This window comes from Brugia malayi (genome assembly GCF_000002995.4).
Source record: "Brugia malayi strain FR3 genome assembly, contig: Bm_v4_Chr4_scaffold_001, whole genome shotgun sequence".
Taxonomy (NCBI): domain Eukaryota; kingdom Metazoa; phylum Nematoda; class Chromadorea; order Rhabditida; family Onchocercidae; genus Brugia; species Brugia malayi.
Genome location: NW_025062478.1, coordinates 11,490,625 through 11,551,572, shown reverse-complemented (window position 1 = coordinate 11,551,572; position 60,948 = coordinate 11,490,625). Strand labels below are relative to the sequence as shown.

Genomic DNA, 60,948 nt, shown 5'->3' with positions numbered 1-60,948 from the left:
CGGCAGAAATACATGCATCTAAAATTAATATACCACAAAGAAAAATCGTTAATAAAATCTGTCCCCATTCTGAAAAAAAAAAATGAAATAACAGTCTAAAAGATATTAAAAGTTTTCATTTCATTTAAAATTAGATCAGAAAAGAAAAATAACAATATTTTAAGTCCTTTTCAAAATTTCAACTGGAAAGAATCGGTAATATTCAAAATTTATACGATTTATCATAGTTACGTTTATCTCATATACTATTTCAAGATGGAGCACTATTTGCTCCAGTCACCATAGCTTCAACTGATGATAAAGTGTAAGCATGTAGGAGATCCGTATCCGGTGTATAATTTACTGTTTTCACGGGATGTTTATAATGATATTCCTTAATAAAATTTTTCAGTGAAACTGGCAAATTCAATTTTTCGACACCATCGTAAGTCGTCAAACTTGCTATACGAGCACGACAAAGGTGCTGAAATATATATAATATCTCGTAATTTAAAATTTTTGCAAAGATCAGAATTTTAAATTTTCATAATTAAGAACATAATGCAAAGTGTAACAAGATTTCTTATCATGTCAAAACTGCTCAAAATTTGTTTAGCAATTCGATTTAGTCTTTTACTAAAGAACTGATAACATAATGAAGTTCACAATGCCAACTATCGAATAAATTCATTTAATTTCTTCCAAGAACACCAAACAAAAAATATACACTAACCTGTAGTGAGAAAACAAAATTTCTTGGTAACGGTACCGATAACTGTGGTTCAAAAAATAAACACCTGAAAATTGATATTTTAAGCGAAAACAACATTATGATACAAAAAACCAATAATTTTAATCTATTAATTTTAGTTTTACATTTAAAAATAAACGTGAAACTTTTAATAGAATATTCACAAAAAAAAAAAAAAAAAAAAAGGATTAAATATTCCTTCTAGATAGAGAGAGAAAAAAAAAAAAAACATTAAGTATTCGTTTTCATTATATATCTAGAAATCTCACTTAGTCGGATCTTTATAATATGAAATAAGCTTAGTTATCGTGTTTGCAGAATAAATTGATGGATCGGAAAAATCAAAACTGAAGCGATGATTTTTTTGCTCAATACGTGCATGCAGCGTCCGCTTATATCGACGAAACGATACTGAGAATAAATACTCAGACTGTGCACTATCACGTAATAAGAAGGTACCTGAAATGTTTAAGAAAGCATTCAATATATTGGTATCTTATAAGAGCATTTTAAATAGTTAAGTAATATTATTGAACAGCTGACTGTTAACGAACTGGGAAATCAACTTACAATACTTTTAGATTATCAAATTACAATTCTAAGCAAAATAGAAAAAAAAACTATAGATTTTTTAGAAACATGAATTTTTCATAATATCAAATTTATGCTTAATAGCATTAGAATACCGCTAATTCTATAAATAATAACTAAATATAAGTCAGAAAAATTTACCTTCTGGTTTGTTATCCAGTAATGCTTCTGCCTCATAACGATCCATAATACCCCAATAGTATGATGAATCAATAATTAAATCAAGTCTTGGTACGAGACAATTTGTATAGTGAACTGATGTATGCACTATATATGGCTCATCCTTCGGCACTACATTTGTAAAAAAAAATTAATATGGTTAACAGAAATCACAACTGTCATGATTTTAAACATAATGTAAAATTCTTAAATGCTGAAAAATTAAGACTATACTTTGCAATAATGTTCGTGTAGCTGGTTCTGGTTGTTCGGCAGCAATATCAGAAGCAAATAGAAACCTCAACCGACAATTTCTAGTCGCTGAAAAGATAAAGAAATAATCCAAAGACTTGATAATCAACCATTATTTGAACTTAAAATCAAAAAAAAAAAAACACTGACAATCTCAGTTAATGTAACAAGATCCATATGATAATGAAATCATGTTAAAATAATCATCATAAGTTAAAAACCGCTCGAAAATTTTCCAGTAACTTCAATAAACAAAACATAAAATACATTTTAAATTGCCATCAACAAGTATATGATGGCATTAAATATGTGAAATAGATGAATGAATAATACATTTAAAGACGGCATTATATCAATTTTGATGCTTTTTTGGGAGATAAAAGGTCGGTTGAGTCATTCGTATAGCAAAATACATCACTAAAGTAAACAAGTTAATTCCTAAATAATTGTCTTCAAACAGCATACCTTGCACAGATTGTTGAGGATACACTTCAGAAGGAACAATAATTTCTCTCAATTCTACATTCATTCCTGTTTCTTCATTCACATTCAATCTTTCATTATCAATAATGTTTACCGGAAGACATGATAATAATGCCATATGAATGCGTCTGAAAAAGAGAAAATATAAAATATTTATTAATCATTTATTAACAAAATTACATTAGCATTTGTTTGTAACCTATAGCTTGCTTATTATCAATGAATTAAACATTTTTACAGTTTATTTAGCAACCAAATGAAGCCTGCAACAAAAATAAATTAAATAGCTAAAAATAAATGGAAAAAAGTTGTAAGATGGTAATAGTTAATAGCTTAATTAAATCAATAGTAAACAAATAATTATGAAAATACTCTATCATCAAAATATCTTACTTACCTTACAATAGTTCTGCCTCTTTTCGAATATGCTTCCATGGAAAAATTTATCATCGTTATAAACCGATCGACACGTTGAATCGAAAAACGTTAATAAATGCTGCAACTGTAATGCATGATGACGTCAATAAAGAAATTCAAAGCTGCGTTGCAAATAACAACATTTTGAACCTTTGAAATAATATTTTCCTACAAAACAGATTATAAATAACAAAAATAGCTCTCTTCTATAACAAATTTTTTAAATTAATCATTGGGATTGCTTTAAAAACTACTACTATTCGTTTACCAATACATGAATGAAATAGAATGAAATGATATTAGATGTCTTTCAGAAGATTAGGTACATCAACATTTTATTGCACTGTGTTATATATTAATGACGGATTAGAACGAAGAGACAAATAGATTTCAAAAAGAAATTATTTTTACAAAATTCACAGAAATTATTACAAAATTTGAATGAAAATAACAGAAAAGCAAAAAAGGTAGTAATCAGATTTGGAAGAAGTTGTGCGAACTTTAAAGAAATCAGAACATCAAAAATGGTAAAAAAAACTTCATTACATGTTTGATTTTTTTCTGTATTCAATCTAATCTAATCAAACATTATTAGAAAACATCCAATAATAAAACTTTCTAATTAAATTCTCCTTATTATACCGGACATTAAATCATTAGTTTATTTCAAATACTTGACATATCAGAATCACTTTATTTAAGGATTAGCCGATAATGATGGGACAATATCTTCACGACTTAAGATTTCTCACTTTTCTTTTTCGAAATAAATTCACTAGATTTTGCAAATTGGTTAATTGCTATCTAATACATAATTCCTGCGTTATCCTAATCAAATTTGTGAATATAATCAATGCAGACATACTTTTATAACTCTAATACATGAATTTCATCCAAAGCTAATACTAAATAACTTTATGATAAATATCGAGAAAAAAAAAATCGTACCTTGCGAAATTACTATTTTTGATACTGCTACATATACATATCCAAATATTCAATATTTCCTCTGAAAAAGACAAAAGAATAAAAAGAGTGAAGTCATCTACATAACATTTTTTTTTTACGAAACTTAGTAATATTAGGAAAAAATTTAGAATAAGTTTTTCAAATACCATAACTAAAAATTATTTATTATAATCCTCGGGCAAACGGTGCAACTAAAATGATTTAAATACTTCTTTATGGCTGATTATTGAGAGTAAATGCACCAAATTCCACATAGAGGAGAACTACAAGATCTTTTATGATCTACCATAATAAATTTTGAAATGTATTCATTCAAAGAGATTCAAATATTTGACATAATTCAGCCTATCATAACATAAACAACTTATAAAGAAAAATATGATAGAAATTCCTCATAGTGTTCAGATCTCTTCATCAATTAAATAAATTCTATTAAATTACAAAAAATGTCAGCAACAACAGTAAAAACAATAATACAAAAAAACAAGAAAACATGAAGTAAATTATATTTAATAGTTTAAATACGAAAATTTTAAATGAGTAAAATAAAAAATAAATGCAAAAAATAATATTAAATAAGGCATAAAATAAAATTCGCCATTATTTATGAATCGAAAATTTGTAAATAACTAACTTTCTCGCATAAAACAACTTTTCGAGTGAACGTTTGATAAACCATATTACCAATAACAAGGAAAATTAAACCCAATGAAACGGTTATCACAATTCCGGCTGAACCTTTGATTATCATTGCCCCATAATCGGTTCCTCGCTATATAAATATATGTTACAAGTCATCAAATAATAGCAAAAAAAAAAAGAAATTTTTCAATAATTTAAAATTAACTGGATAAATTACCAAAACAACCGCTGAAAATAATAGAAATTGCAAAGCATAAAAAAACATCCAAATACTGAAACACCTAACAGAATAAATTTTAAAACACATCCTTCAAATTCACTATAAATGTCAGTGGATGAATCATTCTGTTGCAATGAAAAACCAGTTTAGATTAAACTTTTTGCAACTATAAATAATTTTTCTTTCCCGGAACTTATATTGATTTCTTGAAAATTGCGCTTCAAAAGTTAAAAAAAAAAACTTGAACTAATCCATTCGCCAACCACCCCCCTCTCTCCTTAGATTAAAATATTCGATTAATTGATTCGTTTTAAACTGAATGCGTCATAGCGATTACTGCAATCAATTAATTGCTGCAAATATTGTCCATCAAAAGATATGGTTATTTCAAATAAATTGACAAGTACTAAAGAATAAGATTAATAAGAGAAAAAAATTGAAACAAATGGTTTCAAAAGAAAGTTGCAAAAGTGTCATACCTGCTCCAACATATCCAAATCATGCAAAATGGTTTAAAACAGATTGTAAGGTTGATACAGTAATGCTGAAAAAATAAATAAATAAAATCGCTTATAAATTACAATGACAAAACTACGACTAACAAGTTAGACTAATTGATATCAAAGACCAACTACGACCATCGTTCACTTATATATCGCTCCAGCATATTAAAATGTCTCATTTAATTTGATCTCATAGGAATAATTAATTAAACCAAGCAGTTAGCAGTTTAGATTATCTTATTCCTGTCTAGTATAGATTTTTGCATTCTTTAAAGACTACTAATAAAAATAATGAATTGCGACTCTCAAACTTTTGAAATGAGTTGATCTGTTACTACTTTACTTTCAAACTGCAAAAATGTACAGATCAAATCAAGGACAAAAAGCAATTTCTTTCATTTTGGATAAAAGGAAATTGATTTTTGTCCTTGATTATGAATTTCCGATTCATTAATATCCTCTTATGTAGCAAAATATCAACCATAAATGGCTTAAAAACCTAAACTAAAAAAAAAAACTCGACACTTTACGTAAATAATATTTCGTTCATTAACGAACCATTAGTTAATGATCAGAACAATAAACGTTCAAATTTATTTCATTAAAAATTATAGAAGATTAAATGATTAGATGCAAAAAATGAAATAAAAGATTTAAGATCATCCTAAATAAAGTACACGTGAAAACCATGAAAAGATCAATATAAGCATCCGTAATTAAATGAAGTAATTAAATATTGCAACATTTATACACTGCTAAAAAGTTCAAAAACATTCAGGTTACTAATACAATTCTAGATTCTGAAAGTAAGATTTGCAAGAAAAAAAAAAGCAAAATGACAAAGATGTAAATCTGAAAACACATAAAATTCTCAACTTTAAAGATGAAAAAATGATACGAAATTGATATTTTATGAAAGGCAACACTTGATGAAAAAATTATGTTCAAACGTCATGTGCAAAAAATAATATGGTTAAAGAGAAGGCAAAAGGGATAAAAAGGAATTCAAAAAATTATTAGTCAACAAAATTTCCTAGAAAAGACGTACAAAACATGGACTGCTAAAACAATAATTAAAATAACGTTGAGATGTTTTACTTTGTTAATTTTCTTAAAATTAAAACTTGTGAGAAAATTTTCTCATACATATAAAAAAAAAAGGTAGCAGGATTTTCCAATTAAGGTTCCAGATTTGCGTCACTTTTTATTACCTCGTCCTCTGCTGGTAGCTCCACGACCAGTACGTGCTCCACGGCTACCACCATCACTAGTTTTTCCGCCACGTGTTTCTGAAAAATATTAATATTAACTTTTCTATTTCTCTACAAAATTGACCACCCTGCATTTCAATGGAAATCACAAATTTCAAAGAAATTGGAACAAACAGTCGCTTTTTTCTAGAAAAACCGGAAACATACTTTTAGTTTCACTAGTAGGATTGGTTTTTTTCTTTATAACTCCAGCAAAAGCATCGTCATTATCGCTTTCTCCGTCCGAATCTTCCAAATTATTTTCATCATCTATGTGCTCAACCAAATTGCCTTCTTCATCCATCTCGATATCCAAATTCAAGCCTTACAATTAATTTTTATGAATAAAAACTTTCAATTGCAATTTCTACAAATCTTAATATACCCAACTTTCTAGTTAAAGCATATTTCCATAACATTTGAAAACTGTTGTTAAGTCAATCCAGAAGAAAATATGTCATTTGATGAAATCATGCGTAACTATTAAAACTGATTAATCCTCAAAATTATAAAACTTACCTCCTACTAATTTCTTTCGTCCTTTTATTAAAGTATCTAATGCATATGGTAAAATAATATGTTCTTTATTCAACGTTCGTGTAAGAGCTGCTTTTACCTGAAAAAAAGGAAACTGAAAAATCGTATTGCATAAAGAGAAAGAAAAGTTGAAATTTTGGTTGGAAAATTCATACTCTAGTTGGAATAGCTACTCCGGGATCCTTCATGCCTGGCCAAACAGCCAATTCAGCAACTGATTCCATATCATCTTTGATCAAATTGTATTCTTTGTATAAGCTGACAACATCACTAAAATTTTTAGTAAGGATAAAGACAAACTGTTTCCGAAACAAGTTATAAAATATGTCTACGTAAGCATTTAAAATAAATCTACCAAAAAAAAACCAACATGTAATAAACTTTGAAGTTATGAGTAAGTATAACTAATAAATCACTAACTTTACACCATCGTTTTCCTTATCCAACAGTGGACGACAGTAGTTATGTCGTAGAACAGGAACATAATCAAGTACCATAGGGAGGACTGCAGCAAATGTTCTGAATCATCATTATATTATGGTGAGAAAAAACAGAATGATTTAGATGAATATAAAACACAGGAAGAAAAAAACTTGAAATACAATTTTTCTCAAGTAATAATCTTTGCAAAATTAATATGTCATTTTCGATAATGCATTTTGGAATACCTTAAATTTATAAAAATCTAAATTATAGCAGCACACTGCTATGAATATCTAGGTACCAGTTGGTTACATATAAAACATCATGTATTTTTATTAGACGAATAGCTAACGTGAAATTTATATATTAATAGAGAAGACTACTACCAAGTTTTCATCAGTTACCACTTAGGAACGCCTTTAAATTAGCATTTAAAAGTCATTTTTTTTTTATTTATATGAAAATTATTAAAAATACCAACTTTAGATAGGTGTGAGTTGCAAGTTGACGCAACAATCGTTGACGCTTATTGAATGTTGAATTCTTTCCTAACCATGAAGGGAAATTAATCATTCCCTTCATATAACCATTCATGTAAAAAGTTGGTGCCACAGATGAAAACAACGCCTATAAATAAACTCAATATGTATTTGAAGTATTTTCTAAAGTATTTTATCACACTTCTCCCTTTTTTTTTCGACCCACAGGAAAAAGGAAATAATGAAAAAACCATTCAAAATAAATGCAAATATGTTCAGGATTGTTTTTTATAAAATATAGTAATAAAATAACTACTAACTTGTTCATTAAGCAGTGTCCATGCACCTGTTGTTCGAATAACTCGATCGATTATATCGCCCTCTGAGATACTGTTTGCAGCTTTCTTCAATGCATGCAATCGTTCACCAATACTGTAACTTATAAAACATAAATATATATTAAATGAAGCATAAATAATTCGGAAATTTTGATCTTATCGATATGTGAACAACTAATAATTTTAGAGCATAATAGGAAATATCTTGAAAAATCCCATAAACCAGTTCCTTATCAGATGAAGTCAAATAGTTTATTTCACTCTAATAAATGGAATGTTTGAATAACTGGGTAAGACAGATTGTTCAAGACTGTGTCTGACTAAGAGGACGTAACCGAGATACTTTTAGAACTATTTAACACAGTGTATAGAGTTATATTAACAAAAATTATGCAAACGTTCAAGAATTGTTCTAATTCGATATTATAGCAGTGTAGAGATTAAAAGAATTTGCAAGAAGTTGTCTAATAATTATTTTAATTTTTGAGTTTTTTTTTTTTGAAAATTACCTCATCTTGGAGTTTTGTACAAATGGATAATTTTCCTGTACAAAAAGTGGCATAATTGAAGGATCAACAAAAAACATCTGCTGTTTCTCCCATGCTTGCGTTTCACAATTCAAAAGACGACGTGCTGCTTCGAAAGGATTCTGTAAGACAGAAAACTGAGTTAATTACTTCTGTATTCCACTCTTGCCCTCAACCAGGTCTGTTTAATCTTTCTATTTCGTGAATATTTCTAACTTCGATAGTATGGCAACTTAAAAAAAACTGATCGAAATAGTACAAACATCCAAACTGCAATTCACGAATGTTCTGAATACATTACAGAAAACAAAGTTAAAAAAAAAGCTGAAATAGAAATATCAAAACATGAATAGAAATATTATAAATATGTCATTAGTATTCGTCTAAAATACAAAAAGAACAAAAGTATCTGAAAATATAGCTAAAAACGAATTTAAACCAAAATCATTTCTAAGATTATTTTTGAAATCAAAATTTTCTCCCAATAAAAATGCTGAATATCATTGGAAAAAAACTTCCACTTAAAAATAGTTCTGTAAATCATCACAATCTTAAGATTTTAAGCGACTACTGGTTGAAAACTTACAAGAGCAGCATCTTTGCTCTGCATTTCTTTTCCATTTCCACCTGAGCCTAACAGTTGTAAATTGTAAATTGATTGACGAACATCATGCTGTGCAGCTTCAATAATTTCATCCATTTCTTCCTTATCAACTTTCAAATGCTCTTGGCATGCGATTGTAAGCAATCTTGCCTGAAAAATAAAGACAGCTGTATTAGATACAAGATATTTTGATGAAATCTTTCCGTAATAAATAACGTTTATTATCCGTAAGAAGAATGCTAATTCATCAAATTACATGATGACTTTTGAATAGGATAAGGCCTACGACTCAGTTTTTTTTTTTTTTTTCTTTTTTTGTTTATTCCAGTTCCTTTCATTGCAATCATTAAGCCTGTAAACATCTTTAAACTTTTAAAACGTTAAGAAAACAAATTATAAGTTTTCTATAACAAGCAGAAATGAAAAAATTTTGCTGAAAAAACCTAACCCGGATCTGTTCAACACGTGGTCTCTGGAAGCGTATGTCAAAACAGTAATTCACCAATGAACGCATCTTTTGTGACTGCCGATCATTACATATACAAATTATTGGTATTAATGTTTCCTTGATCATTTGTATTAATTCAGCAATCTGCAAAAAAAATATTGGAACTTCAGCGGAACTACTCCAAACTTCGTCAAAACTAAACTTTGCCGAGCTGTTTACCGATAAATATAAATGTATCAAAAAAAAAGTTGAAAATAATGCTGTTTCTGAAGCATCAAACTAAATTTTCGGTCTGAACATTGTATTGCAATAAATAACTTTTGTAGTTTTAAAATTTACCCCTGCTCTGTCATCATTTCCACTCATACCATCCACTTCATCCATAATCAGCACATGCGTTATCTCGCTGGATGTGTTTCCTAAATAGTGAAAAAAGATTTCAAGTACTGTTTTTCCAGCTTTTTAACCTCAGTGAAGTTTCATTTTTCAGGATTTTTTAAAGCTCAACAAAAATTTACTTTTACGTGTGACTGAACCATTTACGTAATCGTATATTTGTTCACAACCGATTATCTCCGATGTTTGTGCTTCTAATGCTTTTTTATTTCTCACATCTGACGCATTTTTTTCCACATATCGCAGTTTAAGCTCTTTACAAGCCATTACAGCACAAGTAGTTTTACCAACACCTTGAACAGAATGCAAAATTAAAAGCTCAAAATGAATGAAATCTTAAATCTTTTTTCAATATAAATTTAAATTACTTGTAAGTAGAAAAGAAATTAAACTTTAGTTTTAGATTTTTGCAAAAAAAAATAGCAGTAAACATTAAAACTGACCAGGTGGACCGCTAAGCATCACTGCTTTGAAAGCTGTACCATCGTTTTGTGCTAACCAAGGAGGAGGCCGTGCTATATTTGTTAGATATTAGTATTTGATAAACACGTGAAACTTTATGATTTCTTCTAATACAGATGAATAGAAATACAATTCGTAATCCAAAGCTATACTACGAGAAAACAGTTACCAATCAACGCAGAAAGGAAATATGAAATCTGAAATCTCGTATATTAATTAGCATATATGCTTATTTAAAAATTATTTTCTCACTTCTTAAAAAAAAATTCCGCTTACCTTTTTTCTGTTTACCACCAGCACCTAAATGATTCTTTGCCCAATTTCGCAGCCAACCCAGCAATTTATTCATTGGTGACTTTTCCCCATTTTGTCCAACTAAATGTTTTATATTGCTCGGTTTGTATTTGTCAACCCATGGTAAACACTTGTCCTAAATTAAGTCATTACTTGCATCTGATATAGCATAATTGTGCTTTTGAACTTGCTTAATCAGGTGATTTTTTATTAATCGTAAGTAAAAATTTTTTAATGACACATAAAAGGGCTTCAATATTTAAACAGTAAACTCACTTCTTCAGTAGGACTTTCAATTTTCACTGAATCATCAAATTCCGATGTTTCCATCTTTGAAATTTTTGGCATTTTGGAGGATTTTTGCTCAGTCATTCGACTTCCTGATACTTTTTTTTCTTTAGTAATACTGTTCTTTTTTGTTTTAGCGGTATTTTCATTACCTACTTCGAGTTTTTTCCTTGTTCCACGCTGTACCTTTTCTTCTTTCGTTCCTTGCATTTGGCGCTTCTCTTCCTCCAAAACAGTAACATTCTTCTTTATTGTTACTGATTTAACAGAAGCAGACGTAGCAGTTTTGGGAGATTTTTTCATTTTAACTGATCGCATTGATGGCTGAGATAATTCACAAATCTCATCATTCAAAGCGATCGTTTCTCCTCTACGTTTACTTTCTGGAGATACTTTTTGCTTTAGTTTTCTTTGCGAGGTTTGCGGTGAGATCATCACTTCAATATTTTTCTTTGGCACATCTGTTTTCTTAGTAGAGCTCCCACTTTGTTCAATGCTTTTTTCTCTTTCTTTGGAAGTTTTACCGAAATTGCGGAAGAATTCGGCTGGATTAATCACCTCCAATTCAGGAGTCGTTTTTTTCTCTAGAAATTTCGAGTTAATCCGAAACAAGTAATAATTTTTAACAGTCGATTTTAGCAAATATTAAGGACAAATTACGCTAAGAGAGAGACAAAATAACTTTAGCAAACTTTTTGGGGAATCCTTTTTTTTGACAGCAGCAAAGCTAAAATCTAGCTTCGCTTGGCCTGGTGGTGTTCTGCAACGCTTTTTTTTTGTTGGAGGCGCCGGGACGAATCCGTCGCTGTCTTCCTTTTCATCAAGTTCATCCTGAATTTAGTACATAGAATAATGACTGCAGAATTTAGAAAAAAATACATATGTTTGAGAAATGTTTTATCAGTTAACATAACAACTTGCATCGGTAGTAGTATGTGATATGCGCTTCAACAAACTCTCCGCTGGTTTATTATCCACTTTCTTCAAAGAAATTTTTTCCCCTCTTTTAGGATGCCGTATTTGCGAAACTGATGGTATTAAGTCGTCATCATCATCTTCAAAGAAACACAAGTAAAAAAGAAAAGTTGTATTTTCATTGCCTTCTTGGTATTTAATTAAAGGTACAGTTGAAAAAGGTTCTGGAGAAAAAAAAAATTCTTTATAGATTCTTTCAGATAAAATTAAAGAAAAAAAAAATAAAACAGAGGAAAGGGACGGTTACCTGATGATAATATAATCCTCTTTTTCGTCCGTTTCTTGTGCATCTCTTTACGTAGCGAACGTGGTAATGGATTTTCATCATCAGCTACAAAGAGTTTAAATAAATCTTTTATAAATAGTTAAATATTTGTTTAAAGTAGCAGTATTTAATTGCAAAAAATACAAGCAAAAAATAAAAACAAATACAAATTTTTACATTACAGAATAATTTTATATCCAAATAATTGGGACTCATTCTAATCACTGAACAAATTTAGAGACATAGGTTAAGCAATATTTAAATAATAAAAGATAAAACTAGAAAAACTACAAAAATTTTAATTAAAACATCAAAATTGTTGCAAACTATAAAAAAGAATTAAAACAACTATCTGATGAACAGAAATTAGAAAAAAAAAAAGAAAGTTTGGAAGGAAGATATTCTGGAAAAAGTTGTACACTGATCAGTATTCATCGAATTAAATAACTGTACTACAAGAAACAAACTTTGGTTCTGCAAATTATAAAATTACTAGATTGCATTTAAACTTACACGCATCAGAGAGCATAATATCAGTTATCAATGGCTTCTTTTGTGTAGTCTGATATCGTTTATCTGCTTTTATAGGACTACCTTGACTACCTCTCAGCTCTGTAAGGGCGCTTTTCCCTTCGGTACCACCAAAATATCGTCGAATATCCTACAAAACTTACTAATTTTTATAAACAAATTCAATGCAGCATTGAACAACCATTAATTTTTTCAACACACAGTTACTTTCACATTGCATTGTGATTGATCAGTAAACAAAATGATTTTAAAACGAAAATGTATGCATTAAAATAACCATTCGATGTTAAGTGAATTCAATTGATAACATTCCTTTGCTGTCAAACACTCCTGAAAATTAGTTTCTCTTCCAATTCTTTCTAATTAATTAGCAAAATTATTCGTAAATTTCATCGAATATTTATTTTCGTATAGTATATAATATAAAAAATAGTAAAAAATTAACTCCAATCCCCTTCCTCTGATTCCCATTTATCTTCCGAACAAAAATTACTAAACTCTGAAATGCAACAATAATTCTATCAGCGACAAAAATATTGAACCACAAATGAAAATGAATTCGTCTCAGGTCAATTTTATTACTTTGAATAACAATTATAAGTTTTATTTCAATCATAAATAATAAAAAATTTTCTTCTTTCTTTCAATTGATCTGAAATTGTAAATAACAATGGTTTTTACTATTATTAATTTAAAAAAAAAAAATGTACTTCTGATTGATAATATCGAACATAGAGAAATTGTAAACTAATTTTAATGATATGTGAGAAATACTATATTCATCAGTTTGAACCATTTGAAATAATAACTTTTTAATGAATGTAGAAAAATGAAATGAAAGCTATAAGTTAGTAAATGATTAATTTAGCTTGAAAATGAAAAAGAGAAAAATTTTAATTAAACATTAAACAAATATAATATATAGTATAGGAAATTTGCATAGAAAATAAGATTTTGTTGCAAGCTAAAGAAAAAAAAAAATTTAATTTACTTATAAAGTAGAGTAGCAAATGAAACATTTAATAAATGATAAAGTAGAAATGGTAGTGGATATTATTGATAAGAACTACGAAGTAGTGAATAATTGATCTGATAATTTAATTCAAGTTTAAAATTTTTGTAAAGTGGGAGAAATGAAGGAAATAAAAGATGAAACTTTCTAAATATTTATTATATTAATATTTATTACATTAACAATGTTAATAAAAATTATCTAAATATTTATTATATTAACGATGCTAATATAATATTAGATATTAAAGCAATTTAATTTTCAGAAAGTAAAGGTAATTAGTATCTTAAAGTATATTCCATATATCGTTGCATTTAATGAATGATACTCGATAATATTTTAAGCATTTAAGTTAAAAATCATTGAAGAATTAATTTAATTCAAATAATTGATGGCTGTAAATTAAAATAACAATAAAAATTAATAATGAAACAAATTAGAAAATGAAAAAAATGGCTGAAAAGAACTGTCTAAATATTTTGTACATATGTTAAGTTTACTTGGCTTGTGTGATGAAGTTTCAAGATTTTTTTTAAGATTCTTATGTTAAGTTTAATCGGCATTTTCCTTTCTTTCATTTTTTCTTTCCTTATTTACTTGCATATTCTTGCTTCATTATATTATAATTTGGAAAACAAATGAAACTGATTGCTTCTTATTATTTAGGCATTCATTTTATCAATTTAAGTTTTACCACTCAGTAAGCAAAGAAATTCTGAGATTTTAATCTGAAAGATTTGATGTGATGTAGAGTCTTAATTTTTTTTATGATTTTTTTTTTGCATTTTATTTTCCATTTGCTTCTTGTGATGAAAAAGAATAACAGATATGCGAAACTGAATATAATTTCAGGTTACTGAATTGGAATAAAATTTTTTAACCAAAAATATTTGATAAGCTGTAAGAATGTTAGATTAAAAAAAAACAAGTGAATAAACAATAACTTTTTAAGAAGAATGAATTTCTAAACTAAAAGAATTTTTAAAACTATGAAATATTCTGCTCTTTTTTTCAGCATTTCTTCTTAATTCATCTTTATTTTTTTTAATTTAACTTATATTTTCATTTCCTTAGAGATAATTATATATATATATATATATATAGTATAAATCTAACATAGTTTAAGAATGAAATTTATCAAAAAACCTTTTCATACTCACACTCAGTTACCGCTAACGTAAAATAATATTCTTGAAAACGTGATGAATGCACTACGCTAAGTGTGATACGTCAATGAGTGTTAACGTAAGTAATCGCTAATAAATTGTTTACATCTCAAAGAAAACATAAATCAATAATAGCACTTCGAGATTTCATCACCTACGAATGACTCAGAATGTCCTGGAATTTTCTGGCAACGTCATCTGTTTGTGTATATAAAAGCAAGCTAAAAGCTATTTCGCTATTGGTTGTTGCAACGTGAAGTGTTCACGCGTATTGTTTCTTCATTTATGAAGTAGATTGGGGAAGGTCACGTACGTTGGCGTAATTATATGCTATGTTGCGTAACAGTTTAGCTATTTTCAACTTTTTTTTTCTCGTGATTTCTTAGTAATCACTATATTATGTCGAAATTTTGATAGTTTTTATTTATATCAATGCTCACATTTCAGTGTTATTTTTTTTTAAATTTCTTTATTTGATCATACATATTACAATGTTATTTCGTTACTCGAATTTTGTTACCTCGCGAATTTCATTATCATTCTAAATATTCTAAAGATACCATTTTTCAATCATTTTTCTCTCTGCAGAATATCTGTATTACTATAGAAACTTTCTGGTATTTTTTTTCCAGATAACAAATCTTTTTGTTTTACTTTTTGCTTAGCCGAAATATTACATAGATTTTTAATTCAATTTATTTTATGTCTTAAAATGTTTTACGCTGAGTTTTGATGAAAAGTGATCGTTAGTTAATTGAGTTATCGTTTTGCAGATTTGACACGCTTTATGTTACGCTTACTAAATAAATCGATTATACGTCGGGGAATTAGTGGTGTAAATAATGGGTCATGGATATATCCCACCAGGAATTACTCTTTTGGACCCAGGTATCCGTTGTCAACAGTATTCAGAAGTATTGATAGACAACTGCAAGAAATTGAACGACAGTTTGATCGAGTTTTTTGTGAGTTGGTTATCGATTCACTTTATAAATAGATAATAATGAATTTTAGAATTTATTAATTTTTACGAAATTTTTCTCGAAGTTCGAAATATGCTTATAAATTTCTGATTTCCTCTCGTCTTGTATATTTCTGAGTGGTTAATTTAGTTTTTATTTTTTATTTCAATCTTTCTAACCATCGATTGAGTTACCAATAATATCGATTAAAAATTAGTAGGATAAAGGTATCATTTTTATTTCTCCATGCTATGATGTGTATTTTTGCCTTTCGATAATTATTATAGTGTGTTTGCAGCAATCTCTGAAGAAAACGATAATATTCAAAGCTAAATTTTATCATATTTTTCCGTATTAATTGATTTGTGGAATTCATGAAATTGAAGTTTAAATTATTATGAATCAAACAATATGGGAACGAAATCTGAGAATACGTGGAAAAATGGTGTATTCGATAGATTCCCTGTAGCCTAAAAAATATACCTATAGATTCCTTTCATTTAGATATTTTTACCTGTTTAGAACAATAAGTAAATTTGATGTCATTTTAAGGGAATTCACGCGACTGGTTTGATAATTTTCGACCTATAAGAGTTCACGAACATCCTTCACAAATAGAAGCGTATCGCGTTCTGAATCCAATCGTGGAAGAAGACGGCGTGAAAAAATTCTTGTTGGAATTGGATGTTCGTCGATTTAAACCAGACGAGGTTTAAACCTACAAGCTAGTTTTCTTTTTGGTTTATTTCTTCTTTTTAGTTTGTCTGGAAGCGATTTGATTAAACATTTAAACATTATGCTATGATGATATTTCGATCTTTCTAGGGTTTAAAAAAAAACCCTCTCGTAATTTGGTCGTAAATTGTAATTTGGTTTGCAGGTTACTGTCAAGACTAATGCCAAAGACAATACCCTGACAGTTGAAGCAAAACACAAAGATGACGAAACGAAGTTTGAATATTTGCGTAAAATCACTTTGCCACAAGGAGTGATTACTAAAGGTAAATATAAATTTTCATTTAGAACTTTAAAAGATTTCGCAAGTTCACTTTAAAATAGTTTGTGAACTGTTGAAAATTTTGAAAATTATTTATAATACTGAATGCTCTTTTTCAAGATATGACCTGCCACTTTACATCGGAAGGAATTTTGCAAATCAAAGCACCATATAATGCACCGGAAGAAGCTGTCTTCGCCGATACGGAGATTCCCGTAAAACATGAATAAATCTGTAATAGTTTTAAATTGAAACTCAAGCATTACGAAGACTAAGTAAGCATGGAATGCACTGACGCACGATTTCATGATACCATCGACTGTGAAAATTAATAGTCTTCCCACATTGTATATTTTCTATATCATTTATTTGCGAATATATTTTTTCAGAAATATCTAATAATTTCCATTTATAAAATCCTCTTCGTAAATCCATAATTCCAAATAGTCTGGGTGTATTCTCCAAGTTAGAACTACCCTTCGCTTGGCAGTTTGCATTTTAGAAATGAATAATCTGTACAGGAGAAATTTAATGGATATATTGCAGTTTATGGCTTTGAATATTTGGGAATAGTTTTAGTGTCTGAGGGTTTCTTGATAAAATGAAATTGTTGGCTTACTGCAAATGAGTTATAATTCACTGTTTGCAAATTGTATTTTAATTTCATTGTCGAATTATGCTAGTATATGCTTTATAAATTCTATATGGATATAAAACAAATCAAGACTGCTCATCATGGTTGATCTTGATCTTGGTCTGACATAACAGGATTCGTGATCTTGATTATATTTCCTTAGCAATTGGAACATAAAATTAATTCCTAATTGTTCCCATGAAATAAAGTTGAGGATACGACTGATTAACAAAAGTAATACTTTCTTCATATTTATAATTGAACCCCCAATAGATTTATGATTCTTAACCCAGCTAACTACCCTATTATATTTATTATTTGGACGATATATTTATGCATATATTCAAGAGCTATAAACTAAATAGCCATACATCTTATGATTTTACCAATGTATAAACCTTTACTTTTCTCACTGCATCTTAATTTAATCTTCCATCTGAATAAATATCATCATCAAACTATTTTATTTTAAAACATTTCTTCATGTATGTTAATAATGATTTCCCAGACAATATTGCTGCTGTTATTATGTTGCTTTTACCATTGTTCTACTATTGTTAGAAACAGCAAAGTAAAATAAATATTCGATCAATTTTATTTTGAAATTTTACACTAACTTCAAAGCGCAAAACCAGAACATAAGAAACCAAGAAAAAAAAAAAAAAGGATGATACCAAAAAATAAGGCAAATATTTAGAGAATAAACTTTAAAAAAAATGCAAAATTAGAAGCACAAATAAAGAGAGAAGACATGAAAGTTTCGAAAGAAGCATTTTGGCAGGCATCATTAACAATATAGATTGTTCGTTGTGATGATACTAATAATGTCGATGGTAATAGCAATTACAATAATAATAATTTTAATAAAAATAACGGTAGCAATAATATAATAATAATAATGTAATAATAATAATAATAAATCTTAAAAATAATAATAATAAATATTAGTAATTGTAGTAGTAATAATGATATTAGCAATAATGGCAATTATAATTACAATTATGATTGTAATAGTAATGATACAATGCAATAAAATGGCAGGACAGTGTTGCATATATTAATTTGTAAAAAAAGAAAAATTATAATCCAAACTTGAAATTATCTTTGTTAATTTTAGGATAAACCAACATAAAAACCAATGAATGATAAGCAGAAACATTCTAATGAAATATACTGTAAATTAAAATTGCAGTTTATTTCACTTTTTTCTTTTTTTTTTTTTTTTTTTTTTTCTTTCCTAAAAAAGAAAAACATAATTTATTTGATTTGCAGCATATTTACAGTATATCATTTTTCAAATTGAATTTCAAAATTATTTTAATTTTTCATATTTGGAAGAAAAAAAAAAAGACAATAAAAAAATTAATTCAAATTTCACTCACATCAATGTAAATTCAATCAATCATTGATAAGCTGTTATTTTGCCACATATTTTTTGCCGACATGCTGGACACTGCTCAAATCGACTGCCACATCCTTCACAACAAATAAAATGTGAACATGGCATGTAGAGCATTTGTGGCTAAAATATATTTCATTAATATCATTTATTACTATTATTATTATTATTATTATCATCATCATCATTATTATTATTATCATCATCATCATTATTATTATTATTATTATCATCATCATTATTATTATTATCATTCATAAATGTTAGTCGATAGGAATACATGGTAATCTAATATGAATTTATATGAATTAATATTTTTATATATGAAATATGAATTAATAATAACATTTATATAGAATATGAATTAATAATAGTAAAAATAATAATAAAAACTGAAAATAATAATGTTAATAATATTAATAATGCATTAGATAACAAATAAATTTTAGTATGAATAGAACGAAAGCAAAAGCTTTCATTAGCTAAAAAGAAATAAAATGTGTTAATATTTAGGCTTCCTTTAGTATTGTCTATTTTTTTCTTTTCATTAGTATTATTAATTAAGGCTTTGCTAATGTAAACAAAAAGAAAAAATTAACAAATTGTGAAATAATTTCTCATTCTTTTTCATTTTTCCAAATAAAATAAAACGAAATTTAAAGAAAAAAAAAAAAGATAAAATCTAGAGGAATCAAAAATTAGCACTTCATATTTTTGTCTTAGTGTTATAAAATTAAAGGAAAATAAATTAAAAGTTTTTTCTAAATAGGTTTTATCATTTTAAAATGATTCTATCAAAATGTCTTTTCTAATAAAGATGGTAAAATGTTTTCAATATTATTATTATTATTATTATTATTATTATTATTATTATTATTATTATTATTATTATTACTGTTATTATTATTATTAACACTATCATTGTTGTTGCAATTATTATTATTACCTTTACTAATAATATCACTACTACTATTATTATTGTTACTATTATTACTATTTTTATTAATAATGCATAATAGTATTTAAAGTTTCCAATATTTCACCAAATTATCAGTTAGGAATTTGATTTGACTATTTTTTTTTAAGCTCATAATTCGAGTATATTAATTAATCTAATTTAAATTCTCTATAATTATTACAAATTAAAATTGAACAGACCCGTTTATCAAGGCAAATAACACATGTGGGTATCTTATTCAGTGTTGATCGTACTTCATCACGTTCCAGACGAATTTGTTCAATTAATTGCTCAGCTTTTCGCATTTCATCATAACAATTTCCACATTTCTTGAGATCAGCTTCCTTTTCAGCTAACTGTAAACAGCAAAATTAAATTCTAAATTAAAAAATAAAATAAAATTTATTATTTTTAATTATTATTTTATGCATTTGAAAATATCTTTTTCAAGGTAATATGTATTAATATTCAAATATAAATCTTATAAATACATATAATTTATGTAAATATGCATAATGTAAATGAGTATTTCATGTGATAAATCAATAATTAAAAAATAAATATTACTTTTGAAAGAAGAAGTAATCAAAAAAAGAATTTATTACTATAAATTACTATAATTACTACAAGTTTTTAATTTACTATGAATTTTTAACAAGCTAAAAATGATATATAAAAAGTAATGAATTCTCTTCTATTCATAATTATTACTAACCTGTTTTTTCAAATCATCAATTTCATTTTGAAGATTGGCAGTTTTTTCAAATGCTGGTTTCCTTTCATCTTCAGCTTCTTTCAATTTTGAGAAAAGTTTGCTGATATACTGAAATAAATGAAATTACTTAAAGTATACGGCTATTAAGCGTAGCGTACGTCTACGAATGAAACTAATTAACAGGTTGATGTATTAATGATCAGCAAGATTATATGCAAAATGAAAAAATCATCGATTGATCTCATTTATAAAATAATTTAAAAGTTAATTAACAATGATTAAAAAAATTAAAATTTAATTTATATTTATTCTTGTCATCAAAAAAAATTTTTTTTTTTTTGCTTTTGCTAATGCAAAATTTATTTTATATGAAAATTTTGAACGAAATTCAACAAAATTATGCTAATCATTCCATAATTGTTAAAAACCTTATTTGTAAATATTTACTAAAATTACTTCGTCTTTTTCTCGAATTTCATTTTCATGTTGCTTTTTAACAACTTCAGCTTGCTCTATTAAAACACGAATTTCGTCACTTTTACTCTTACTTTCGAGTAACTGAAATTAACTTTATTAAAGTGAAAAAATTAGAAAAGAATAAAAATTTGTATATCTTATACTAAGATATGCCTTATTTTAAAATCTTCAAATCAAATTTTTTGATTAAAATAAAAATGAAATGGAAAAAAAAAACGATTAGTTTATTGGAAAGACAATTCGATAATAATGTAAATTTTAATAATTAATTTGAAATGATATTAATTCGAATTCATTTACTTCATTATCTAATTTTATTTTTATTAATCGTAGTTGTTCCTCAACTGCTGAGCATGTATTTAATTGAGTTTTTAGCAATTCTATTTCAGAATCTTTTTCCAGAAGTCGAACTTGAAGAATTGCTTGATTATCCGCAAATTGCCTGCATCTTTCCTAAATTCAAATTTTCGTAGAAATTTGCTAAGTCTTTCAAATTGTGGCTAAAATTCATAGTTAGTTTAATAATTCTATTTATGCAAATTAAAGTAACAAATAATTTAGCACTTTTTAAAATTATCAGTTTTTCACTTTTTTCTGAGATAAAAAGCACTTTTAGTTTGCAAGTTTTTTTAATCAATATAATTCTTTTTTTTTTTTGAAATATTTAAAATATTCATTTTTTTTTTTTGAAAAATTAGAAAAGAAAAATGAAAAAATTATATTATTATTATTATTGTTGTACTTCAAGTGCACAAATTGATCGTTTTGATTCATCGTTGAAACTTTTTTGCTCTTTTTCAAATGCATCAAGCAATCGTTGCAATTGAAATTGTGGTGGACTTGAACGATATTCATGAGAAGATGTTGTCACCATTTCTTCAAGAATTATATAATTGTAATATTTTTAAAAATAAATTTTATTATCGTTTGAAGTAGAATTTTAAATTTAAATTTTCATATAATTTTCAAGCAAATTACTTCTTTTTTACAATCAAAATTTCATTTATTTTTTAAATTTGCTTTCAGTTTATTATCTTTCTACAAGCATATTAAAAAATTGTGTTTGCTTGATTTTATTTATTCATAAATTTTATTTGAAGAATTGCTCTTTTTTTTTTTTTTTTTTTTTTTATTTTGATTATTTCAATTTATTCGACTTACTAATACAATTTTAGGCTTCAATAATTCCAATTATTTACATTTATTTTATTTCGTTATTATTTCTATTATAATTTCTATGCCAGCAATTTCGTTTCAAACATTTTGAAATTAACAGAAAAAAGTGGTGAAACTTGCTATTTACTTTATTTAAATTATTTTATTTTAGTCCAAAATTTAATTTAAATTAATAAACCTGGTGATTTATGAATTGTTGATGATGGATTATAAAATGATATAGCTCGACGTATTCCTGGACCAGATGTATGCGATGACGAACCATATGCATTATCACTGCTAAATTTGTAATTAATTATAGAAATTTTATTAATAACAACAAATTCTAAAATTTATTATAATTGTAATAATTAAATAATTTATTTTTTCCCTTTCTAAAATTTTTATAATTGTAATAATTAAATAATTTATTTTTTCCCTTTCTAAAATTTATGTAATAATTAAATAATTTGCTCTTTCTAAAATTTATTTTTTAAAGTATTGAGCAAAGCAAATTTTTATTTTAAAATTTAATTAAGTAAATTAAATGTTTACATAACAATACGTTAATATATTAATGATTACTAAATTAAGTACAGTTATTTAATATGCTAAAGTAATTTTTCATTCAAACTTCCAATTCAATTGATTAAATACAATACGTAATTTTAGAATTTAAAAATTTAATTATATCAAGCCAAGGTATATATTCAAAAGCAAAAATTGTGCATATTTACTTATTTCTTATTTATTTTTTCCAAATAAAAAGGATTTATTTCTTTTTTTTTTTTTCTAAATTGTACTTATTTAATTCTGATATTAATTATATCAAATTGCTAATTCTCTCTTACAATTATCATTCAGGAAATTTTTAATAAGTTTAAATTATTAATAATTTCAAAGACTGCTATTTTATGACTTTTTTCTCCTCAATTTTTGCCAATATTGATTCTTCAAAGGTATTATATTATGCTAGCAATTGCAAAAATTATGTCAAAATTATAATTCAAATTTTTTAATTACCTTAGCTTTCGGAAGTTTTACAGACTAGAAATTCTAGTAATTTTAATTTTTTTTTTTTTACTTTGAAATTTTCTTGATTAAAAATTATATTTACAGACTAAATTAGCCAAGTTGCAATGGTTGAATTTTAAGATCGAAAGAACGAAATTTTTCTGATTGATAATTAACTTTCAAGTTGAAATACTTAATTAATTCAAAAAATTATTATAAAAAAAAAAATAAAATTAGCCGAAAAAACATTTTATTTAATTCTATTAATTAATTAATTAATTAATTGATTAACCTAAAACTAAACTGTATTTGTATTATTTCGGGTAAACTAACTCATATAATTGTTGTTGTATATTTGAAGAGCGATTGAAAGATGCAAAGCGAAAACAGCAACTGGATAACCTTTGATTTAAATCTGTATCGCTTCTATTTCCTAACTGAATGTTTCTTTCATATTTTTTGATCATTCCGGTTCCGGAATCGATCCGGTTGGTTATTTCACACATTCGTTGTACTCTTGCTAACATATCGATCATAGCGTTTGTTGATGAAAATGCTCGATAGGACTGCAAAAAAAAAAAAGAAAGAAAGAAAAAACAATATGAAATATTAATTAATATTATATGCTAATAAAATGTTACTTAATCTTTCATTTAATATTCAATTTAAAATTTTTATATAAAATTCTAAATTTATTTGAGAGTTTTTCTTTCCTTTTTTTCATATAATTATTCTGGAAATACCATATAATGTTGAAAATTTTTTAAACATTAAACTATCATTAAATTTGACGCGAATAAATTCTATCCTTTATTAAAATAAAAAGAAAAAAGAAAAAGAAAAAAGAAAGGATTTTGATATTATTATAATGTCATTTCAATAAAATTTACTTAATTTTTATTCTTCAGCAAGTGAACAAAACATTTGAAAATATTATATTTTACTTAAAAAAAACACATAAATCGTTTAATTAATACAAATTTTATTTAATTCAATTCTACATTTAAAAAAATTTTATTTAATATGATAAATTACATAAATGATTAATATGTATAACTTATTTGAATTGTGTTCATTTTATAAAATTTCATTCTATCTTCTTTCCCTTCCTTTCTTTTCTTTTCTAAAATGTCATTCTGTCATCTTTTTCTCCCATAAATGAATCATATTATCAATATTTTGTTGTTTCATATTTATTATCAACTAAATGAGAAGCAGAACACTCACATTCCAATACATTTGTCATATTTTAAGTCTTAAAAAAAAAAAAAAAATTTTTTCTATTGGATAATTAATTTTTGCAAAATTTTAAAATTAAATAAATAAAAATTATACTCCATCTTTAGCGCAATTCATGCTAATTGCTTGCATAATTTCTTCATCAGAATATCCCATATCTTTGGCGAGGCGCAATTGTTCACTGATTGTTAACGTATCACTTTCATCAGCCATTTGCTCACTCCAGTGTACTGCAAATATAAATAATAGCATGAATGATATGCTAATTCATTTATCTTCCATTTTAATTTTTTTTTTTTATAAAAAATTTAAATTGCTTTGAAATTTTAATTTAACATGCAACAACAATAAACATATGTAATAACAATTTTATTATATTTTAAAATTTGAAATTACTCAAAAAATAAACAATTTTATATTCCATATTTGATAAAACAATTAATTTGTTTTATGATGTCAATAATCGAGTTAATTAACGTGGAAAAAATTAATTAATTAATCAGTCAATTTAAGATGTTATCATTTTAATCATTCATGTGTTTATTCAAAAACACAACAAAACAATCAGCAATGAATCATTTATTGATCCAAATTTTAATTATATTAGTGTTTAGCAAATATCATTAATTCATTTTGCCAACGAAAATAAAATTCTAATCATCAACAAAAATCCTTCAAATTCTTTTAAAAAAATAAGAAGGAAGTGAGCAAATTAGTAGCAGAAACATCTTGAAATTATATTTGAGAAAGAAATATGAAAGAAATTTGAGTTTGAAATGTTCAAATGCATTTTTTTTTTTTTTTCATTTCATTTTAAAAAGATAAAAAACTTAGTGCATTCATAAACAGATAAGTGTAAATATATTTTTCATATTTTATAGGATAATTATACTTCAATATGTTTTCATTTCTTTTTTTTTTTTCAGTTGAAAAAAATAAAATAAAAAAAAAAAACAGGAATTAAGAAAAAGTTATAGAATACTAGGCAAATTTATGAATAATAATAATATTTGTAATAATTCAAAAATATTTTTCACTTTTTTTTTAGACATTAATTTGAAAATGTTGAAAAAAATAACTAAAAAAGTTTGATTTTTTACTGCAAATATGTTACACATATATTCAACAAAAGTAAATTGGAAAAAATTTGTGAAATTAATAAATATTAACGCATCGATTAGTTTTATTATTTTCATAGCTAAATGTATTTTATTATAATATTTTAGTGAATGAATTTTAAATTAATTAAAAATGCTTAAAAATGTTAGATATTTGCATTATTTCAAGGAAATTCTTTTCACTTATATTAATTAAAATTTATAATTAATTTTTTCTTTAATTTAAATCGTTTTTTCTTTTAACAACAAATAATACATATAAATGCAGAATTAACATTTTTTTTTTCCTAAATTTATTCTAATAAGTAAATATTTGATAGGAAACTTTTTTGGTTTGCTAATATTTACATATTATTATTTTAATTCTTTTTTTTTTTTTAAATCATTATGATAAAATAGTATAGAATATTTGAATTAAAAAGAAATTCTTAAAAAAAGAAAAAATAGTATCAGTGTGGACAAAAGAGGTATTAAAGAGAGAGAGAGAGAGAGAGAGAAAGAGAAAATGGGAAGGAAAAAGTAATATTGCACATTTCTTCTTGTTAAAACAAACAATAATTCATTAAATTTGCAATGAAATTTTAAGTGAATTTCAGGTTATGAATATGGAATAAAAATAGAAATTTGAATCTGTGATTCTTAAGCCATAATTAATTTGTGTAAATAACACTGAAACATAAAAATAACATAGTAAAATCACTATGATATTATTATCACTAAACTTTTATGAAGAAATGAAACAATGATTATATACGAAAATATCAGAACAATATCATTCTATTATTCATTATTAACAAACTTTTGCAAAGAAGATAATAAATCGAATTTGAAATGAGATTTATGATAAAAGTGAGAAAAGTTGAAAAAATGAGAAAAAATCAAAATTTGAAAAAATGATAAAATAAAACAAGTTCTGTTAGCAAAAAAAAAAAAAAAATAGATGAATAAATTTTGGTTCTTTTTTTTTTTCAAATTTTCAATTTTCTTTCATTCCATCTTTAATTGTGTCAGTAATAAATTGTTGTAATATAATGTGCTATTTTCATGTTTGAATATTATTTTTTTTTCTTCTGTCTTTTCATTTTTTTTTAGAATATTTAAAGGATTAAGTATGAGCAAGAAAAAGAAATTCCTATAAAATGAACAAAAACAATTGGAAAATGAATTTTTTTTAAGAATATATTTTAAAATGCATCAGGCAATTTATATATAAATGATTAAATCATTTTTGATTTTTTCTTTTTCTTTTAATAACTTGAAATATTTAATTTAAATAATTATAGAAGTTAGAAATATTTAATAAATTAAAAATATGACTTAATTTATGCATTTTTTCTCTTTGACTATTTTAATATTTTAGATATATTTTAATATTAATATTTCAATATTTTAAAAATGCATTAAGATTTGATAGAAGAAAAAAAAAAAAAACATTCTCGGTAATCTCGATGTATAATATTATCTGCTTTAAAATTATCGAATTAAATTTGATTATATATATGGCAGATTAGAAAAGTCAAAAAAAAAAAAAAAAAAAAGAACGGCAAGTAAACAAATGAAAAAAAAAACTGTCAAAATCTTGTAGTAATGAATAAAAGTGAATGAACAATAGATGACAATGTCAAATGTCAACAATTGTAGTATTATGCTATGAAAAAATGAAATTTAAAAACGAATATTTTGTTTGCATAATTTTATTTCATTCAAAAATAAACGAAAATTTTATTTACTACTTGAAAGTAAAAAAAAAAATGAAGAACTTTAATTGCTAAAAAAAGAACTTAAAATTGTAAAAGTATACAAATATTAAAATCGATAAATAAATATTATATCTGTAAATATAAATGTAAAGCAGAACTGTAAGTATAATTGATTAACAATTATTTATATTATATTTTTAATAATTTAGTAGGAATAATCATTATATAACAAAAAAATAATATAAATCATTATTTATACCTTGAAAAATTCTGTAGAAATCACACTGTTTTATACTTTTTACTTATACTTAAAGAAACATATACTTAAATACTTTTTTATCTCAAATAAACAAAATAAATCATTATCATATCGTAATAAACTTGATAAAAATAGTTATTATATGATTAAAAAAATTGACAAAATTGTTGTTACAAGAAAAAAAAAAAAAACTCAACAAAAACTATTATTAACTGTGAACCTAAAAAACATAACCTGAAATCTGAAAAACATGATAAAATCATGATAACATTATAAAAAAATCTAAAAATGAAAAGAAAAAAAAACGCAATGAAATATTAAAAATTTTAAAATATTAGAATATTAGAAAAGAAACTTTTAAGAAAGAAACACAATAAAATTCAGTTTTATATTATATTATTAAAAAATTTGCTATGAATTAATCATTTTTTTTTTTGACAATTTTGTGAGAGAGAAAAGTAAGAAATTTTGTAAAGTTTTATTTTATGTGATGAAATTTCCCTTTTTTTTTTTTTTTTTTTTTAAAGATTTCATATGAATTTTACCAATTGAAATCGGACACTTTACTGTAATGCAATGAGTGTAATTGTCCTATTGCCTGATGACATTTAAATGAAATTATTCAAAAATGAAAAAATTGTTACTACTCTTTTCCTTTTTTTTTTTATTATTAAAGACAAATTTGAAATGTTATCCAGCCAAAGAAAATCATACAAAATTTGCGGAAGGAAAAAAAAAAGAAGCAAATTTCATCATTAAATATAATAATATTTTGTTACAAATAAAATTTCCACATATTAAACAGACGTTTGATAAAAATTATCACATATAAACTTAGAAATAAAAGAGATAATACCTCTAAAAATTAACAACTATCATACAACTGAGTAAATATTAAAAATTTAATTTTTTATTAGTAATTTTTTTCTTTATTTTCCTGGTTGGAATTTTTAATCACTATTTTTTTTTCACTTTTTTTAAATTTAATTTTCAATCTGGTAAACATAAATACATATACGATAGCCTTATATGGTTAAAAATTATGATCAGCAATCCCATCAGGTGATAAACTGTTAAGCTAATATTAATTAATATTACTAGTAGTGACTTAAATTTTGCAAAACAATCTTTGCTAGAGAAGTCCAAAATTTATATAAACCAAATTATACAGCAAACAGATGGAACGTTCACGTATTAAACAAACATTTAATCACGATTATCACGTAACGTTTTGCAAGCACAAAAAAATGACAACGACGAGAATACGTATATATTCAAATTCATTTGTTTAATTCAGCATTCTTTTTTTTTTTCTAATTACTTCTTCTAAAAATCTTTATTTTTTTCTTCTGTTCTTTTACATTTAATTTTTCAATAAAAAATTTAAAATTATTGTTTACTTTTATGCTAGCTACTTTTTTTTTTTTTGCTTTTTTAATTTTCTTTCAAAATAATTCTATTATTGGTATTCTTTTTCTTCCATATGGAAGTATTACTAATAAAACAAAATTTTATTGATGAAAGTTACTTTAGGAAAAAAAAACGGAACGATTAATAAAATTGAAGATAAAAAAGTTTTTTATCAAAAAAAAAAAACGATGAAAAAGAAATGTGTGCAAATAATTTGATAGTAATATATTCCTCCTTTTTTTTTACAATTTTACAACAAAATTATCTTTATTTCCTTTTTAAATTAAAAACGAAAGGAAGACAGAAGATAAATTTTTATTCTTTTTCAATAAATTACTTTTAATACTTTCGCCAAAAATTAGTGAACGTAAAAAAAAATCGTTAAAACCGATATTATTGTGTTAATTTTTTAAAACTTTTTTCACTAAAATTATTTACTAAGTGTGTCAATTTTAATTTCACTAATAATTATAATAATGGATTTAATGGTGTTATAATGAATTTCTTAATTTTAAAAATAAAATGTAAAAAAAAAAAAAAGTTTGTTATAAAAAAAATTTTTGATATAATTTCTTTCCTTTTCTTCTTTCCTTCTTTTCATAGCACTTGCATTGACACTTAACTTTACCTCTCTGTACTTCTCTCCCTCTCTCTCTCTCTCTCTCTATTACTTCATGTAGTTTTATTGAAAATATTATTAGGAAGCGAATATTAAAAATAATTTAATAATTAAAAAAAAAAAGACTGAAAAGGAATTGTGTTTAATGATTAATAAATAAATTATTAATAAAGTGATCAAAAAGAAAAATTATGTCAAAAATAAAAATAAAGTTTAATACAGTTTTTAATATAGCAAAAAAAAAAAAAAACAATTTAATGCAATAATTTACTATTGCATAAGTAAGTACTGAATAAAAGTTATTGATAATTAATTTGAAATGTACTAGATAAAAGTCATCAATAAATCTACAGTTTTCAATCAAATAACACAAATTATTTATAATTGAAAGAAAGAAAGGAATATTAATAAAGGAAAATTTATAATTGAAAAATGAAATATTAAAAATGAAAAAATCCTTTTAGATATATCAAAATGCATTACATTTTGCACAAATAACAAATAAAATGTAAGATTTGCTTTACAAATAACTTAGATTATATTATTCATTAGTGAATGAACTTACTAACTTATACTACATTATGAAATTAAATTTAGTAATGATTTAAATAAATAGATGGAATAGTTTATAATGATGTGAGCAAACAATCTTCAAAAGTATATACTTATTTAAGCAAACAAAAAAAACAAAATCTTTAGCATAATGTTTGCTAATAAAATGTGAAAAGAAAGGTAAAAAATAAAAATATTGAATTCCTTGAACATAATTTATTTTGAAAAAAGCAATTAATTAATTATAACCATAATTAGTAGCTTATAAATTAATTTTTTTTTTTTTGCAGTAAAATTAAAATTATTTTACAAATTGATTCAACTATCTTTTTTTTCATCTTTTGGAAAAAATTTAAACAAATTGAATGAATGAATAAAAAGTAGAAAAAAAATTATAAAAATATTTGGTGACGTAAAAAATGTAAACAAAGTAATCGAATAGTCAAAAAAAAAAAAAAAAGAAATTGGAAAAGTAAAAAACTTTAAAGTATTATAAAGTGTAAAACAATAAGAAAATAATATTAGTTTCTATCAGTTTTTCTTCTTTTCAATTCAAACATTTATCAAAAGTAATCCTAAAAGAGTGAAAAGATTTCATTTAAAAGACATACCATTCGTTTCAAATTTCGGTACTATATGCTTATTGTCTTCATTTCAATTTCGATACATTCATTTATATATATTTATGTGTGTATGTAAGTATGTATGTGCACTATATGCATGTTTACTTTGTGTGTATGTCCATGCATGAATGTGGATGTGTCTGCATTCGTGTATGTCTATGAAAGTGTATATGTATGCATGTATGTGTGTCTATGAGAGTGTATTTGTATGCGTGTGTCGCCACAATGGCGTAGCTATACCTAATGATCAAAGGCTATTGTTTTAAGTGATTTTAATCCACTTTGTAATCTTAACACCCATAAAATCCCTCCCAGTTTTCTTGTTTACAAAGCCATTCATTATAGTTTTTTGTTTGATATGGCACGGTTGCGAGGTGTCCAGCTTGCTTATATCTTTAAATTGTTTTGTGCAGTATGTCATGGTGTGCTGAAATCCGATCTATTCTATCAAGATTGCGATGGTGTGACGCGTCCAGTGACGTGGAGGGGGCGCTAAGCGACTTGGAAAAGATTTTTGTACAGTCCGAGGCCTGGCGATGGTCAAAGATTGATGACATAGTTACTCTCAACACGGGCGTGGTGCGCCTGGCGGAAGCACAAACCCAGTTTAATCCTTGGAAAAACGCTTTCGAGAAGGTTGTTTGGAAATCAGACGGTGCATTGTGGAGTCTGATGTTGAGAAGCGATCCAAAAGCGTTGCGGTTGATACCTCGAGTGCGTATCTCGACTGTTTTAGAGTTGACGAAAATTCGTTTCATCACACTTTCCTGCTTGGTCGAGCGAAGACGGAAACGCTGACCTGCGGATGTTTTCATCTGTGGGAATGGCTGAGTATGTTTATGAAATGCATCGACGTTTCTATCGAACTACGTGATGTCTTTATATGAGAAAACGGATTGGAGCCCATTTTCCGTCAGGAAAGCGAATAAAGCGCAATTGGTCTTCGTCAAAGGGTTTTATCACATACATAACGTTATTGAATCGCTGTTGAATGTCAAAGAAATGCGAGTTGGTCTCGTTCGAGCTAAACTGCGGATTTGCGGTGAGCTATATGATCTGCATGCTATTCTTGACGAGTGTGCGTTGCGTATTTGCGTATCACCGAAAGTGATAATAAAGAAAGTGAGGACTTTCTTAAGTTTCTGTGTGCGATACGCAGGCGCGTTATCGGGGAGACAATTCTCGATGAAGCATTGTGGCACTGCCATGGTGAAACATATGCCTACGTCGAGTTTTGAATGGGTTGAGATCGACACGAATTGGTGTAAGGCTTTCGCTAACAGTAAATTCGTGCTAAGTATAATGAAAGATATGCGTGAGGTGATGTCAAGTCTAGTCCTCGTTCGTTTGCTCAATTTTTGTGCACAATTACAATTAAGCATAATTGTAACTTGAGAGACACGAAGCCATGTGACTTTGTAAGCGCATGTTTCTTCTTATTGAGTTTGATGAGAATTGCTGGATATGGTCGTGCGTTTAAAAGGACTTCTGCGCCACGGAGTGCGAATGAAGATCCTAAAGATAAAGAGTTACCCCAAGAAGTGGAGAGAATAATGTTGGAATTTGACAGACAAGCTCGTGAAGGTGGGTACTACCCGCCAGATTCAAATCGATAGAAGCAGAAATGCATTGGATATTGGCGATCCACCAGCTCAGGCGTGACATCTCTGGAGGTAAATTTGAGAATCGATGGCGTGGAGAAGACCATTAAGGCGAGAAAGAAAATGTTAATTAGATGTGTATAGGGAGAGATTGTCTTGGTGCGCACAGGAGCAGTACCCAGAGGATGCTGGCCTATGGCGCGCATCACCAATAGCACAAGCCGGTAATATCCGAGCGGCACAACTTAAAATGTCCAATGGACACATTTGGGAAAGACCATTGAACTACCTCTACTCCTTAGAGCTGAGCATCAGTCAAAACAAACAGTACCAAGTCGTGGACCCAAATATCGAACTAGAAGATGACGAAGATGAAGAAAAATTATCCATCTGTCCTCGATTCGGCGGAAGGAAAAAGATACCAAAGAGCTAGGAGCATACTGATAACAAGTTCGGTCATTTTGTTTACTACTTCTCGAGTCGAGAGTGTCGCTACAATGGCGAATCTATAACCTAATGAACAAGGGCTATTGTTGAAATGATTTTAATCCACTTCGTAACCTTAACATCCATAAAATCCTTCCCAATTTTCTTCCTTACAAAGCCAGTTTCTTGTTTGGTATGATTCGGTTGCGAGGTGTCTAGCTTTCTTATATCATTAAGTATTTTATAATTTACATTTGTGTGTTATGTATCAATTCATTATTGTAATGTTGTATAATATTTAATGTTAATCTGTGGTTTAATTACCCAAGTTTGAGGTTTGAATAATAAATTATTTCACAAAGACTCCCACAGTACACGTACACAGAACGGAATCAGTACAGATACGAGATTCTACCAGTATCGAGGACCAAGAAGTCAACGATCTGAACCATCAAGAAGGGAAACCTACTTTGTTTTACAAGGAAACAGGGCAGTAAGAAAGAAATTCTTGCTTTTACAGCGTGTATGTGTATGTCTATGAAAGTGTATATGTAGACGTGTATGTGTATTTCCTATGTGCATGTTTACGTATGTGAGTATGACTGTAGATGTGTGTGTGTATGTGTATGTGTATGTATATATATGTGTGTATACGATATATAAATTATTATTGTATACATGTGTGTGTATACGATATATATAAATTATTATAAAGCTGTTCTAATAATGAAGTACACACCTGAAAATCATTCAATTCATTTTTGCAGGTAAACAAAAACTTTTGTATTGGAAAGTTGAATGAAAGAAAAAAAAAAACGAAAAATTATAGAAACGAAAAAAGAATAGAAAAAAAAAAGAAAAAAATGTTTGAATTTTCAATCCATTTGTTTATTATTACATAATGTCAATGAAATATTTCAAAAATAAAAATTAATATTGATTTTATTGGCTGATTTTTTTTCTTTTGTTTTCATTTAGTTTCTTCGTTGTTTTTCTTTCTTTTTTTTTTTTTTAAATTTAAATTTTCACATGTTTCAGTATATTACATTTTGCTTTGTAAATGTGTTAAATGCTACTTTTTTTATTTTCAAAGATTATCAAATTTTTTTTTTCAGAGAAAGAAAATAATTCTCAATTTTAGATGCTAATGGTTCAATGTTTCCATTCCAAAACTGATCATAAAAATAGAGATTGCTTAAATGATAATACCAATAATAGTAATAATAATAATGTAACAATAAATAAATAAATTAAGTAAGCAGGCGAAAAAATAAGTTACTTAACTAATTAAATAAATAAAACGATAGTAAATAAGTGAAATAAATAAAATAAATTATTAAAAATAATTAAGTAACTAAATAACTAAATTAATTAATGAAACAAATAGTAATAACAAGTAATAGCAATAATAAATATTGATAAACTCCTTTCCATACGTGTTCTGACGTACGTATCCTCTCATTTGTAATTCAGTATATTACTAGATATTTTAGAGTTCTTTCTGAAATTTATTTAAACTTTGGAAATTATTAACTTTCGCAAATATACTTTACCTTTTTTTTGTTAAGCATTTTGTAATTAGAATTTTAATGAAAATATATGTTAGAAATTATAATTTAAGAAGAAAAAGAAAAAAAGAATTGCTGAGAGATAGTGCATAAGAAATTGTGAATGAATTATATTTGTTATACAGATATGATCAAAAAACATTAATATTTTGAAAGAGTTAAACAACAAAGATGCAATAAGTAGTAAAAAAATAAAAATAAGAGATGAGAGAGAGAGAGGGAGAGAGGAAGAGGGAGAGAAAGACAAAAGTAAATTACATTAATAGGGAAAATGTAACATTGATAAAAAGAGACAAAATTTGATTTATATTAAATGTCAAACTTCCGAGAGGTTTTTTTCTTCTTTTTGGCCACCACTAAACATATTTCACTTCATTTTCTCAACGAGAGAAAGAGAAAGGGAAAGAGAGAAAAAAAGAGAAAGGGAAAGGGGAAGAGAGAGGAATGAATAAGAAAACACTATGAAATTATTTCTGATAATATAATTGTAGAAATTTTCAAAATAAATAAGAAAACAAAGAAATAATCATTTTTTAATTTTTCTTGTTTTCTCTCTTTCCCTCTTTTTTAGATAGATAAAATTTGCCTTTTTTTAAAAAAAAAATTTCTTTTTTAATTTAGAAGTAATACCTACCATTTTTTCATGTTACTTATTTCATAATACAAATATTTATAATAATATTTATTTTTTTATTTTTTAACTAATAAATAATTAGAAAAAAAGAAATTATTCGTTTTGATAAGTAAATAAAAAATTATTATTATTTTTCGTATAATTAATTATCATTTGATTCATTTTCTAACAAAGCAAATGATAAATAATAATTATTTGAAGAAAATTCATTTATTTTTCAAAATATTTCTTGTGGTTTTCTCGTTTTTTTTTTTTTTTGCTATAATTTGATAAGTTTGAAGAAAAAAGGAAAATTAAAAAAAAAAAGCAAAATATGGCCAATGAGTAATTTACTTAAATTTGCTAAACTTTTCATTTGTCATTTGTTAATTTAATTAATTACTCACATTTATTATTTAATTGAAAAAAGATTTAAGTAAATTAAATTAGTTTTAATGTAAAAATAAAAATTAATTTAATTTGAAGTATTATTGATAGTTTTGCTTCAAAAAATTATTGTAAATATATTTGCATTTCATATTGGTATCGTAATGCTCTTAAAATTTAGTCATAAAATTAAAAAATTTATTTTGTAAATTTGTTTAACTTAATTTGTTCATGCATTTTTCAACGTATAAAATATAAATTTACAAAATTAGTAATAAAGTAATTATAATAAGATTAAAAAAAATTAATAAATAATTCATTATATTTTTTGTATTTGATTCATTATATTATTTACTCATATTTCCTTGTTTATTTTGATAAATTGCTAATTAATATGATACAATGTAATACCACGTACGTTCACGTTTATTTTTCTATTTTTACACGCTTATGTCTACTTCCGTGTTTTTTTTTTTTGTCATTTTAATAGTTAATATTTGAGTAATGAGTTGATACTATGATGAAAAATATTTCAAATTTACCAATGCAAAAGTCTTTTTAAAGTATTTTACGATGCATTTAAATATTAGTAAGAAAAAGATTTGTTAAAAAAAAATGAAGTGAAAAGGTAATTATTTTAAGAGAAAAAAAAAAACAGAAAGAAAAGATAATTAATTAAAGTCAGAAATCAGAAAAGGAAATAATAAAATAAAGAAATATGATAAATTTGCAAATAATTTACAATAATGCTTTCTTTTTTTTTAACCACCACAATTTCTATTCATCACTTAAAATTTGAATTGAAATAATCAAGATTTGATTGGAATAAATTACTTAAATGCATATAAATTTGGTGTAAATGATTCAAAATTTAGTCAAACTTTTAATTAACATATTTGAATAAATTAAAATTAACAAAAATATCAAATTATCAGAAATTTTTCAAAAATTTAAGAGCCAAAACACACAAATTGATTTTACAATAAAATATATTTTATCAGTTATTTTTATCTTCCTCTCTCTCTCTCTCTCTCCTTTTTTTTGACGAATTGAATATTTTGTTTTTTTTTTTTCATCGAATTTTTTACAAAAAAAAAAGAAAAAAATGAAACCCTTTTTTTGTGACAAAAAAATTTTTTGTAAATTTAAAAATTAAGAAATAAAATATATTTTATCAGTTATTTTTATCTTCCTCTCTCTCTCTCCTTTTTTTGACGAATTGAATATTTTGTTTTTTTTTTTTTTTTTTTCATCGAATTTTTTACAAAAAAAAAAGAAAAAAATGAAACCTTTTTTTGTGACAAAAAAATTTTTTGTAAATTTAAAAATTAAGAAATCGAAATTTGTTAGCAAATAAACAGTTAAGCCTATGATAAAATAAAAGTGAAAATGAGATGTAAGAAAAGTAAGGAAAAGTACAATATTGCAATCTTAAAAACGTTCCACTTCTTTTCATTTCTTTTTTTTCTTTCTTTTCTTTTTTTTCCAAAAAAATTTTTGAATAAATGAATTCTTCAATTTTTTTTTTATTGAGAAAATGAGTGTTAAACAAATGAGAGCTAATTTCTGAAATTAATTACACTGAGAAAAAGTGTGATAGAAAAAAGTAAAATTTAAAGTTATTTTTGTAATTTGAAAAAAAAAACAATTTAGATTTTATATACTTATTAGTAATTAAATTAGTATTTATTAGCAATTAATTTAATTACTATTACGTAATTAAATTAGTATAAATGAAATTTTAATTAATTGATTATTTAGCATAAAGTATTAGTATGAAAAGAAGTATAAATGCTTTATAGGTTTTGTGATTATAACTATTGATAAGATAACGAAGTGAAAATGAAATGAGTTATACCTATTACAACTTTTTTTTTTTTTATTTTGAAATATTATTTTCAAAAATGAAAATAAACAACAACAAAAAAAAAAGAAAATTAAGAAATATAATAAATATTTTCATTTACTAGAAAAATAAATTTAAAAATATGAATATATAATGTTAAAATTTGAAATAAATCTGATAGTATAATCAATAATCAATCAAACAGTCAATCAATCGATCAACAACCAATCAATGATCAATCGATATATCATACTATTTGTGGGCAAAAAATGTTTAGCGATTGAATTATTTGCACTTTAAGCTTAATATATGAGAATATGGTTATAGTTGTTCTCGAATAAATATTGTATATTTATTCGAGAACAACAAATATTTATTAACAATCATTAATAAAACACTATAATATTGTTTATGCTAGTAGAGATCCATTATTGATAATTAAAATTTGTTAAGAAATTAAAAGAACTATGATTTGTAACCAAAAAAAAAAAAGAATAAAATAAAATAAAAATTTTTCTTCAAGTAGAAAAATAAATTTAGCTATTGCGAACTTAATATTGTTCAAACTTTCTTATTTTAAAAAGTTTTTAAATTTTTTTTTTAAATACTAAAAAAATATTTTAAAATGAAAACAAAAATTTTTTAAAAGGTTTGCTCTTTTTTTTTTTTTTGAAAAGATTTATTCACCATATTGGTTGCTGTTTTGTTGTTTACTTGCTGGTACTGTTGTTTTTACTGATGGTGATAATGCTGATAATGACGATGATGATGATAACAGCTGTGTTTGTTGACTTGACTGAATTAACTTAGCTGTAGTTGTTGTCGTTGTTGCTGTTGTTGTTGACGATGATGATGATGATGGAGATGATTTTGGATGGGAATTTTTTTTAGCCTGGAATAATAATTTGCTGATAACAATTTATGATATTATCATAATTCATTTTGATAATTTCAACTTATCATCTACCAACGTATCAATCAATTATCAATTTTTGTTCTTTTTCTCCTTAGCATATCTAACATAGTAAGTCAATTTAATTAAATGAATATTTAACAAACTATTGTTTAACTTAAATAATAGATAAATTAGAAGAGAAAAAATGATATGATAAATATCATATTATCAGTTTTAAATAAGTGATCATAGTTGATAAAAGTATAATCAATTTAATCATTATTAGTGATACTTTCTAGCATTGAAAATTTGTCATTGATACTGATGAAGAATTATAAAAAATTTTCATTAATTATATTGAATTATTATACTTTTAAAGCTTGTTTTTGATTCTTAAATTCAATAGCAATAAATAAGAATGATTAAATTTTGATAAAACGAAGTAATTAATTAAAACACCTGCATTTATACGATTTACTTAAATAATCATACGTACTTTTATAATTCATAATCATATTAGACATACACAGGTGAATCAAATCTTATACCACTAAATGTACATTTAATCACAATCATATGTGATCGATGCAATCATTACAATTTGTATAATATGCAAATATTATATCGCAGATATTTATCAATTTCAAATAAATATTATATTAAATTTTAAATATTACGTCGCAAATATTTTTCAATTTCAATTTTTTTCAATATTAGATTTTAAATATTACATCGTAGATACTTGTCAATTTCAAATATCGCAAATATTTACTCGCAGATATTTGTCAATTTGAAACATCGCAACATTACGTTGGATTTTAAATATTACATCGCAGATATTTGTCAATTTCAAATATCGCAAATATTACGTCCAATTTCAAAAAAAAAAAAAAAAACGTAAAAATTATTATTATTTAAATGCATCAACCAATTCGATAATAAAGTAAAGTGCAGAAAATACAGTGAAAGTAAAGAAAGGGTTGTGCTAAGGAAATAATTGATTATTTTGACTAATTGTTTTGATCTGATCGGAAATGATCCAATCGATTATATTTTACCAAACAATATGAATTCATCTTCTTCTCATTACATAACAATGTAAAAATAAAAAAAAGAAAAATAAATTTATCAGAATTTGTTAAATAATTAAAATAACAATTCTGATTTACATGATATTCAATTAATCCTAAATTGATATTTTATTCTTTTTTCAGAAAAAAAAAAATGGAATATAAATTTATATATAAATACGACTAAATAGATATGTTAATATGAAATGATGGAAATTAGATATGAATTAAATGATAATTATTTGAATTAAAATTTTTTCATTCATCATATTTATCACTAAATAGAAGATTTGAATTACTAAAAATGATAAAAAAAAAAAAGAGCTAAAACTGATAAAATTTCTCAAAAATAGAATTACTAATTTAATTTACTATTCCATTTCTTTGGTGAATAATTTTCTTGGAAAAAACGGACTGTGTATATAACAATCAATTAAAAATTATTAATCTAAAAATCAGTACTCGAAATCAGAACTCTTTTTTGCATCTTTATATACGTACCAACAGGCAATTCTACTTTTATATAATTCATTTTAAATTATCTTATTTCTTTTATTATACTATCATTCATAAAAAAAAAAAAAAAAAAAAAAAACAAAATTCAATAAAATAAAATTAAAGAAATAAATTAGAACATCGAAATAACATCGAATAAAAATTAGGAATTATTATAATTTCCATAAAATTTAATTCTCACTAATATCTTTATTTAATGGCATAGATTTTATTTCATGTTTACATTTTTAAATTTTCAAATTATTTTTAATTTTTTAGTAAGAAAACTGAAAAAAGAAAAGAAAAAAAAATTTTTTCCTTTTCTTTACGAATTAAAAATTATTTTATATTTTAGATATATTATATGTGAATAAGATGTGTCAATTAACAATTTTTTGATGAAATGTTTGCATATTTTTAAAAATATGAATTATTAATTGTAGAAAATAACTTTGAAAAATATTTGACAATAAGATATGAGCTAATATTTACTTTTACTTTTTATCATTTTTCTCTACTTCTTTATGTTTACTTAAAAAAATAAATGAATTTGATAGTTTAAAGTTTGAAACTATTTAAATATTATCATTGCATCTTATCAAATTAATCTTTTATCTTATATTTTTATTTTTTTATTCATTTTTAAAAATTTTTTTAAAGTAAAATGGTAAGGTAAAGATATGATGGAAAAAGTTTCAACTTATGTGAGAAAGTAACATTGTATACAATACTTTTTTACGTAAAAACTTACAAATAATAATTTCAATAATTTCAACTTACAAAAAAGAAATAAAACGTAAATGACGTAAAGTATTATTTATTTCACGTACTAATTTCTTATGGAGTGTAATTGAAAAATAATGGAAAAAAAATAAACACTGGTAATATGGCGATAATTTTCTGAAATAAATTAATTAAAATTAATCTTTAGAATTAAAAAAAAAAAAAAATTAAAATTACTCTTTAGCAATGTAAAAAATATTTTTAAAAAATTCGAGCAAAAAAAGAAATAAAGAATTGTGGATTAAATTAAGGGAATGAAACAATTTAGAAAATAACTTTTAATAATTTTCATCTAATAAATTTTAATTATTTTGTATCATTACTATATATTCATTAAAATAAAGATTATACTTTGTTAATGTTATTAATTAATTTAAATTATATTATTTAAAATATATAAAATCATATTTCAATAAATGGAAGAAATTAATAAATGAGAATTTTACATTGATCAAATTATGAATTAAATATAAATTAAATATTTTATTTCATATTGCAATATGCAATGGAAAAGAAATGAATTATTTTAATTTCGTGATTTTTTTTGATGAAATTTTTACACATTTAATAGAACAAAAAGAATGATTCGTATTTTTAATACTATTTTAAAAAAAAAAATTGCTGAGAAAAAAAATATCAAATTATCAAAATCTTTGTTTACTTAAAAATATTTTTACCATAATATTATTATTAAATGAATTACATGCTTTTTTCAGAAATTGCAGTAAGTATTAATTAAAGAATTTATTTATTCATCCGATCATATATTCATCGTGCATTAATTAATTAATTAATTAATTATTTATTTATTTATTTGTTTATCGATTTATTTACTCATTTATTCATTCATTCATGCAATTACATTTATAAATTTTATATAACAAAATTTTTCAAATAAATATGCAATTGTATAATAAATCCATAATTTAATATAAATTATGATTAATAATATAAATTACAAATACAATTAAAAATAAATTTTTTTTTTCATCATTTTACTTTTTTTTTTTTGCGAAAAAGATTGCTTATTGAGATAGGAAAAAAAAGGAAAAAGAATGGCATTTTTGATTTGAAATATGTAAACAATAAGCATTGGATTTTTTAAAATGTTAACGGTATATTTGATAATATCAGAGAGAAGAGAGAGAGAGAGAGAGAGAGAGGGAAAGAGAAAGAGGAGAAAAAGTTAAAGAAATTATAGCTTGAAAAGAGTGAAATAATTATTGAAAAGGAATGTTAAAAGAAGTGAGATAAATATTTTTTAATATAAATATAAATAATTTTTGAGTTAGGGAAAAATGATCGAAAAATATTTTTATGATGTGAAAATGATAAAAATATGATATGATAAGAAATGAATCAAATAGTCACTGTAAACTGTTTCTCTCTCTTTCTCCCTCTCTCTCTCTCTCTCTCTCTCTCCATCTACCTCTCTTTTTATTTATTTATTATTGTTTGATTTTTTTCAAGACATATGGTATGGAAATGAAATATTGAAAGATATAAGAAATTTCAAATTTGCAAAGAAAAAAATTAAACCAAAAAAATTTTAAATTTGCACAAAAAAATTTAAATCAAAAACATTCCAAATTTGCAAAGAAAAAAAATTAAATCAAAAAAATTTTAAATTTGCACAAAAAATTAAATCAAAAACATTCCAAATTTGCAAAGAAAAAAATTAAATTAAAAGAATTTCAAATTTGCAACAAAAAAAAAATTAAATCTAAAAAAATTTTAAAATTTTAAGGAAAGAAAAATTAAATCAAATCCTTATGATAATGGAAAAGAAACAAAAAAAAAAAAAAAAAAAAAACAGAGAAATAATATAATTGGTAGTAAAATTCTAAAGTTTTTCTCTTTCTTTCCTCTTTTTTTTTGTTTTTCCAAAATTAATACTAAAAATGAAAAGGAAATAAATAAGAAATAAAAAATTTCAATAAATAGAAAAAAATATTCAAATCAAATTTTAATATTTCAGGCGAACAAATAAAAAAAAAAAAAAAACTAAAAATATTTAATGCTGCAATAAAATTCAGTTTTTTTTTTTAAACCATCTAATTTAATTAGTAATAAAAACAATCTTTTTTTTAAAAAAAAAAAATTTGTTTTATTCTTTGAAGTAAAATAAAAAAATGATAGAAGAAAACTTTCCTAAATTTTCTTTAAAAATTTTCTAAACAAAATTAATGAATAAAAAAAAAAAAGATGTAAAGCATAAATTTTTGTCATATGTAATCCAGATGCTTCATTTCATTAAAATAATTTTTAACAATGTAACATAAAGTTTTATTTTTTCTAAAATCAAATTTCAATTTTCATTCTAAAATTCAAACCATTTTTGCTTTTAATTTTTTCAATGCTTAATGTAAAAAAAAAAAAAAAAAAAAAATATTAATGCTAAAATAAGTAGAAATTGAATTTTGATGCAAATAATTTGAGAAATTTTTATCTCAAATTTCATTTTATATTTTTATTACAAAAATTAATTCTATTAAATGAAATTTTATGATATTATCAGATACAATAATATTAATTATATTACTTAAGTTAGCTAATTAATATTAATTATAATTAGTCATACAATTTGCAATTATCGATAATGGCAAACTTATTTGAAAGATAACCAATTAATGATAATATCAAATACATTCATTCTATCATAATTTATTATCGAAATACTTAACTATTACTATTAAAATTGAAAGATAGCAATAAAAAATATTACATTACAAAAGTGAAATTTGAAAAACGAAAAACGAACGACAAATTAAATTTTTATTTTAATCATTTTTTTCTTTTTTCGGCATTTAATTATAAAATGGCAAATTTTTTAACAATACAACGATTTGTTCAATAATAATCTTTGATAAAATAATCATTCATTCCATTTTTTTTTTATAATCGTTTAATTTTTGTGTCACATTTTTATGATCATCAAATAATAAAAATAAATTGCCGTTTTTTTTTTTTTTTTTTTTTTCATTGAATTTTATGAAAAAAAAAAAAAAGTTATATGCAATTAATAAAATGGTTAAAATATCGAAATAAAAAAAAAAAAAAAAAATTGCAATGAAAAAATTCAAAAATAAGTTTGGCACAAAATGACATTAACTAGAAATAAAGTATTCACGTTTGTGTACTATTTCATACATTTTTATTTAACTAAAATGAAACGTTAAATGTTTACTTATCAAAATTTTTACGTGAATGTTTGTTTATATGATAGAAAATTTTACGTAAATATTTTAGTTTGATTAAAATTAAACGTGAATGTTTGTTTACTTAAATTTATCAAAAGAGATATTTAAAATCTTTTATATAATAATTTTAATATAAATGTTTGTTTACTTCAAATTTCACGTGAATTTCTTAATTGATTTACTCAAAATCTAGCACAAATGTCTTTTTATTAACGAGTATAAATAATTGTTTGTTAACACAAAATTCAGCGTAAATGTCTGTTTACTCTAAAGCATTTGAATGATTATTTTGTTTACCCGAAGTTTAATGCAAACAAAATTCCACGTAAACTCGAAAACCAACTTGCATACCTGTTTAGTTGAATTTATCTCAGCATATAATTATAAATTTAGGTAAAAAAAAATTGAAAATTGAATTTATTTTCATTTAATTTTCAATATTTTTTAATTTCACAATTTTATAAATATTTCTTTCTTTTTTGCACTTAAATTAAGCAAATTGATTTTGATATAGAAAAAAATTTCACTTTTTACTTATTTTTTTTGTTTTGTAATAACAATTTTTTTTTTAAAAAAAAGTGCCCGAAAATTTGCATACTAATTGGAATAAAAATTGTAATTAAATTAAAATTTTTGGTCATTAAATCGTTGAAAACGCTTAGGAATAGCGAAGATATTTTGAAATAAAAGTATAAGAGTATTAAATTTAATTACATTTAAAAAAGGAAAAAATTTTGGAAGAAAAAATGTTATTACTCTTTCTTTTTACTTTGTAATAAAACTAATTAAGGAATTTAAAAAAAGTCTAAAGTGAAAAAAAGAAGAAAAAACTATCCATAATGTCAACAAATTTCAATTTTTCTTATAAAGTTATTATTAGCTAACGAAAGTGTAATAATATTTTTTCAAAAATTTTCAGTCATTTTTTTAAATATAATTAAATTAAAAATTAGCACTGATATGATTGGATTAAAAATTATTTGAAATTTATAGCTAAAAATTAATTGAAAATTATATTTTAATTACAATTAAAATTAACATAAAATTTTTCTACAACATTTACCATTTTGCTTTTAATAATATTTATATATCAAAAAATTTTTTAAATTTACAGAAAAAAAAAAAAAGAAAATGGATTAAAGGACAAAAAAGAGATATTTTAGAAGGGAAAAAGACCAAATTTGCGATATATTCTCAAAAGTATCAAATATACCGAACGAATGTTTATTGTTTATTTTCTCGATATAACAATCATATTTTTTGGTTGTAGTGAACGTCAAACTGTCACGTCAAAATTTTGGCGTAACTTTATTAGTACTAAGTAATATAATTGCAACAAGTGTTTTTTGCTTTCTCCTTAGAATCATTAAAAAAAGTTTTCAATTTGAGGTTAAATTTAATATTATCTCAATTGAGCTAGCAAATTACGGAATGTATTTTTGAAAGTAAATTTTTAAGTAAATAAAAAAAAACTTTTTAACGCAAAATTTTAGAATACTAAAATTATTTCACATTTAACTGTGATTTTTTAAAGTAACATCCCTATAAGCTAAGTAATGCGATGATATAATGCTTAATAATTTCAGTATTATTAAGTTAATTATATCAATCAAAAGTTTACAAAAAGTTTACAAAAATTAAAAAAAACTAAAATTAAAACAATTTTTTAAATATAAAATAAAAAATTATTTAATAAATTACAAACAAAAAATTGCTTTGCTTAACAAAAATTTAATTTGAAAATAAAAATGACGATAAGTAGCAATGAGTATAAAAAAAAGAAATAATTTTAATAAATAAAATTAGTATAATAAATAATACTACTAGTAGTACAGCATTTATAAATTATAAAATTTTAATTTGAACATTAAAAATAAAAAATAAACTAACAAAAAAAAAAGAAAAAAAAAGAAATAAATAATTTAATAAATTAAGCGAGAAAAATTAAATAAAACAAAATAAAATGGAAGAAAAAAAAAAAACTCATTTCATAATATATTTATGAAAATATCATTTAAATTATCATTAAACTTATCACTATCACTTACCTTATCACGATTACATTTTCTAATGTAACGAAGTGATGGCGCAATATGTTCAGCGATTGCTGTTGAATTAAAGTGGACAGTGCTATTACTGCTCGTACTCGAAGTATATTGATGTACTTCAACTGTACTTACCGAACGTTTCGATGATTTATTGCTCTTTCGATCAATTAAACTTCGCCGACAAATATTATTGCTCGGCTCATACGACTAAATTATAATAATAAAAAAATTTTTTTTTGAAAAAAAAAAATTGTCACATTAATATTTTTTGTTGATTTATGACTTTTTTCTTTTGAAAAAGAATTAAATAGAGGTAATAACAGCAATAATAATAGTAATTATAGTAGTATAAAATAATAAATAATAATAGTAATAATAATAACAAATAACAATAGTAATAATGATAATAAAATAATAATAATAATAAAATAACAATAAATAGTAATAGTAATTATAATAATAATAAAATAATAATAGCAATAATAATGATTATAAAATAATAATAATAAATAATAATAGTAATAATATTAATTTAATTTGTTAATATATATATTATATATATATATAAATAATACCAATATAAATAATATATATATATATATAAATATATATAGAATAATACCAATAACAATAACAGATGATAATAATGATAACGATAATAATAATAATGGTATTAATAATAATAGATAATAAATAATACCAATAACAATAACAGATGATAATAATAATAACAGATGATAATAATAATAATAATAAATAATACCAATAACAATAACAGATGATAATAATGATAACGATAATAATAATAATGGTATTAATAATAATAGAAAAATTATAATAGCAGAAATAGAAATAATAAACTATATTAATAATAATGACATATAATAATAATAAGCAACAATAACAATAATATTAATAATAATAAAAAAGATACTTAATTAATTGGTTTTTTTTTTTTTTTTCATTTATTTATCATTCACTAAAATAATTTTAAAATTAAACAAAACTCTGCAATTTTTTTTTTTTTTTCTTTTTTAATATTACAATTTAGGAAAAAAAAAATTTATTTAAAAAAAAAGAAAGTTTTAAAATTAATTTTTGCAAAATTAATTTTTCCATTAACTTTTTTTTTTTTTTTTTTTTTAAAAATAATCACAAAATTAGATTTTTTCTCTTTTTTTTTTTTTTTTTAAAGAAATAAAAAGTAAACCATAATAATAGAATCCTGCGTGGTACTTAATTGATATAAGTGAACTTTTTCCACGCATTTACTACGACCACATTCACCGTGTAAATATGCTAATTCTTCTTTCGCTGATTTTTGAAAATTTACTAAACCAATTGGATGATGATGATTAAGAATGAGATGTAATCGATGCCATGTCATCGTTCTAAATATATGCCAAACAAATCATTTCTTAACAAATTTTCCTTTTGTTTTTTTTTTAAATAAAATTTTTGCATTTTGTCGAATAACAATGAATTGAATAAAATTTTTGTTTAATTTTATTTAAAATTTTTTGATCAACATAAAACATTAGAGAATAAAAAAAAAAAAAAAAAAAAAATGAGTTGCTAAAATAATTATTTTGCAACAAAAAAAAAAAAATTTAATTAATCTAATTGATTATATACGAATTTAAAAAAAAAAAAAAAAAAAAAAAGAAATGTTAGCATAAATTAAAAGCTATATTAATTGGTTGTTTTAGAAAAAATTAATTAATTATTGATCTATTAATTTGAAAGCATTGTTTTTTTTTTTTTTCTAATTTATTTATTATTTTTTAATTTTTAAATGATTCGTAAGTTTTGAAACTATCTATTTACCTATTTTTGTTTAATTATTAGTAATATATTAATTTTGAAACCATTTTTTGCTCAAATATTAAATATGAAATTACCTTTTTTTTATATATATTTATTATTAATAATATGCAACTGTAGCATTATTAATATTGAAATTATTTCTTCATAACTTTAATAATAATAATAATATTTTTTTCTGAAATTTTAAGAAACAAAAATTTTTTTTATATTTTATTTATTTATCTGTTATAAAATGAATCAGTAATTTAACATATTTGTTTACACATTTAAAAAATAAATAAACACATACCTCAATTCTAGGATCCAAAGTTGTGGTTCTTCATTAGGTTTATCCAAACGTTGATGACAATAAACTAGAATAATATTACGTAGAAGAAATAAACAACGATTTGCATATTTATTATTCGGCTTTTGAAACCGGTAATCCGGATTTGTGTTCAGTATTTGTGTACGACCACGATTTTTACCAGTAATAGCAACACTTAATATGGTACTCTCGAAACGATTGAATAAATAAACGCAATTTTGATAAATGAATGGATCACAAAATAATGCTGAAAATTCATAAATTTAAAAATTTTTAAATTACAAATTTCAATTAAACCATTTATTATGCAATAAATTTTTTTTTTTTTCGCATAAGCAAAATGTTTTATTATTAAAATTTTTTGCACTCAAATTGCAAATTATTATTTATTAAAAATTTAATAAACATAAAGAATTTTTAATAATAAATAAAAATTCATTTGCAATCAAAAAATATGTGAAATAATTTTAATTTTTTTCTTAATTCTTACAACTTCTGTTTATTTATATTATTTATTCAATTTTTATTTAATAGGTTAAAATGATTAACGAAATGGGCGAAATATTTGCATATAACTATGCATTTTTTTTTTTTTTTTAAATATGCCAAAATATCGTTCAATTCAGGAATTGATTTCAAGAAAAGAATTTATTCTTTAACTGAACTACCGCGAATAACCGGGATTAGTAGATATAACCGGAGCTAACTGGAATGATAATTAAGCTATCAGTAAGAGCTTTAATTTGCAGAGAAAATGATAAAATCAATTCTTAGAAGACAATAAGAACAAGTAGTAATTAAAAATTTAGGTTTAAATTAAGGCAAAGAATTTTGACCTTTGTCCCAATATTTAGCAGACGAAAATGTTAGAAAGCAATTAACAACTTTTTCAATTGTCATTTTCTTGAGTGAAATGCAAAATGATTGAAATATCAAATATCAAAGAATTTAACAAAAGTTCAAAGAATATTTAAAGCAACGAAACACAAAAAAGAAAAAGAAAAAAAAAAAAGAAATCAATAAAATTTAACAATGAAAATGAAAAAGTTCAAAAATTAATTTATTTAAAAAAAATATATCAGCAAAAAAAAAAAAAAAAAGGAAAAAGAAAAGAAAAGAAAATGTATTAGTAGAAATTTAAAAAAAAAAAAAAAAAAATTTATAATTATAAATTTGCAAAATATTTACAAATAAAAAAAATTATTTTACAAATATATAAAATTTATGAAAAATTTACCTTTTTTATCTTTAATAGATGGTTCAATAATAATTGTTCGAATACCTTTACGTGAATAAAAATTTGACAAATGCAAAAGCCATATTTTTGGTGAATCATTTCGAATTTTACTTTGCAATGATAATGGATATGATATTAAAACAGGACCTGTTTCATCGTATATTACTGTTGTTGTATAATGTTTCCTTTAAAAATTTAAATTTAAAAAATTTTTTACTCAATTTTAACAAAAAAATTTTTTTTCCTCTTTTAAAATACAAATAAAACATTTATTCTTCTCTATTTTTAGAATTTTTTTTTCTTTTTTTTTTGCAATATTTTGCAAATTTCTATAGTCAGATAATTACTAAAATTAAAATTTCACAACGACAAAAAAAAAAATAATGAATTTTTTTTTTTTTTTATAAAAGAAATTTTTTTCAAATCTAAATTACATTTCTTTCTTTTTCGTTTTTATTTTGTAATCTTTAAGAAAAATTTCTATATTATTTAACTGTAAAAAAAAAAAGTTTTATCAAAAATATAAATTAATTTAATTTTGTCATTTTTTTATTGTTTTTTTTGTAAAACTTTTTCTCTTTACTAATTAATTAAATAATTCAGTAATAATTTGATAAATTCTTTTTTTACAAATAAATATTATTTTGTAATTTATCTTACTTACTTGCAAACAATTTGTGTAAAAGTAATGGTAGTACAAATAACGATTAATTTTAATGCAAAATTTATTGCTCCTTTTGTTATGTACAAATTTCCTTCACGATTTTGTAATATTAAACAAATCGTTTCCATATCCAAAAATGCTATATCAAATATCTAAAAAGTTTCATTCGTATAAATGAATAATTTTAAAAAAAAAAAAAATTGTTTTAATTTTTTCATTTCCTAAAAAAGAAAACATTGAGATTTTTTCAAAAAAAAAAAAAAATTTATTTTCTCAATTATTTCAAAAATTTAAATTTTAATCTCATCCTTTCTTTTTCTTTTCTTCTCTCTCTCCCGCTCTCTCTTTCTCCTCTCTTCTCTTGATTTCTTTTCCATTCTCTCTCTCTCTCTCTTAGATATATATGAATAATTTTTATTGAAATTAATCCATTTTAATTGTATATAATGCAACAATAAATTTATATCATTTTAACACTATTGTCATCTAAAATGTTAAATTAAATTTATATTAATTAATTCCTTTTCTTTTTAAATTATTTAAATTACTTAAATTAAAGTAATTACCGTATCTTCGCTATGCTTAAAATCAATTCCAGTAATTGTGTAATTGTCGCATTGATTTTCATCATCAGTATCGTATAAATAAAGTTGTTTATTAGTTTTCCTAAAAAAAATTTTATTTTATTTTTTTTTTAAAATTAAAAAAAAATGCATTAATTGAAGAAAAAAAGAAAAAAAAATAATGCTAAAATGTTACATTTTGAAATTTTTTTTTAAGCAAATTTGCAACTTTTCCAAAAATTTTTATTTTTTATTTCACAAAAAAAAAAAAAATTATTTTATCAAAAAAAGAGAAAAGAAAAAATTATTACAAATATAAGTGTAATAATATGAATTTAGGATTTCTTTTCTTTTCTTTTAATATATTCTATTACATTTTTTAAACTTTTTAAATAATTTAACAATTTTAGAACAAAATGAAAAAAAAAAAAGAAAATTATTCAATAATTTTGTTGAAAATAAAAATAAACAAATATGGAAAGAATGAAAGAAAGAAAACTAATGGATATGAATAATAAACAAATCAAATTTGTGCTTTTAAATAATTTTTTATAAAAATTTTTGAAAAATCAGAAAATAAATAAAATGCAAAAACCGGAAAATTCATTTACCAATTTTGAACTAAAATTATTAATTAACTTTTATTGCATTTTTTGAAATTTGTCCCTTTATCTTTTAACTTTTAATACTTTTACTATTAAAATAAAAATAGCATTGCAAATAATTATTTGCAAAAATGAAATTGCATATTTTTCATTTTTATGTTAGAAATGTAAATTCGACGAATAAATAATTTTTAGCTGAAATAAAATGAGGAAATAAAGATAATAAAAATAGTCTTTTTTTTTTTTATTGTTGTTTAATTTTTTATCTAAAATTAAGATAAATATTTTAATTCATTTTAAAATTATTTATTTTTCAGTGTGCTTAAATTTTCCAATCACAAACTGATCGATTTGTGTTTTTATTTTTGTTTAAAAAAAAGCAATAAATCTTATAACTTTAAAAGCATTAAATTAAAATAAAGAGTTATTAATTTGCAATTGCAATAAACAAGTTTTAATTAAAATTATTTCAAAAGAATAATTAATAATAGAAGTTAAATACTAATTTTGTGTTTTCAATGCAGCAATTAATGCTTTCACGTTTAAAATTTTTTTCTTGTTTATCTTTTCATTGAAAGAATATTCAATTCAAAATGTGAAATTTTTTTAAATTGGAAGTTGAAAGACATATGATTGAAATTAAAAACTTTTTTCATAAATGCGATAAAGTTAAAATATAATTTAAAAAATTTTAATTTAAATAAAAATTAAAATTAGACGTATATTAAACCAAATCAAATTTTAGTTTTTTTTTTTTTTTTTTTTTCAATAATAATCAAATGCAATAGTAGAAAAAATGATAAAATAAATAACAATTTTAGTATCTGAATCCTAAAAACTATACGAATTAATTTCAAAAATTGTCCATTTTTAAAAAAAAAAAAAAAATTTCTGTTGCGATGAAAAAAAAAACAAATAAATTTTACAGCATAATAATTATTAAGTTTAGCTTTAAAATAAAATTAAAACTTTGTTTTTTTTTTTTTTTTTTAAATTAAATTAGCAATTTTTTTGTTGTTAAAAAAAGATTAATACAATTTTCAAAACATTATTTTTTTTTTAAATATTTCTTATTTCATTCAAAAAAAAAAAAGAAAAAAACTTACTTAAATAAAAGTTTTTTTGCATCCGGTGAAACAGCCATTGTACGATATGCTGTACTTACACCGGTAAATGACCGTAAATCTTTCATTTCATTCATATCATAATCCGTTTCAATCTTTGATCCACTTGCGCAATTCAAAATATTTAAATCGATAAAACTTCGACATTGCATCATTTCATCTGTTGTCGTATTCACTTTCTCTCTCATTTGCGCTATTATTTTTCGACTGAAATGATAATCTTCAAATATTTATAATATTTCATTTTAATTATTATAGTAATTAATAATAGCGGAAAACAATAATAATAATAATAATCAATGACAATAATTATTATAGTGATTAATAATAGTAGAAAACAATAATAATAATAATCAATAACAATAATTATTATAGTAATCAATAATGGTGGAGAACAATAATAATAATAATAATAATAATAATAATTAATAACAATAATTATTATAGTAATCAATAATGGTGGAGAACAATAATAATAATAATAATAATCAATAACAATAATTATTATAGTAATCAATAATGGTGGAGAACAATAATAATAATAATAATAATAATAATTTAATAATAATAATAATAATAATAATAACAATAATTATTATAGTAATCAATAATGGTGGAGAACAATAATAATAATAATAATAATCAATAACAATAATTATTATAGTAATCAATAATGGTGGAGAACAATAACAATAATAATAATAATAATAATCAATAACAATTATTATTATAATAATCAATAATAGTAAGAACAATAATAATAATAATAATAATAATCAATATCAATAACAATAATAATAATTGATAAATACAATTAGTAAATTATAATTCACTAATTTGAAACTGTCAAATAAACGATAAGTAATTTTGTTCACATTGTAATATTATGAATTAATTCGTAGAAATTTCAGTAAATGATCAATAAATTTCTTGTTTCTCTCTCTCTCTCTCTTTTTTTTTTCATAACATTCCTAAATTTTAAATCTTTTTTTTAAAAAAAAAGGAAGAAAAAAAAAACAGCACAAGCATTTAATATATTATTTCAACGATCAAAAATTAATCAATTACAAATGTTAATCTTAGAGTAATTAATTAAAAAGAAAAAAGAAAACTTTTTTATTATCTGTTTTGATTTTAATTTTGTTTTTCTTCACAAAAATTGTAAATTATTATATTAAATGAAAACTGAATGTTTTTTTTTTTTTTTTTTTTTTTGCTTTTTTATAAATATATTTTTAATATTATTGGTGGTAATATTTTGGTTTAATTTTTTTTTTTTTTTTGAATTTTATTCATTTTGCTTTTTTTTTTTTTAAAAAAAAATACTGTTCAAATTTTCTCGTACAATTGTAATTTTTTTTATTACAAATCAATCTAAATATTTTAATTCTCAAAATATTATTCAACTCAATGAATATTGTTTTAGTTCAAAATATTATGCAAAAAAAAGAAATAAATCGAAAATTGAATTAATAGTTCAAATCATAAAAAAAAAAAAAGAAAAAATTATGATAAATATTCAAAAAAAAAAAAAAAAATGAATAGCAAATATGCAACAACAACAAAAAAAAAGTTATACTAAATATTAAATATAATATTAATAAAGTAAACAAATTGCTAAAATCAGGTTTTTCTCTTTTTTTTTTTTTCTTCACCACAATTTCTCGAAATTTTAAATTTTTATGTTTAATCTTATAGTTTTCTTTCTTTTTTTCGAGAAAATCAACAATTTTCAGTACAAAGGAATTGTTGTAAAAAAGAAAAAAAAAAATATTTAAATTTTTTTAAAGGTAAAAAGTCCTTTCGTACATAAAATCTTTTCGTTTTTCTTTGCTTTTTTTGCAAAGAAAAATTAATGAAATTTCCATTATTTGTAAATATGCAAGAAAAAAAAAAAAACGATAAAAATGATTGGTGATTGGTACTTTTTGGTAAGATAGTTTTAAAGTTTAAAACTAGTTTAAAACAAATAATGTGTGTACTGTGTGTCTGCTATTTATGTGTATGTGTTTGCTGTGTATGTATGTATGTGTGTGTGTATATGTATATGTATATGTGTGTATATACGTGTGTGTAGTGTGTCCGTGTGCATATACGTGTGTGTATATGTGCATGTGTATGTATGCATGTGTGTATGTATATGTGTGTCCGTGTGCATATGTATGTGTATGTGTGCATGTGTGCATATACGTGTGTATATGTGTGCATGTGTGGATGTATATGTGTGTCCGTGTGCATGTGTGTGTGTATGTGTGCATGTGTACATATACGTGTGTATATGTGTGTGTGTGTATATGTGCATGTGTATGTATGCATGTGTGTATGTATATGTATGTATATGTGTGTCCGTGTGCATATGTGTGTGTATGTGTGCATGTGTGTGTATGTGTATGTATGTGTGTATGTATGTATCGAAATTTTCACTGTGAAATTGTCACCGTACTGTCATTACTAACAATCAAAGCGACAACATAAACATTTCTAATTTAATAATTTAGTACCTGTTACTACCATTTCAAATTGTTTTAATTTCAGCACATTACGAAACAAAAAAAAAAAAATGAAACACAAAAGAATTATAAAATTTTTTTTTCGTAAATTTCTTAAAAGTATTATTTATATTTTTTTTTTTAATTTTTAAATAATGAAATTTCTCTATAAAAATGAATAATGAATGACTGAACTGCTATTTCATTAGTATTAATTGAAATTTTCGCTCATTTTTTTTTTTAAAAGGAAATTTTCTTAAATGATTGATATTTTTTGAATGTAAAATTTTCAAAACCAATTTTTGCTTTTTTTTTTTTTGTGGTAAATAAAAAAAAAAGATAAGAAGAATAAATAAAATTAAAACAATAAAAATAATATTTTAATTAAACAATGAATTTTTAAGTATAATTATATTTCAATAAGCATTTATGTATTTATTTATTTATTTTTAAACAAACAAGCAATAACAACAAAAAAAAATTTTTTTACAAATGATTTATTCTTTGAGAGTTACTTTTTTTTTTTTTTTTTTTTTCATTGTGATAATTTTCATTTTATAAAATAATATTTGAAAGAATTTATTTTGTATGAAAATATTTGGTCATACAATAAAGTAAAATCTTTATTGTTATAGTATTTCTCAAAAAAAAAAAAAAAATTTTTTTTAAACTATAATAAATATAATAAATACTAAAAAATGGTTGAGAAAAAGGAATGCAATTATTTTTGTTAAAAAAAATAAATAAATTATTTATTATTTATATTTTTACTAGTGGTACTTAATTCTTGTTGCATTATTTATAAATATAAAAGTGAAAAATTTTTTTTTTTTTTCAGAATTAATGAATTATGATATATTGCATTTATTATAATAAAAGTTGACTAATAATTATTTAAAAAAGGGCACTTTAGGATAATTAAATTTGATTAATGTAATTGAGTAAATTAATTTTTAAATGTTTTACTAACTAATATTGCCTAATTATTGAAAATACAATAATCATTTAAGCTTATTACTTACAATTCTATTACTTACTTACTTTTTTTCCTAATTGTCTTTGCTTTTACTCATCCAATAAATTTTTTTTTTTAATCTTTTAAATGCAAATTTACGATTGTAATAAAAATTTTGCTGTAATATTTTGTTCTATCATTAATTAAGCTTAACAATAAGTAATCAATGATAAGAAATAAGTTATTTAGTATAATAGCATTAATTAACTTTAATTTTATTAATTAACTGTTAATGTTCACTGATCCTTTAATTATTTTGAAATAAAATAATTAAAACAATTAATTAAATATTACTATAGAAGCAAAGCTGAAAAAAAAATTTGCTAAATTTTTGTTTTTTGATAATTTTAAATTAAAAAGAAGATAAATTCTAAAAAAAAAAAAATTAAAAGTAAATTTTCTAAAAGTAAGGTGAAATCTCTTTTTTTTTTTTTTTCAAGAATTTGCATAGAAAAGAATAAATTAATAGAACAAAATATGTGCAAAATGGAAATTAATAATGATTAAAATTTTTTACTTTCATTTATTTTATTCTAAAAAAGTAAAAATCTTGTAGTACTATATTTTTTTTTTTTTAAATTAAAAAATTAAACTATTTATTTCTTTAATCAAATCTTGATAATAATAACAATAAATAATAATTTATGAAGGAATAATTTTCTCTTTAAATTTCTAAATTACCATTTATCAAAAAATGAAGAAAACTAAAAAAAGAATCGATAATCTGCGAAATTTTTTTTTGTAAAATGAAAAAGATAAGAAATGAATTAACAGAATTAAATTTAATGATTTCATTTGCATCATTGAGGTTTAAATATTTGAAATAACAAATAAATTAAGTGGCTGTTGCTGGATTAAAAAAAAAAAAATTTCCGTTTCTTCCACTTAAAAGTTTTTAATTTAAAAGAAAATTTAAAGGAATGAAATTAAAACAGAAAATAAAAAAAAAAAAAGTGCAGAAGCGGAAATAGCTTTTGTTGTTACAAACACTTAACTTATTTGTTTACATTAACCTTTTTTCTTTTTTTTTTTTTTTTCTAAATTAAAAATAAACAATAGAAAATCTAGTTTGTAGCCACTGATTATTTCTTCTTCAATAACAATAATAATAAAATTTAGAGAGAAAACAATTTTAATATTTTTAAAAAAAAAAGTCAAATTAATTTTTCCATCTTTTTTTTTTTTGGCTAATAAAAAGAAAAGGCATATTGCTCATTTAAAAGGAATTTTAGAGAATATCAAATGGAATGAATGGCTTTTCTTATATGTTTAACTATTATAATTTAAAATAAAAAAATTGTAAATTTCGTCGAAATTTTAAAAAATTTTAAAAATCAATTATTCTTAAAGTTTTTTTTTTTTTTTAAATTTTATTCTTTTTATTTTTGAAAATGTATTTGTCATGTCAAAAATCAAAGCAATATTTTCAAAATTCTATTAATGCTTATAAAAATTTTTAAAAAAATTTTCAATTCATTTTTTTTTAATTGTTTACTTTTGTATCATCTCAGAGTGATCATAATTTTTATTTAGAGATGATAAGTTGATGAAAGAAATTAAAAACTTATCATTAATTATACAACAATATTTTAGCAAATATTAATGATAAAATTTATTCAATACAATTAAATTATTTCAATGCAAAATTTCAAAATTTTTAATAGTTTTTTTTTTTAAAAAAAAAATAATAAGATTGCAATTTAAATTAGAATTGAAAAAATCATTTTGCATATTTCTTTAATTTTGTTAAATTTTTATTCTTTAATTTGAAAATATACATTAGAAATGAATGCATTCAAAATTTCATTCCTTTTTCATGAAAAATTTATTCAACCTTAAATAATTACACAAATTATTTAAAAATTGAAGAAAGAAAAATAGTTTTTAAATAGTTTTTTTTTTTTTGAAATTATATCAAATGCTAAATATCAATTTATTTTAGCTTTAATAATAAATTGATCAATGAATTTAACGATAATTTTGGAAAACAAAAAAAGAAAACGAAAACAACATTTATAAAAAAAAAAATGGAACGAAATTGTAAAAATTTTTACAATAAAATTTTTAAACTTTTTTTTTTTGAATTATTCGAGAAGTAAATATAATTGACGATTTCAAGGTCAAATAGTATTTTACAAATATAGCAGTAATTTCTTTTTTTTTTTTTTTATAGTATACATATAGTTTTTAGGGTGAAGTAATTATGGTTTGTGAATTCAATGAAAAGAAAAAAAAAAAAAAGAATCTTTGATCGATTAAAATAAATATTTAATTAAACATATATCAAATGTAAGCAAAAAAGAATTTGCCAATTCTGCAACGTATCGATTTCATCGTTTGGTTAACAAATTTCAAAGAAAGACAAATAAATCAATCAATCAATCAATTTTAAATCTTTTTGTAAAATTCATTTAAAAAATATAAAATTAAAATTGAAAATAATTATTATATTTAAAGAATTATTATGAATTAATAAAAAATATATTTAATTGTAAAAATTTAATTATAATATTTAATTATAAATTAAATAAAATAAAATATATATCAGTTTTTTTTTTTTTTCTTTTTTTAATCTAACGAAATTATAAACAATGTATACAATTGTGAATTTGAAATGATAAAATAAGTTCAAAAAAAAAAAAAAGATTTGAAATGAAATTTTTTTTTTAATCATTAATTAATATCAAAATAAATTAGGAAAACAAAATTGATTTTTTATATTTGTATAAAATGATTAGAAATTATAAAACTTAAAATGAATGTTATAAGATGATAAATTTATATTCAATTAATATTTTATTAAAAATTGAATAAAAATGAAATATTTAGTATATATCAGTTTTTTTTTTATGGTAAAATTAATTTTCTTATTAAAAAAAAAAAAAAAAAAGAAGAAATACATATAATTGTAAAATTGAAATGCTCCAATGAATCTTAAAAGAAAGATTAAAACAAATTTATTAAATTATTAATTAATAAAAATAAACAAATAAATCGATTTTTAGGAAAGAGAAAAAAATTTCATTTTTTTTAATTTCAATTTCAAAAAAAAAAAAGTTTTTTTTTTTTTTTTTGGAAATAATTATGAAATGATATATAAATGCAATTGATGACAGTGCTAAAATTTAAATTTTAGCGCTTTTATATTTAATCATTTTGTTTTTAAAAAATAAATAAATAAATAAATAAAAGATCTTTAACAGATTTTCAACAATTTTAATGAAAATTTTAAATGATTTTACAATAATTTTTGTTGAAACTGTTCAAATAGCATTTAAAAAAAATCATTTAGCATTAATTCAATGATTCATTGTTGCAATCAAATTTAACGCTCAACAATAAAAAAAAAAAAAAGTGAAAAATTTTTGTTATAAAAGTTTTTTTTTTTATCATTTATTAATACAATATTAGCAAATAAATAATTATTTGGCTTAAAATTATTGTTTATTTGAAAAATTTTTTTCCATTTGATAATTTTTCAATTTTTATTATGATAAAACTTTTTATAAAATATGCAAAAAAATAATTATAATTATTATAAAAAAAAAAAAATAAAGTTTGAAATACAAAAATATTAAAGTATAAATAAATGGAATACAAATTACAAATATTATTAATAAATGTTTAAATATTAATAATCAATATTAATTTAAAAAATATAATAAAAAGATTTTAAAAAAAAAAAACGTTGCAATTAAAGTATGAAATACAAAAATATTAAAGTATAAATAATTGGAATATAAATTGCAAATATTATTAATAAATGTTTAAATATAAATAATCAATATTAATTTAAAAAATATAATAAAAAGATATTAAAACAAAAACGCTGCAATCATTTTCAAACATTTTTTACTTTTCTAAAATTTTCCTAAAAATAATCATTCGAAATTTAATATCTATTGCTCAATCTTTATATTCACAAAAAAAAAAAAAAAAAAAAGCGAAGCAACTGATAAGATTTTTCTCAGGAATATTTTCATTTTTTTAAATCTGTGCTATCATATTTCTAATTTTACATTATAGTTTTTGATCTAATGATCAATGATAATATATAGATAAAATCATACTGATAACATAGTAATGATAAGTATGCATAATGAATAATGGTGATAATATCATTGCAATTCACTTTGATTTAATTTTATCATCAATAAATATAACTCATAAAATTTACTAAATTATTAATTTTACTAATTTTTTTTTTTTTTTAAATAAGAATTAAATGATATGAAATTTGATAATAATTGATAATACTTAAACTGTTCGCTTTCATCTCTTTTTTTTTTTTTCTAATTTATTTGCCTAAGCAAAAATTAATGAAATAATCAATAAATGATAGAAATGAAAATGTGATTCATAGAAAATGACTGATAAAAATGAGATCAGAATGATGGAAGGGTTAAAGATTGAAGGGAAATGATGACAAAAGGATGGCGCACTTTGTTATCATTTGAAGCGGAAGAAATGCTTTTGATGATTTAGAGTGTTTCTTCAAAAAAAAAAAAAAGAAAGAAAAATGCATTTAGAATTTTTTTCTTGCAATGAATTTATTAGAATTTAAACTTCACGTATAAATTGAAAGCTAAATTTTTTTTTTTTTTTTTGTTTTTTGCATTTTGTTTTTACAAATTATTTAAAGTTGCAATTATGTTTGTTATGAAAATTTTACTGAAATATTTCATTTCTATTTTCAGAATCTTTTATGCACATACATTTTAATGATTGTAATTTTTCTCTCTTGATAATAATTATTTTATTGAATAATTTATTTTAAACTTTTGCACCTACAATCTATTTGCGCTTCTTTGAAATAAGCGCAAATAGATTGTTTCTTTCTCATTAATTATCATGAAATATTAATGGAAAATGCAATTCAGAATTTGAGTGAAATAAATTTGCATTATTCTTTGTTTTTCTTTTTGATACAAATAAATCACATTGATTAGTTATTGAGTTTTTATTCACGTAATACACGTAAGAATGATGATAGTACACGTCAGTTGAAGAAAAATTATTTGCTATGAATAGATTATATTTCAGTTGATTGTACAACCAGGTTTTGCTTTTCGACATAAAACGACGCACGTGTGTACTGCAGGGCCAACGTACACTTTTTCGGTTCCAGCATGGCCAACCGTTGCACGTTCGTTACGGATATCAGCCTGAAAATGATATAAACGAGAATATTGAGGAAAAGAAGAAAAATTTAATTGGCCTATATTTACAATTAAAATAGAAGTTAATACATACTTTACCAAGAATCTCTTTACCATCGATGATTAATACAGCTGGAGAAATGTTGCCTTTATGATGATCCACGTGTACTGGAATCCATTCTTTTGTACCGAATTGAGCTGCTTCCTTAAACGGTTTCCATGCGTAGTCAAAAC

The 60,948-nt window shown here is 22.8% G+C and overlaps 9 protein-coding genes across 11 annotated transcripts in view; 3 read left to right on the top strand and 6 right to left on the bottom strand.

Annotated features, from left to right (window-relative positions):
* Positions 1-250: 250 nt before the first annotated feature.
* Positions 251-2,650, bottom strand: Bm8702 (cytokine inducible SH2-containing protein 5, putative; the record flags this gene model as incomplete). The annotated part of the gene is made up of 7 exons (XM_001892868.2): positions 251-463; positions 713-776; positions 1,000-1,189; positions 1,463-1,612; positions 1,715-1,801; positions 2,198-2,343; positions 2,613-2,650. 7 exons carry the CDS (start codon positions 2,648-2,650, stop codon positions 251-253), a joined length of 888 nt encoding a protein of 295 aa, XP_001892903.2.
* Positions 2,651-3,629: 979 nt separating this feature from the next.
* Positions 3,630-4,954, bottom strand: Bm2173 (Uncharacterized protein; the record flags this gene model as incomplete). 2 transcript variants are annotated; one of them, XM_043082465.1, is made up of 3 exons in its annotated part: positions 3,630-3,641; positions 4,236-4,373; positions 4,943-4,954. In XM_043082465.1, the coding sequence occupies 3 exons, from the start codon at positions 4,952-4,954 to the stop codon at positions 3,630-3,632; spliced, it is 162 nt and encodes a 53-aa protein (XP_042938399.1). The 2 variants fall into 2 exon arrangements, with proteins under 2 accessions (XP_042938399.1, XP_042938400.1); XM_043082466.1 differs by lacking the exon at positions 4,943-4,954 and having other exon boundaries at positions 4,236-4,352.
* Positions 4,955-6,163: 1,209 nt separating this feature from the next.
* On the bottom strand, positions 6,164-13,063 carry Bma-rfc-1 (ATPase, AAA family protein; the record flags this gene model as incomplete). The annotated part of the gene is made up of 20 exons (XM_043082464.1): positions 6,164-6,255; positions 6,385-6,540; positions 6,736-6,832; positions 6,909-7,023; positions 7,174-7,272; positions 7,658-7,803; positions 7,976-8,087; positions 8,503-8,642; positions 9,107-9,274; positions 9,573-9,716; positions 9,912-9,991; positions 10,091-10,261; positions 10,412-10,483; positions 10,707-10,860; positions 11,001-11,596; positions 11,705-11,843; positions 11,934-12,067; positions 12,235-12,318; positions 12,766-12,913; positions 13,061-13,063. The coding sequence occupies 20 exons, from the start codon at positions 13,061-13,063 to the stop codon at positions 6,164-6,166; spliced, it is 2,850 nt and encodes a 949-aa protein (XP_042938398.1).
* A 2,685-nt stretch (positions 13,064-15,748) lies between these two features.
* Positions 15,749-17,150, top strand: Bm8701 (Hsp20/alpha crystallin family protein; the record flags this gene model as incomplete). The annotated part of the gene is made up of 4 exons (XM_043082463.1): positions 15,749-15,926; positions 16,476-16,633; positions 16,804-16,924; positions 17,041-17,150. 4 exons carry the CDS (start codon positions 15,749-15,751, stop codon positions 17,148-17,150), a joined length of 567 nt encoding a protein of 188 aa, XP_042938397.1.
* Positions 17,151-18,956: 1,806 nt separating this feature from the next.
* Positions 18,957-24,724, bottom strand: Bm833 (Uncharacterized protein; the record flags this gene model as incomplete). Of its 2 annotated transcripts, none has more annotated exons than XM_043082462.1 (9): positions 18,957-19,076; positions 20,112-20,267; positions 20,627-20,734; positions 21,083-21,184; positions 21,404-21,556; positions 21,846-21,979; positions 22,458-22,558; positions 23,606-23,838; positions 24,608-24,724. In XM_043082462.1, the coding sequence occupies 9 exons, from the start codon at positions 24,722-24,724 to the stop codon at positions 18,957-18,959; spliced, it is 1,224 nt and encodes a 407-aa protein (XP_042938396.1). The 2 variants fall into 2 exon arrangements, with proteins under 2 accessions (XP_042938396.1, XP_042938395.1); XM_043082461.1 differs by having other exon boundaries at positions 23,675-23,838.
* Positions 24,725-31,206: 6,482 nt separating this feature from the next.
* Positions 31,207-32,187, top strand: Bm8884 (Uncharacterized protein; the record flags this gene model as incomplete). Its single annotated transcript, XM_043082460.1, has 2 exons — positions 31,207-31,493; positions 31,710-32,187. The coding sequence occupies 2 exons, from the start codon at positions 31,207-31,209 to the stop codon at positions 32,185-32,187; spliced, it is 765 nt and encodes a 254-aa protein (XP_042938394.1).
* A 53-nt stretch (positions 32,188-32,240) lies between these two features.
* Bm8883 (Uncharacterized protein) lies at positions 32,241-32,826 on the top strand (the record flags this gene model as incomplete). Its single annotated transcript, XM_001892043.2, has 2 exons — positions 32,241-32,380; positions 32,538-32,826. 2 exons carry the CDS (start codon positions 32,241-32,243, stop codon positions 32,824-32,826), a joined length of 429 nt encoding a protein of 142 aa, XP_001892078.2.
* A 5,086-nt stretch (positions 32,827-37,912) lies between these two features.
* Positions 37,913-52,239, bottom strand: Bm17827 (Uncharacterized protein; the record flags this gene model as incomplete). The annotated part of the gene is made up of 8 exons (XM_043082459.1): positions 37,913-38,125; positions 45,725-45,931; positions 46,935-47,115; positions 47,841-48,105; positions 49,096-49,280; positions 49,760-49,911; positions 50,326-50,425; positions 52,034-52,239. 8 exons carry the CDS (start codon positions 52,237-52,239, stop codon positions 37,913-37,915), a joined length of 1,509 nt encoding a protein of 502 aa, XP_042938393.1.
* An 8,355-nt stretch (positions 52,240-60,594) lies between these two features.
* Positions 60,595-60,948, bottom strand: part of Bm2657 (P40, putative) — a gene marked incomplete at both ends in the record, with an annotated part of 1,493 nt that continues 1,139 nt past the window's right edge. Inside the window, 2 exons of the mRNA XM_001893673.2 lie at positions 60,595-60,720; positions 60,809-60,948. The exon at positions 60,809-60,948 is cut by the window's right edge and continues 194 nt beyond it. Of these exons, the coding sequence (XP_001893708.2) occupies positions 60,595-60,720; positions 60,809-60,948 (266 nt within the window). The remainder of the gene's footprint in view (positions 60,721-60,808) is intronic.